At 46.2% G+C, this 72,089-nt stretch overlaps 1 protein-coding gene across 1 annotated transcript; it reads left to right on the top strand.

Annotated features, from left to right (window-relative positions):
- The first annotated feature begins 24,880 nt into the window (after nucleotides 1–24,880).
- On the top strand, nucleotides 24,881–55,039 carry LOC142586865 (cytochrome P450 2C18-like). The gene is made up of 5 exons (XM_075697737.1): nucleotides 24,881–25,002; nucleotides 26,736–26,842; nucleotides 27,777–28,081; nucleotides 33,413–33,528; nucleotides 54,562–55,039. The coding sequence occupies exons 1-5, from the start codon at nucleotides 24,894–24,896 to the stop codon at nucleotides 54,693–54,695; spliced, it is 771 nt and encodes a 256-aa protein (XP_075553852.1). The 5' UTR covers nucleotides 24,881–24,893; the 3' UTR covers nucleotides 54,696–55,039.
- The last annotated feature ends 17,050 nt before the right edge of the window (nucleotides 55,040–72,089 follow it).

Here is a 72,089-nt window from a genome sequence, read left to right as displayed (position 1 = left end):
GTGTTATGGTGGGATTGTAGTTACCTGCACTCCAATACCTGAAAAGAATTACTGGGCATGCTGAAATTTGTTAATATATCAATAAATTCCAAAGGGTAAATTCATCCGGTTAGGGCTCTTTCAATTGTGTTCACTCAGTGTAACGATTGAGAGACCAGTTCACAGAAAGACGAAAAGTTAAAATAACAGCACGATTGCTTGTTCTCGCATTGTTAAAACTAAGAGTAACGGTGCGATAAATTTTGCTACAAAAATAATATTTACCATCTCGAGCACTTAACACAGCTGTACGTTAACGGCAATATTAGGTCGAAGAAAAGACGTTTCCAGTCTGTATATTTATTGATACTGTTTGCACATTGTTTAGGCTGCAGCTTAAGATTACTTAATTCAAACTAGAGCCTTTTACTTGTCAAAACCGCGATTTTCTTGCAAGACACGTTACATTTGGGAACTCCTGATTATTTAGAGCACCTTGGGTTGTTTCACGTGCACGTAATTCCATATAAACGCGCGTTCCTGCATTTCGAACTTGTCGAAAAGTGGCCGCCGAATGCTGAATCAAACCCGGGATTCGGATGTTTTCAGCAGTGCAACGCCATATCCACTAGGCTACCGTGGCATGCGTGCTACAGTTTGTGGCACTACGCGTTTTGAAGGGACATCAGGACTACTTCCATGCTCCGGCACGGTGCAATCATGGAGGTTCTGAAAAGTACCCAGTTTTGTAACGCGGCCTAGTGAGGCGCCGAGGGGTAGTTGCTGCAGTCCCAGGCACTGTCGCTCAGCGGCTACAACGTATTGCTGGTAAGCACGTGGTTGAAGGTGCGATTCCCCAGCGGAATGGCTACATGCGCTGCCTAATGGGACCGTTAAGAGCCCAGAACTTGTCAATGTGATTTTGTGGGAAATATAAACACCATGATTTTTAGCCATGGTACCGAGAGTTATCATAGCTGCATAAATAGGAATTATACAATTTTATATTTGTGCAGAAAGTCACGAAAAAGGGCACGTCACGACGCTTCGCGGTGAAGAATTATTACCACGTGACCGAAGGTTTTTGTATGCGAGCCGGCCGGTAATAAGCGCACCATAAGTATTGTATAAAATTTACATTCTTTACATTTTAAAGGTGTTTTCACTTTATTATATGCCTTATTGGAGTCTAAGCAAAGCTCACGTTCACAATATGGGGTCGTCTACGCTGTAACGAGTGGAACAGCAGAACCGTGGCGTCCCTCAATGCATGGTGATGCCCAATGCGTTTTTATCTATCTAGTTCCTATGGATATAACTTCTGATTGTACATTCGAGCTAAAATTCTTGACTGCAGCTTGATCAGATTTTCAGAAGATGTGATGCCCCAAATGGCTGCATGTTGAACGGCGCATTAACGTATAAAAGAAACGTTCGCTCTAATGAATGTCGCATCGCTTTGGAAAACTTTGCTTTCGCTAGGCTCAAAAGAATTTGGCCATACATGTATTGGACCGACTCAGTTGTACAGAAAACCATTAAAGCACGTAGCTTGTATTGGAGAAATAACTCAACAATTCACGAAGCAGAAACCGCGGGAACATAACCTTAGAAACAGCTTAAAAGATTTTGTCATCGCTATGGTCGCCATGGCTGCCGCTCCCTGCTCCGGCGAAGCGTAGCAGAGGGTGGCAGGAAGTTAGGCGGATGGATGAGATTAACAAGTTCGCAGGGACAACATGGCCACATTTAGCACATGACCAGGGTAGTTAGAGAAGTATGGGAGAAGCCTTTGCCCTGCAGTGGGTGTAGCCAGGCTGACGATGATGTTGATTATTATTATTATTATTATTATTATTATTATTATTATTATTATTATTATTATTATTATTATTATTATTATTATTATGGTCGCACTTCTCTGCTTACCATAACCGGCGTACCACCGATGTCGCGCTCACCTCTCTGTTTACAATTTCATCATCATCATCATCAGCCTAGTTACGCCCACTGCAGGGCAAAGGCCTCTCCCATACTTCTCCAACTACGCCGGTCATGTACTAATTGTGGCCATGTTGTCCCTGCAAACGTCTTAATTTCATCCGCCCACCTAACTTTCTGCCGCCCCCTGCTACGCTTCCCTTCCCTTGGAATCCAGTCCGTAACCCTTAATGACCATCGGTTATCTTCCCTCCTCATTACATGTCCTGCCCATGCCCATTTCTTTTTCTTGATTTCAACTAAGATGTCGTTTACCCGCGTTTGTTGCCTCACCCAATCTGCTCTTTTCTTATCCCTTAACGTTACACCCATCATTCTTCTTTCCATAGCTCGTTGCGTCGTCCTCAATTTCAGCAGAACCCTTTTCGTAAGCCTCCAGGTTTCTGCCCCATATGTGAGTACTGGTAACACACAGCTGTTATACACTTTCCTTTTGAGGGATAGTGGCAACCTGCTGTTCATGATAGCTATTCATAAACGCGACAATGACTTTAGAGAGAAAAAAAGACTTCTTGCTAAAAAAATTGCTGGTACTTCACAAATGCGGCAATTGGTTATAAACGGAGCTTTATTCGCTTGCATCTATATTGATGTGTATTTGAACACTCCCTGCTCAATGCACGCACTGGTCGATTTTTGTGCGCTGGAATTCTCACTCAGCATTTGACTGCTTTTTCTGCCGACTTTGTCACTTCTTCGTAGACGACTTCTACACTCCATGCCTCTTGTTGTGCTTGTATATATAATCACATTGCTTGTGGCTCATACTTTACCGGGTCGCTGGCGAAAACAGCGGCAGAACTCACTGCTCGATGACTGTCGACGCTAACGCGAATAACAATCGAACAATGCAGTGACAGACCATACCTCTGAGATTTCGTTTATTTAACAAGGGTAGTTGGTAATTCTGAGACTCTCCTTGATTCGGCTTTATGTTACATACTGCAAAATCGTCTAACTTTGATGTATAGCAGTCGCTTGCCAAGGTCGCCCGTGAGTGGCCTTAGCAAAGCCGGAGGACGATGGTATGATGGTGACGCACTCGCGATGGAGTGAGAAAGAATGAATGATTTCAATGGATCAACAAAGGGGTATAGCGACGACGGAATGTGGACAAATGGGATGTCGATTCTTAAATTATGACTATGGCATAATGAAGATAACTTGATACTGACGGCATTCGGGCAATTAGATAACAACGATGGTGCGACGACGGATGTATGACGACAATAGGATGAAAGTGAGAGAATGACGACGAATCGCACGACCGCGACGGCATTGAGATGACGGTGTGACAGTGGATGCTTCATATCATCTGGCTGACGACAACGCAGTGACGAAGATGGCATAATAATGACGGCATACTCTTGATTGAATGACTATATGATGAATACGATAGAATGAAAAATAAGCAATGATGTCGATGGATTGACAAAGGTCGTGTGACGAGGACGGCATGACGACGTTGGGTTGACGCTACTGACGTGGTGACGATGGTGAAACGACAGATTGACGAGGATCGCTTGTAGACGAAAGCATGACGGAGTCGGCTCACGTAGCTGAGGGACGATGATTTCACGACCACGACAGCATCACGACGACGGTATGACAATGGAGGCCTGATGCCGAGTGACGATGAGGGCATGACATGGGCGCCACAATTAAAAATTATAGGGTTTTACGTGCCAAAGACACTTTCTGATTAGGAGGCACGCCGTAGTGGAGGATTCCGGAAATTTCGACCACTTGGGATTCCTTAACCTGCAGCTAAATCGAAAAAAAAAAATGATCTGCATGGAACGACGAAGGCGATATGGCGACGATGGAATGACGACGCTGGCGTGATGGCGGCGATATGACGAGATTCAGATGAAAAAGGTTGAATGGTGACACGATACAGTGACCACGACGGCACGATGACCCCGAACACATAACTACTGACCCAAGCTATTTCGGGCTGCAGTAGAAGGCGTAGATGACTGGTTAACTACCCTGCCTTCCTTATATTCCTCTCTCTATCTTTCTCTCTCTTTCTCCGAAGTAGGGGAAGATTGGCATTCGCATTTAAACACTCATATGCCCTGTTTGTACATAGCAATCCAAGTTATATATTCCGGCACATACCCAGTTGACGTGACGAATTAAACATGCACAAATGCCAAAGTTGGCTATTCGATCCCACATACCCAGTAGCTCATGCCTTGCTGGATGTATGCAGTGACCCAAGTGACCTGTATGGGCACATACTCAGTGGCACATCCCCATTGAAGCAAGTTGTTTGTTTACTGGCAATACAGCAGGCAGCAGTTTGAGCAGCAGCAGAGAGAAAGTCGAAGGAGGATGCCAAAAAAAATGTTCCCTCTCGCAGCCCTCGTTTCAAGCACTAGTCCGCGTGTTCTCAAACAATCTTTCAGTGGAAGCTCTCCCTACTTCCACCGAGTTGGGTAGTGTGGCGCTTCGCAATTAAACAAGACGCCACGCTTTTCAATATTTGTTGCGGAGAGACAATGAAGCCGGCAATCACTTTGGTCGAGGGGTGGCGCAGCCGTGAAATTTCTTTTTCTTGATTACAGGTGTTGTGTTGAGTGGACAAACGTTGGGAAATACGAGGGTGATGGTCTATTTTCTTACTCGTGTACTCACTAGCACGCAACGGCACTTTCCGTTGCGCATTCGTGACTTAGTGAAGGCATGGACGGCTCTCACGGAGCCTGCGTGTGAGCGTGGTCGTGGATAACTGCATTTAGGGCCACCGCCCACACAAGCTGCATTGCCTCAACGTGCCGTATGCTTTCACAGTTGCAGCCGTAGAAACCCCCAGCTGACGTCCAAGGTGGAGCAGGCAAAACGCGACCTGAGAAAAAAAGAAGATATAGCTGATTACCGCACATATAAATTCCTTTCTGTTTAGATAAGACATAGGCCAAAAATATTTATTTTATAGACATTGTTAATGACGTTGAGAAGAGAATAATTCCAACGCACGCTGCATTGCTTTAGCATTTATTATCTACCTCGGTCTCGCATGCCACCGCAAGAAAATTATAGTCGAACTCCTCCTAATATCTGTAAAATGCTGTACGAGGTTTTCCTCGTTATCACTGCAGTATTGAACACTCTAACCGGTAAGCTTTACATTGTATAAAAAGTGAGTGCCTCAATATTGGTAGTTGGTACCTTTAAAAAAAAAAAAACAACGGACGGGATAACGACAAGCAAGGAGAGAAGGTGAAGCACGGGTTGTGACTCGCAGAGTTTTAGTTTGTTTCTTTCTTTTCGTGCGGTTCGCTTCGCTTAGATTTCTTATCTTTCGAAATCTGTACATAACCAGGCATATAAATAGCAAATAAAACATTTGTGAGTCACACTTCAGCTCGTCTGCGTAATTGTTAAGGAATCTCCCTCATTACGGAATTAAGCAGCTGGTCTGGTCACACTGTTTCAAAAAGCCACCACAGCAGCCGCGCTATTCACCGCGACTACATATCACTGGAGGCGAAATGAGTGAATCAGTGGACACCTCCTTCAGCTACGGCCCGCACCTTACATGGAAAAGATATTAGTGATGATCATGGTAAAATCACAGCGTGACGACATCGATATGACGATGACTGTGCAACGACAATGGCAAGACGATGGTTGTACGGCGAGAGTCGGATGAGGAAATTAGAATCACAACGATGAAGTGACCACGACGGCATCGCAATAATATGACAACGAATGCCTGTCGATGACTGTATGACGACAGCTGTAGGACGAAGCTGGCATGCCAAGGATGCGGGAACAATGGAATGAACACGAGTGTAATACGACAATGGCATGACACTGATTTATGTGATTTATGTGCTCGAGTGTTCTTTCTGTAAGAAATTATATATCGGTGAAACAGGACAATCAATGAACGTCAGATTAAACGGACATCGCGCGGACACTGCTAAAAAGCTTCCCAAAGCCATCGCCGAGCATCAACCAACCAGGTCATAACTTTGATGAACTTAAACTTTACATCTTACAGACCAATTTCAGTTCTGAACGAGAAAGAAAATACATAGAATCATACCTTATCCGTAAGTTCAAGGCATTGCAACCAATACGCATAAAAATTTCAAAGGGAGCTTTAGAATCTATGCGCTATGCTAAATTTCAAGCTATAGACAACAACACTTAGTTTGGTTTCCTTGATTTTTCTTTCTTTTATTTTCTCTGTTCCTTCCTTTTTTTTTTCTTCCAGCCGGCGTGTCAGACGCCGTTGACGCACAGGCTAACACGCGGGCGTTGACACGTGATTGGCAGACGGCCGGGTCACTGGCCTTGTGCACAGCGCTTCTTTATTCTCAATTCTAAACGCTAACACACCTTCGCTTGTTGCCGCACCCACCCGCCTTACACCCTCTCCACTTTAGAAGAATCCCACCTATATATACCGTGGCGAAGAAAGCATATGTCGCCTTGAAGAAGACAATTCCACCTGTCGAAACATTGGCTCCTGCTTTCACCTTGTTCTCGTTTTGCTCATCAATTTACCACGACGCTTTTACGATGAGGACGACGTGATGACGACAGCACGGCGAAAGTTGGTTGACGAAGCTTTAATGACGACGATGGAACGACCACGAAGACATCACGAACCCTAGCGGGTGTCTCCCGGTCCGAGCTAGTAAAGAGCTTGGGCCGCTGGATCGGTTCAAGAGGCTAGGTATATGGATATATAGATAGACTGATATATAGATAAGTAGATAGATACGCTCAAGTTGCCTAAAGTAGGCAAATAATCTTAATCGCATTAATACACAATATCAACAGACAGACAGACAGACAGACAGACAGACAGACAGACAGACAGACAGACAGACAGACAGACAGACAGACAGACAGACAGACAGACAGACAGACAGACAGACAGACAGACAGACAGACAGACAGACAGACAGACAGATAGATAGATAGATAGATAGATAGATAGATAGATAGGCAGAAAGCGCCTGACATAGGCAAGAATGCTAATTACATTTATACAGAATTCACAGTTATTCACGCATTAGAGAGCTTACATGTTTCAGTTATTTCGCAGCTAACGAAGTTCTAACAGTGTAATTTTGCAAACGTGGTCGCTCCTTATTTGTAGTGGGGACGTTTGCTTCGAAGAGGGCGCTTTGGTACTACGGTAAAGCTAACGCCCCACTTAGTCATCATACTTTGCTGGTGAAGCAGCGCACTGCCACCGACACAGTGAAGGCACACAAGACGACAGTTAATGGTGACCCAGAGCTCCTGGCGCTGCTCAAGCCAGCTCTTGGACGATCTCTTGCGCTTTCTCTTCCTATAGAGACAGGCATGCTTCGCCGTATACACAGGGTCTCCGTAACCATCTGTCTTGCTGTTCGAGTTCTTCACGCCATTTATGGTCCTGTAGCGCACTACTACGTGCCACAATGGTCCGGCCACAACAGACGAAGAGGACACACCCAGCATGCTGACGGTGCGCGAGCAGTGGAATCGGCGGAATCACGCTTCCGCCTGATTGAGCGGGCTCGGCGATTTGTATAGCTTGTGGACACCGGGCACCAGCGCACGTCTAGTTTTCCTTCACCACAGACCCTACGTCTCGAACGCAAGCGTGCCATAGCAGAGGAAGCCTGAAATTTCTGTAAAAAGTTGCACAATGGGAGGCCTTATATCTGCTGATGGGCACTGCTTTGAATTACATGCAGTATGCCTACTATGACCTAGTAAGTGCTCTCAAAACGGGCCACTCCTGCTCGCATTGTCAAACGTACTGCCGAACCACGCCTCTCTCAACGCCATCTGCGTGGCTAGATTTGCCTCCAATAGTGTCATGCGAGGTGCGACAATGTTGCCATCTGCGCACGTGAGACATGCACGAGAAATTAATGGTTCTTTTCCTCTGCACAACACTACCTAAGCAACGTGCGTGGGTAGAACGGTACGAAAGACGTAGGTGATAGTATTGTTAAATGTTAAAAAAAAATATGGGGGTTTTACGTGCCAAAACCACTTTCTCATTATGAGGCACGCCGTAGTGGAGGACTCCGGATATTTCGACCACCTGGGGTTCCTTACCGTGCGCCTAAATCTAAGCACACGGGGGTTTTCGCATTTCGTCCCCCATCGAAATGCGGCCGCCGGGGTCGGGATTCGATCCCGCGACCACGACCTCGGGCTCAGCAGCCCAACACCATAGCCACTGAGCAACCATGGCGGGTATTGTTAAATGTCTTCGTTGCATGCGGGTTTAGCAAGCGGCTCCCTTTGCTGATGAAAATGAAAGACGTTTCATCTGAAAAACATTTAACGTCCATTTGGAAAAATGTTTGTTTTAGGTTAGAAGATTGATAAATATTTTCACACCATTTGTTAACTAAAGGTAAAATTTGTGGTATCGTTATGAAGAAATAACGGCCATCTATAGTACGAACAAATTGCTTTATTTTCACACCTGATTGGACTAAACCAGTAATACAGTCATACTGTAGAAATGAGGAGTGGGCTCACTCACTTTGGAAGCAGCGTGTGCCGAAAGAACCAATTTCCGAGTTAGACACGCCGACACGACGTTGTCGGATACAAAAAAAAAAGAAAAAAAAGCTTGTTGCTGAGCTAGTTGGCCCAGGAGTTAAAACAAAGGTTACGACGTTAAACAAACGAGGACGAAGTGAGGCACAAACGACACATACGAGCTCTGACTTCAAATTCTTTATTCACCAGAACCCACGGAATTTCATGCAAGAAACCTAAGTGAAAAGTAATCACACTAGAGATAAGTAGGGATGATAGGACAAAACGATCTTTCCAAGAGAGAGTAAGAGAGTAAATACTTTCTAAGAGAGAGTAATTTCAATGCCGTTATCTCACTCAACGCCAGGATCTACACCAGGCTCACCGCAAAGAAGAGGGATGGTGATCCTATTGACCTCAATCGTGGCAACTGTTCTCTGGGTCGTTATTACCTTTCTGAGCGAATGGCTTTTGCGATGGCGCTGTCCTCCTGGAACCAGGCTGCCGCCTACTCCTCCCTCGAGCAGCATCCGAGGACACGTCGAAATCCTCCGCCATGACTTCTACCGGAAAAAATCCCTCGAGTGGGCCAAGAAGTACGGACCAGTGATCAGGTACGTAGGCTGATAACTGGTTGGCGTGTTAACTAACGCACGTTTAAAACATAGAGTGAAGCGTTTCTGATATCAGAAGGCAGGACACAATAGTTCATACGTAGACTGAATCTGTTTCTTACGTGTTTAGATGGATATATTTAAAAGCGAAATATGAAAATTGTAGAACCTACAGAGCCGAGAGAGCGTGTAAAATGGTCGTGTCACCTTGTTCAATGAGAATTATTTCTGCGTGTCCGTTTGCTTATCTCAAAATATGGTGGCCCACTATGCTGAAGTGATTGCACGAGTAGAATGTCTGGCTGACCTTCCATAGGATGGTACAATATATTTGTGAGACGTAGGCAAAAATTGTCACGCGCGTGCGCATGAGCTTAAGATAGGATATTGCTCTTTTCAGTGTCGTAGAATTGTGGAGGTCACTGAAACCTTTCTGATACGAATTTTGATACTGAGGTGAGGAAAGCATGTCATACGCATGTAACTTTCAAGCAAATAAGCAGTAAGTATTTACAATAAGGTTTTTGTAAAAATGCATTGGAGTCTTTCTATACTAAGTAAAGAGAGCCCAATAAGGATGCTGTCCGGAAGATTGAAATTTCGAGATACGATTGTGTGACCAATGGTTCAAAGTAATTCTAAGTGTTGTAATTTGACGCTCATTTCACGCTTATTGCGCTCATTTGTGATGTTAATTATGGCCCATGTTTTCTTTTGTGTCCAGCATATGAACATAATTCTTTATCCCTCAGGGAAATGCTTGGTTTAAACAAACACATTTTTCAAGCTTATTGTGTCAATGGAGCCACGTCTAGAATCAAATTTCGATAATATGGCTAAAATACTTGACTTATCACAGTGTCGCATTGTAGTGACGCAGGAAAATGAAACACCGTCAGAACCGTGACTTTGACATCTAACTTTTTATTGGGCCAAATACACCCAGGCCACAAAGATAGCTGCTACGACAGTCGCCACCTGTTGAATCTGCGGGCATTGTTGAAGCCTTTACTGCGTCATTGAACCGAACTAACTGAGCGCGCGAAAGAGCGATTGCCAAGACACGCTGCTGGAAGACGTTATGTCAAGCGAGCAGAACCTTGCAAAGTGCTTATATTCCTGCAATTAACCCATGTCTCATAAGCGCCTGTTGTATCGCAACAATATACTTGGATAATACATGGCAGTTGGAGAGTGTTACCACGCATATTGTGCTTACTGATCCAAAATTTTCAAGTTGTACCTCTGTTTTGTTATCATTTGCACAGATGTGAACTTGCTTTCAGTCTTTCTCCCGGTCTATGTAACATCCTCGCAACCGATACTTTATGGCTGTTGTGTGTTATTATTAATAATGAGAAGAATATTAGTACTAGTTATAATAATATTATAAAATAGGCAACCTATTATTAATTTTAACGTGCGCAGGAGCAGCACTAAGACCTAAAATGTAGAAATGTAAAACAAGTTCAACCAAATGTAATGGGATAAAACAATTTAAAAAAATAAAAAGAAAAAAATAACTGGCAGTACAGCTGCATACTAAGCAACATTACAGCAACACATGGTTGAGAGAGGGTTCATATACATGGAAGGAGAGAGAAACTGAGAAGACTGCAGAGGAGTGCAGCAAGAATGAAGACACATGACAAAATGTGAGGCTCGGAACAGAAGGAAGACCATACGTTTCGAAATATATTATTATGCAGAAAATATCCATTGTATAGACTTAGCAGTCTTTAGGGCGGAACGTGGAAGTGTCTGCATTCCGTGGTAGTTGTCATCGGAAGACGCAATTAGACAAGCCACCACATTGCAACCTGTACAAATTCAAACGAAAAAAAAATGTATGAAAAGAAGACGTTCATGCGATAACGTCTGCACATAAGTAACGAAAATGCAGGGTAATTGTTCGAGCTTGAAAGTTGTCGCTCAAGTTCACAAAACGATGTTGATATATATTATTCCACTATCTTTGTAGGTCCTTAATTAGTATGCGCTTTGAATCGCTTATGTCATTCCACACCACTGAGGCATATTCAAGTAATCGGAGCAATATAGTTAGTGAAAATGAAATTTAAAATAATGATAGTACGAATGGACTTCTGCTGAATGCATGCCAACAAGCCTTCAGGAGGGAAATTGCATTGGCAGAACTTGTAGTGTCGTGTTCCGCTGAAAGTGTACTTGCAGTTTTATGCACTGGACGCGTCAGCGGAATGAGGCACGTCACCCTGAGTATACGCTGTGTGCAGTGACGTATTTCACAGTCGAATTACGCAGTCGTATTGCACAGCCGAATGAGACCCACCTGTACATGATGACGCTTAAGCTGCTTTAGAACGATAAAAGGAGTGATAGTGAGCACACCCACGTTCTGCTTTTTATGCACCTTCTGTCTGTATTACCCGCCGTGGTTGCTCTGTGGCTATGGTGTTGGGCTGCTGAGCACGAGGTCGCGGGATCGAATCCCGGCCATGGCGGCCGCATTTCGATGGGGGCGAAATGCGAAAACACCCGTGTGCTTAGATTTAGGTGCACGTTAAAGAACCCCAGGTGGTCAAAATTTCCGGAGTCCTCCACTACGGCGTGCCTCATAATCAGAAAGTGGTTTTGGCACGTAAAACCCCAAATATTATTATTATTATTCTGTCTGTATTTTGCGAAACATTCGCTAACTTAATATGAAACAATATCAGGACAAGACTTGATTTTATTGTACACTGTAAGTACGCTGGCCACATCAAGCTATATTCAACAATGCATAATATCAATCGATTGTGCTGGAGTCTGGAATATAATCAGCTTCCTTTTATGCAACTCATATAAATATTAGGAAGCACAAAAAGACCGCAATTTTTCAGAAGTAGTAAACTACCTTCGGTTAGGAAACAGACAAAGCAATGCTACACTTTCTCTTGGATAATTGTTATCCTGGTATAATCTTAGCACCTATGGCGCCTAAAGGCAGAGTACGAGGTCGCCGGTATGATTGCCGCACGAGGTGACGTCATTCCGTAGGTCGTGGAGTAGAAAAGTAGACAGGGCAAAGAACCCCACTTGCGGAAACGAGGAGCCGTACAGAACTCTTTTGTTAAAATCAGACAATGAAGTCCAGCATTCAATCGCTGTATTTATGTGCGGTCGATACTTGCAAGAAGCACTGAAGATGCTTGATGAGGAAGGATCATATGTGATTGCTGATAACGACAAATATGGCAAGTAGTCGTTTCCAGGTGCTAGACTTCCTTGTTGCAGTGCTGGTGACGGCCTATAGGAGATACCTAAAGCCATGAGCCAGCAAAATATGCGATTATCTCTAATACATAATACAGATAATCTTTAAGAGATTTTCTGCTGCCGAAAATGGCTAAATAAATACGTCTAGGCTAGCTTGTGATGTTACGTAGTCATCGTTCGCTGAGTTTTTTTCCCCCATAAACAACTTCTCTCTTCGGTAGCCTACTTAGACCGTTTTATGTTGTGTTCCAGCGCTGTTAACAACAAGAGAGAAGCAGTTAGTCGTCGATAGTAAACCACTTCAAGCAGTTACCGACCACTTTCTTCCCGCGAAGTAGTCACAGAGGGTGGGCGTCCTAGAAAAGAATTCTCTAGACAAATAAAATTAGGATCAATGAATTCTAACCGCCACGCTCAACTCAAGAAGAGTCGCATACCGGTATTCATGTAAAAGAAAGTTCCTTATGTATCGGTTTAGAAAACGTGGAGGACCTAAACAACAGATGATGACGCTTATAAAACGTATCACAAAAGAACGCAAGTGTAGCTTGTGGCGGTAGAGGCGTGCCTCGTACAATTAGCATGGACTCTCTCCAGTTCTGCTATCCCTGTGCCTCTCCATTTTTAACCCGGAGGGACGACTTGTCGCTGCATACACAGGAGTATCAATGGACAGTTTTCACGGGCCCATTGATGTCCGCAATTGAGCCCTCAAACTAGGGTGAGCGCGCACCTTGTTTTGCTACTTTTCCAAACGCTAAACCTAGAAGCGGTGCCTGCTGCTTGTGTGTGCTCTTACCATGCCGAGCCGCACTCATCGGATACTCATACCAACCGACATTGCCCTGCACTCTCGCGACTAGGACCATACGTCACCGCGAGAGTATGCAGAATAGCCACAGGGGTACTGTTCCTTTGGCAGCGCTTTGAGGAATGTCATCCTCCCCTAGCAGCGTTCTATCAGCGCCTTTATTTTGTGGTGCGAAATTAGTGCGGGAGCCTTTTTGCTTCACGGCTCACCAGGCACGGGGGTACTTTGGCATTGTTGGTTGCCACAGGAGGCAACTCAACCTGTCTTCGTTAGCTTAGGACAGTAGTGTGTTTTATTGCAGCTCGGTGTGCAGCGCTCTTTAGACTCTAAGTGCATACGCGCAGTGGCACGCTTTAAATTTCGCGAGCCCTGTTTGGCGAAGTTACATGGAAGAACAATCTGGCCTCAAGAGTGAACACCGCGCGGGCGGCATATGAGTGATATATGAAGACAAATTGCGTCGCAAAGAAATCAAGCATCTCATCCGTTTTCGCGCCTAAGAATTTTCACTGACACCGATGCAACCGTTCAACTACGAGCGAGTACTACGTTGCTCGAGCACGTAGGTGCGCTTGTTACGGAAGAAATAGCCGGTGCAATGCGTGTTGCGTTTCACGTGATGAAAAGTTTAGACTAAGGTGGTGCCGGGGAGTACAGTATCAATAAAGAGACAAGAAAGTGGCTCAGTGGCTTTTATCATAGTTGTACCCGCATATGAGTGGGCATGCGAGCAGCCCTCTTTGCACTATGCCTCATGCGCAACTTTTTGTCGCTCCACAGATTTTGCTGATGCTGGCCTTTGTTTCACTTTCTGCGCCCATCCGAATCTGCCCTACAGTGGGCGTATGCGTCGATGCTGTCTAAAATCGTCAAGAGCCCGTCACCCGCACGTCTGGTCTCCATAATCTTCCATCCTTCCTGGATGTACCGCTTGATGGACACCGCATTGTTTCTGGGACGACGTCACCGGCTGATTTACCGCCCTTTGACAGCCCTTTCAAAAGCAGCTTACTGATTAACTATACTCCTTCAGTTGGCATGCGAGCAGCACCTGTTGCACTATGCCTCATGCGGAACTTTTCTTCGCTCCACAGGTGCGTAACAATTTCACCCTCTTTGCTAAACGGAGTGATAATCACTCATTGTTGCTGCTTCCATGCCCATTTGTCTCATATGCTACTATGTGTGATTGCCTCGACCTGGCGCTGTTGTTGCAAAGCTGTGATGTCGAGGAAAACCCGGGACCTCCAAGGGTGCAGCGGTCAGGTCAAGATGAGTCTGCCTCGAGAAGTCTTCCCGAATCCCAGTCTGATCAAATGAGTACCGTCTTATGAATGCTTAAAGACATAAAGAAGACGACAGTCGAGCTTACTAAAGGTCAGTCCGAGTCGAAATCAGATATGGAGGATGTGAAAACCAGCTAAACGCAATTAAAGGCAAGCTAACCAATATTTTCCGCCGTTTTGAATCGCTTGAAAATAAATCTGAAGCACTAGACACATTTTGCAATGATCTCGCCATAATTCAAGAAAGCGCTAAGCGATTGAAAAAGCAGCAGGGAACGATAGTCTCGCGCTTAGACGACTTGGAGGACAGATCAAAGCGGACAGCTTGTTTTTTTACGGGATAACCGATTCCCATGAGTCATGGCTGCAGACTGAACAGAAAGCTCCGGATACCCTATCGTCAGCGATCGGAAATGCCTTGCCACCAAACTCAGTTGAACGGGCGCATCTAATCGGGACTTTATCAAATACGAAGTGTCGTCCGGTTATATTGAAACTATCAAACTTTAAATATAAGGAGAGCATACTTTCGTCGCGTAGCCAGCTTAAAGGTAGTAACAGTTCAGTGTCTGAGGACTTCTCGGCTGCCACAAGGCTCGCTCGAAAAAAGCTTATTCAACTTGGTAGACAGCCTAATTCCGCCTCATTTAAACTACGTTTTACCAAACTTTTCATTGATAAACAGTGTTTCATGTATGATCCAACAAGTGACCGCGTTAAGCGAGTTAAAAGCGGTGTTCCAGATCAGGCAAGCGTACCTGACAATCTGCGTCATCATCCTACTACATAGCAATGCGCGAATGGTAATGGCCTATCTTTAGCACCACAAGCCTCCGTGCTTGTTGCAAACGCTAGAAGGGTGTTTCGCAAAGGCGAGGAACTTGAATCGCTCATCGATAGCTGTAATGCTGGTATTATTGCATTAACGGAAACGTGGCTACAGCCTCATGTGCAAGATTGTGAAATCTTTGACTTGTCTCGATTTCGTATTGTTATGGGAACAAAGATTAAGACTGGAGACTATTTACAAAGTATATTTAAGCCAATTAAGCCAACATCTCGAAAGCCAGCGAGCGTTCGTCGTTTTCATCGGGACACCCACGTGCATCGTCTAAAAGAAACACGCAGTATGCATGTATCATTACCCCCCGCGGCAGAAGCACCGTCCCGGGGCGTCTAAATATTGGTGATAACAGGAGAGAAATAGGGCTTGAGGCGTGCGACATGCACAGCGTCAGTGGAATTTGGGGCAGATGAGGCATCGGTTCTGACTGGGACGATTTCGTTGGTAAGTGTAGTCATGACTCGCAGCACTCGATATGGGCCTGTGTACTGAGACAGGAGTTTTTCCGACAGGCCAACGTGACGAGTCAGCGACCACAGGAGTACCAGAGATTCAGGCGAAAAGTGGACGTCTCTGTGTTGGCGATCGTGCAAGCGCCGTCGCTGGTCTTGAGAGGTCAGGAGGCGAGTGCGGGCAATTTCGCGTACTTGGGCTTTTCTGGTGGTGGCGTGAAGTGCATACTCGCTGGTCGCTGCTGCGGCGGATGGAAGGGATGCGTCTAGTGGCAATGTCGGTTCTCGGCCGAAAAACAGAAAGAACGCGGAATAACCGGAAGTGTCGTGACGCGAAGAATTATGTGCAGAAGTTACATAAGGTAGGGCAAGGTCCCAATCAGTATGGTCGGACAGGACCTGCTTTACAAGCAAGTCTGTTAGGGTGCGATTCAGACGCTCAGTGAGACCATTAGTCTGTGGATGGTAAGACGTAGTCAGTGTGTGCTTGGTGGAGTAAGACTACAGGATGTCGGCGATGACTTGAGAAAGAAATGTCCGACCACGGTCGGTGAGCAGTTGGTGGGGGAGCACCATGCTGCAGAATCATGTCGCGTAAAAGAAAATCGGCGATATCTGTGGCGCAGCTTGTTGGAAGCGCTCTAGTGATGGCGTAGCGCGTGGCGCAACCTGTCGCCACAGCGACCCACTTTTTGCCAGACGTGGATAGCGAGAAAGGACCAAGTAAGTCTAAGCCAAGGCGGGAGAACGGCTCCGAAGGAATGTAGAGCAGATGAAGGTACGCGGCAGGGAGCGTCGATGGTGTTTTTTGGCACTGGCTTGTTTTCGCACGCCGCAACGTATTTCCGGAGGGAGCGGGCAAAGCCTGGTTAAAAGAAGCGTCGGCGGATCGGGTTGTACGTGTGGGAGACGCCAAGTTGACCTGCCGTTGGTAAATTGTGAAGTTCTTGGAGAACAGCTGACCGTGGGTGCTTAGGAATGACCAGGAGTAGGGCAGGAGCGTCGGAGCGTACATTGTGGCGGTGTAATACGCGATCCCAGAGAACAACCAAAAGAAGGGACGAATCAGAATGCGAAGATTCCAAGCCATCTATGATGGCGCGCAAAGTGGCATCACGGCGTTGCTCGTCGGCAACGTGTAGCAGCTGAGAAACGGAGAAAACGCAAGCATCGGTATCGGGGTCAGAGTCGGCGGGTGATTTGTCCACTGGATAGCGTGATAAGCAGCCTGCGTTTTGATGTAATCGGCCCGACTTGTACATTACTGCATAGGAATATTCTTGCAGCCGCAGAGCCCAGTGACCAAGACGGCCGGTAGGATCCTTAAGTGAGGAAAGCCAGCAGAGCGCGCGGTGGTCCGTGATTATGAAGTGTGTGTCATACAAGTACGAGCGGAATTTGGAAACCGCCCAGACGAGAGCCAGGCATTCACGGTCTGTAGTCAAATAGATGCGCTGTGCTGCTGTGAGGTGGCAGCTAGCGTATGCGATAACGCTATCTTGACCCTGTTGGCGCTGGGCTAAAACGGCTCCGATGCCGTGACCACTGGCATCGGTACGCACCTCTGTAGGAGAGGACGGATCAAAGTGGGCCAGTACAGGTGGCGTGGTGAGAATGTTGGTGAGGTTGTTAAACGTGGCAGTTTGAGCGGGGCTCCTTATAAACGGCACGTCCTTCTTCAGGAGATCAGTAAGAGGTCGGGCAATAGCTGCGAAGTCTTTAACGAAGCGTCGGAAGTAGAAGCAGAGTCCTACAAAATATCGGACGTCTTTCACAGACTGAGGTACAGGAGAAGACGTCACAGCACGAATTTTCTCTGGGTCTGGTTGAATACCGGAAGCGTCGACGAGGTGGCCCAGCACTGTAATTTGCTGACGACCGAAGTGACACATCGAGGAATTTAGTTGGAGCCCAGCCTCGCGGAAGACTTTAAGAACAGCTGATAAGCGCTGAAGGTGTGTATCAAATGTAGGCGAAAATACGAGGACGTCGTCTAGGTAGCAGAGGCATGTTGACCATTGGAATCTTTAAAATAGAGTCCATCATACATTCGAACGTTGCTTAGGCGTCGCATAGACCGAATGGCATTACTAGCAATTGATATATACCATCAGGAGGGCGTAACGTGGTCTTCTCTTGATCTTTTTCATCCACAGAAATCTGCCAATAACCAGACCGCAGGTCTATTGATGAAAAGTAGTTGGCACAGTGGAGACAATCGAGGGCGTCGTCAATGCGAGGCAAGGGGTAGACGTCTTTCTTTGTAATGGGGTTTAGATGACGACAATCTACGCACAAACGCCATGTGCCATCTTTCTTTTTAACAAGCACCACGGGCGACGCCCAAGAGTTCGACGAAGGTTCAACAATGCCTTAGCCAAGCATCTTGTTCACTTCATCTTGAATAACCTTACGCTCTGAAGCAGAAACTCTATATGGCCGGCGATGAATAGGACTGCCATCACTAGTATTTATGTGAGACTTAACAATTGAAGTCTGGCCCAATTGGCGATTGCTGAGGTCGAATATGTCGTGGGAGGAAACCAAAAGGCGACACAGAGCTGCTGCTTGTTCAGCTCATAGGTCCGCAGCAATCATGGAATGAAATGTTTCGTCAGGTCAAATAGCATCCTGTGGTCATGGTGAAGAATCTGTGCAGGCGTCCACGGAAAACGTCATGATGTGGTCATCTCCGATAGCACGGAGCAATGCAACCGATATGCCTTTGGGTAGAGCTTCCTTTGTCAGACCACAATTAACGACAGGGAGGCATGTCCGGTTATCGGCGATGGTGATGACGGAGTGGGGCACAGTGATATTGTGCATCAAAAGGACACCAGGAACAGGTTAGGCGACGTAATCACCATAGGGCACAGGAAAGGATTATAACAAATAGACGGTCAAGGCTTTAGGTGGCAGGCAGACGAAGGCGGTTGTACAAAATTTCTTCGGCAGTTCGGCACGAATAAGCGCGAGTAGAGGAAGTGAAGGCACAGGGTAACGGCAGAACAGTCGACCAAAGCTGAATGCGCCGTAAAGAAAGTAGAGTCTGAGGGTTAGGTCATGGGGACAATTGGTCAGCACTGTAAAAAGAATAGGAACGTGGCGGCCGGCGATACTTATACGGGGAGTACACATTTCAGCGACGTCAACAGTGCTGCCATCGGCCACGCGTACAGCTCGAGTAGTAGGAGAGGTGAGAACTTTCCTGAATCGACGACGGAGGTTACAACTCATTATGGATACATGGGGTCCAGTATCTATTAACGCCGTCAAAGGTACACCATCGACGTGAACATCAAGTAGGTTCTGTTTCGTTGGGAGCGCCAGTGGAGTATTTCGACATGACGAAGATGATGCAGCACTACGTCCAGGAGCTGCATGGTCTAGTTTTCCGTCCGGGATGGTCCATAATTGGTAGGCGACGTATAGTGGCGCGGCTGGGGCGACGTGGACCGATGGTGCTGAGGTGACGGCGAGCGAGCAGGAAGACTGACATCGACGTATTTGTCAGAGGTAGGAGGCATGCGGAGAGGCGAGTAACGGCGCTTGTAGGCATATGGGCGAGGAGACAGGGAAAAGGAGCTCGAATACGGTTATGTCCAGGTGGTGCGGCAGTGCCGAGCGACATGGCCAATGCGGAGGCAACGGTAGCAAATGGGCTTGTCGTCCAGAGTTCTCCACTCGGTAGGGTTGCGGTATCTGGGAGGGGAATACAGATCACCGTGAGGCGGAGCAGTTGGCACAGATCGGGCGTCCGCTCAGGAGACGAAGCAGGCAGCAAGAAAACCTAGGTTTGAGAACTCCTGCCGCACGACTGCCTGAATGAGACAGATCGCTGGGGCTGGTTGGTCAATGGTGGGTTCAAGTGGGCGTGAATGGAACGGCGAAGGACTTGTAGCCTCGATTTCGCGGCGAACAATACGTGTGACGTGCTCATTTAAGGGTGATGAAGCGGTAAGGTCAACGCAAGACGACGTCGCAGCCGTGTTAGGGAGCCGGAAGAACTGTGGCATGACGTGGCGGCTTTTGGCGAGCTCAAAGCAGCGGCATTCCTTGACAATTACGTCGATGGTGGACAGATTCTTGAAGACCAACAAGTTGACCGCGTCGTCCGCGATTCCTTTGAGTACTTGGCCGACTTTGTCAACCTCGGCCATTTTCTCGTCGACTTCCCGGCAAAGAGCGAGCACGCCTTGTATGTACGAGACATACGATTCAGTAGAAGACTGAACTCGTGCAGCAAGCTTTCTTCTAGTAGCCAGCTGCCAACCGGTGGGATTTCCAAAGAGGCCGATGAGCTTCTCCTTGAAGGCATCCCAGCTAGAGATCTCGTCCTCGTGCGTCGGGAACCAGACACGAGGAGTTCCACCCGAGTAGAATAGGACATTGGCTAGCATAATGGTAGGGTCCCAGCGGTCATTTTGGCTAACACGATCATACAGGTTGAGCCAGTCCTCAACGTCGACATTATTTTGGCCGGAGATTATGTCAGGATCGCGGGGATTGGTAACCGTAACGTACGTTGTTGTTGCGGTCGCAGGAGTAGGAGACGAGGTCTCGTCACCGGGAGCCATGGCGGAAAGCAGGACGGTGCGGCCGCTGTGGAGCTCCGTGACGAGGACGGGGAACGGCACCCTACACCAAAATGTTACGCGAACAAAGGGTTAAGACTGCCGACTATTTACGAAGTATATTTACAAAAGGTAACTGCAGCGCTGGCCAGTTCTGCCGACAGCTCGGGAGCCAGAGAGCGTTCGTCGTCTTCGTCGAGGCACCCGCTTGCATCGGCCAAAAGAAACACGCAATATGCATGTATCAGTATCTTCCGTTGCGATCGCACTGCTGGCAAAGGCGGAGGGCTACTACTCGCTATTTCAAAGTCCCTGCAATGACATCAAGTCCACAGTCACTGTAACCTAGAAGTTATGTTACATTCGTTACCGTAAAATTACGATCGTTGTTTGCTACCGCGCTCCATCCTACCCATCCACTTTCTCCGCTGAGCTTCACGATGAGCTTAACACCCTTACTTTGCGGCATCCTTTGGACCCCGTTGTATTATTGGGGGATTCCAACTTCCCCAACATATGCTGGACTACTGAAACGCCGCACTGTTGTCCATTTTCTTCACAAAGTAACGATTTTCTTGATCTTTGCTCTGTGTTTTCCCTAACACAATTAGTATTAGAGCCAACTAGGATCTCAGAAAGCGCTGCTAACCTCCTCGACGTAATCTTATGCTCTCATCCTGAGATAGTTACCAATGTTTCATGCCTACCGGGCTTAAGCGATCACCTGGGTCTTTCTTTCAACATATCTGCTGTGGTAAAACCAATTGTTGAAAAACACAAAAAACATGCTTTTCTTAATATATATTAATGACATCGCGTCGAACATAACATCAACAATACGGCTATTTGAAGACGACTGCGCAATTTAACGAGCAATACCGATCCCTTGTGACATCATTGCTCTCCAGACTGATCTTGATGAGTGCGGCAGGTGGCATTGGTGCGGCAGGTGGCAAATGGTAATTAACGCAAACAAAACTAAACATCTCAAGTTTACCTCCGCTGCTAACACGTCTTAATGCCTACACAGTTAATAATACTATCACTGAAACTGCAGCGTCGGTAAAATACCTCGGTGTAAATTTTAGCTCTAATTTATCCTAGAGCGCTCATATTGAACTGGTTACTACCAAAGCCTTAAAAAAACTTGGTCTTCTTAAACACCGACTACACCAAGCCAACCAGGATACAAAACTTCACGCATTCAACATGCTAATCAGACCTGTGATAGAATACGCGTCAGTGATCTGGAACCCTCATTATACCTATCTTATTAACATGTTGGAATCTATACAAAATAAGGCTGCTTGATTCATCCTTTCGCGTTACTCTCTGTATCAAAGTGTAACAGCACTGAAAATATCGCTCCATCTCCCGCCTCTGTTCATGCACAGAAAATTCAGCCGTTTATCTTTTTTCCATACTCTCTACCACAGTAACACACCATTTGCAAGTTCACATCTTCTCCCGGCGCCGCACACATCGGCTGGTGTAGATCATATGAAGAAGACTAAACCGATTTTCACTCGGACAGAACGATTCACTCGCCTTTGGCCCTGGCTATCGAAGAGTGGAATTCGCTTCCTGCTAGCATTGCTGATATCGCTGAAACATCATCATTTCAAACAGCTCTTAGGTCATACTTAGAAAATTCCAATGTAAATTGATGTGCGTCGTTTTTCTTTAGTGTGTGCGTGTCGGCCGTATCGTTCCGTGAAATGTTAGACGCCATGTTTTGCAACTTCTCAAGGTGCGATATTTTTTTTTCTGGTGACTTGCTACATGTGCAATTTTCCAGTTCCTGTTCCTAGCCACTTTTTTTCTTAACTTGTACCTGGCTTCCTAACTTGTTTATTTCTGCCTTCAACCGTTTCTAACCTGCGTTGTATATTTATAAGTTTTCTTTGATGAATCCCCCATATGTAATGCCCGCATTGGGCTTTTAGGGTATTAAAATAAATAAATAAAAATAAATAAGTAATTTACCACCATGATAGGGAAAACTTTGACGCTAATAATATTAAAGTAGTTAACTTTCTTGATCCTTTCCTAAGCCAATTTGATCATGGCACGGTTGATGAGAACTGGACCGCTTTCAAAAATAACATACATGAGCTCACCGACAAGTTTATTTCGTAAAGCGCAATATCCTGCAAAGTTAAGAAACCCTGGTTAAACTCCAAGTTAAAAAGGCTTTCCAACTGAAAAAAACGACTGTATGGAAGATCGAATAGAAGTTCACTGGCATCGAATTGGGACGCTTATAAGGAGGCGAACAGTACTTACACAGAAGCTATAAAACTTGCCAGAAAGGCATTCCAAGTACACACTTTGCCCGTAATGCTTGCGAATGACCCTAAAAATTATTGGCTTGTTATTAACCCTTCCAAAGATAATTCGGTCACGTTGATTGATTCCAGTGGTTCACCGGTACCCGAAGATGTATGTCCCCATATCCTTAATTCTGTGTTCTATAACAACTTAGTCGTATGTAATGAGCCTGTGCTTTCAACTCTTGAGTGTTGCAATTGCCCGCCTATGGACTTTATTATCGTTGAACCTCTTGGGCTCGAAAATGTAATTAAAGATAAGTCCTGGTGCTGATTTAGTTAACGCGAAGTTTCTGAAAAAGACTGTTGTTTATTCATCTGTCCTGCTTTCAAAAATTTTTCAGCAATCCTTAAATACCCATCAGCTACCTGCACATTGGAAGGTCGGGAACGTGCTGCCAGTTCACAAGTCCGGTAGCAAACATTAGCCCCTCAACTACAGCCCCATTTCCCTCCCCAGCATTCCTTGCAAGGCTCTTGAACATGTCTTGTACTCTCATTTAGCAAAGCACTTAGAAAATAATTTATTTTTTACAAAAGCACAACATGGTTTCCAAAAAAACGTCTCTTGTAAAACTCAACTTCTTTCTTTTACTGACAGCCTTCATCTTACCCTCGACAAAGGTTCATTCGCAGACTGCGTTTTCTTTGATTTCGCCAAGGCCTTCGACAAAGTGTGTCATAAATCGCTTCTATTTAAAATGAGAAAACTTAATCTTGATCCCAACCTGTTTGCATGGCTTGAACATTATCTGCTCAATCGGTCACAGTAGGTTTTGTCAAACAATCATATGTTCCCATTTAATCACTAGACTCTGGTGTGCCCCAAGGATCAGTTATAGGCCCTCTTGTTTCCTTAATTTACATTAACAATTTACCCAAGGACGTTTTTTGTAATATTTACCTTTTCGCAGATGACTGTGTTATCCTCCGTAAAATCTCGGACAAGTCTGATAACAAATTCTTACAAGACGATATAAATGCTATATTTAACTGGTGTGACGTATGGTCAATGCAACTTAACGTAACTAAATGTAAATGTATGCGTGTGAGCAATATTTCCCCGCCGAACAATTACCTTAATGCTAGAAGGTTACGACCTAGAGGTCGTAACCTTCTATAAATTCCTAGGCGTCCACATAGCCTCGTCACTTTTCTGGTCGTTGCACATTGATAAGGTAATTAACAATACTAACTGCATACTGAGTTATCTTTGCCAAAATTTCTCTCCTGCTCGTAGATCATTAAAATTATCCCTATACAAAACGCTACTTAGGAGTAAAATGGAGTACGCCTGATCCATCTGGGACCCGCACCTCGAAACCCTTATTCAATAACTTGAACTAATCCAAACAATGCCGCGCGTTTCATTCATAGCAATTACAACCACACATCAAGCGTAACTGCCATAAAAAACTCTTTGCTACTTGCTCCTCTCTCAGCCCGGCGTAAGTGCTTTCGCCTTGCTTTATTTCATAAACTGTATTTCCACAATTCCTGCCTGCGCGATAACCTTGTACCATCTCCTACCTACATTTCCTCTCGCATTGGTCATAACCATAACGCTGGAATCATTCGATGCCGCACTAGAACCTGTAACGAATTATTTATTCTTAGGACCTCTCAGGAACGGAACCCCCTTCCCGGAGCAGTTGTCACAATGAAGGACAACTCAAAGTTTCGTTCTGCCATGTCAGACATGATCACTCCCAGATACAATTAAGTAATCAATTTTGCTTTAATACTAACAATTTTTTGCTGCTTTGTTATTTACTTGTGTATGTTCTACCCACTCCCCTCTGTAATACTTCGGTCTTGAAGGTACAATAAAATAAATAAGAATAAATAAATATCACTGCAAAGCTTTGTCCCAACTCGCAGGGTAAGATCACAAATAATATTCTGTTGACTACCATGTGCACAGCCACCGTTTTACAGTTCGTGCGCATCTACAACTTCTTCCGTGTGATAAACACTGTTCACATTTGAGTTTTTGGGATGTTCACTTGTAGAGAGCCGTGGCAGCTAACCTATGCGAGCGTAAATGTTTCTAACTTCATATATCCAGTCTTGTTAAAAAAATCGTCTTGAAATGCATATACTGAGGTCCGAGAAATTAGCATGAAGAATTTCTCGGGTTTTTCCTCACGCCTTAGGAGAAATATTATATTTGTTGATATTCTTCGGCCGCAGTGTTAAGTTCAGTAACATGTGCTGCATTTTGTTCCAGGCTCAAGGTAAATTTTATGAACGTTGTGATCCTCAACAACTTCGACAGCATCAAGAAATTCTGCAACACAAAGGAACTGCTATGGCGTTCATCCACTTTAGTTGGTTATGAAGACCGCCATAAAGGTAATGTTATCTATCCTGCAGCGAAATGACGTGTTTGAAGAAGTATATTGTTAGGTGAGCCAACCGCACTAAGGCAACCTTTCTTTCAAGCACACGAGTATCTACTGTTGGTATTAGGCGGATGAAGGGGTGCTTGTGTAAGAGCGTGTTTAATAGATGATCTCTAGCTATAATTCGCCTTGCCAACATGAAGTAAGATATAGACACTTTGGCAATAAAGGGAATCTGCTGCTCTTCAATAAGCCAACTTTACAGCGGAAAAAGAAAAACTCGCGCTGGCACAGGCATCAGACTTGGGGCCAGTGTATTACCAAAGGTGATTATTATGTGATTACAATGACACTTGACAATAAATGGGCTGTCATTGGCTTTTCGAGAAGTTGTGTCCCCCCATGGCAGCGTTCTTTGCTTCGTTTTACCGGGACATATGTCAGAGAATGTATTCAGCTTCAATAGCATCTAGTTATTTGCTAATTCTGCCTCACACGTAATTTTGCGAGCCTCGTGGTTATCCATAGTAGTACGGCGACTTCTCCGGAATCAGAGCAATCGTTGGTTCGATCTCAACAGGGCTGTAAAGCTTTTTCATGACTTGCAAGCTATTCTTTAGAGTTCTGCGGCCTTTCTGTAAATTCAGATGCGTATATTGCCTGTTAGTATAACGTACTTTAATATTACTCGTCCCATGTCTTTCCAGCTCCGAGGAACGCGAGGCTTGTCCCCTTTCATTGAAGAGTGTTGCATGCAAGCAACACACCACAAAAGAATGTTTTTATCGCTTATTTTCGCTATTTAAGCACGACGTTTCTGGCTGTCTTCGGCCAACACTGAATGCCTGGTAGCTTGTATTGATTGTATTAAACTGAATGCTTGGTAACAGAAACACATCACGAGGGAAAAGAAGTTTGGCACGTCGCTCGCATTCTTTTGGAACCATTGTCAGAGGAGACAAATTTAAAATTAAATTATAGGGCTTTATGTGCCAAAACCACTTTCTGATTATGAGGCACGCCGTAGTGGAGGACTCCGGAAATTTCAACCACCTGGGCTTCTTTAACGTGCACCTAAATCTAAGCGCATGGGTGTTTTCGCATTTTGCCCCATCGAAATGCGGCCGCCGTGGCTGGGATTCGATCCCGGGACCTCGTGCTCAGCAGCCGAACACCATAGCCACTGAGCAGGTCAGAGGAGACAGACAAATGCAAGACCACCGGCTGCAGTGGGGTTACAAACGTGATGCAAATAAAATGCGCGCCAATGAGTCACGTATCATGAGAGCAATGTGTAGAAACTTCAAATTGTCATAGGTGCCTTGCAGTGAAGCACAGGTCCAGTTCCCTGCCTGGTGGTCCGCTCTATTACAGAAAAAGATTACGCAGGCATATTGTTCCTTTACGTCGATTACGCGTATTTGTTATGAGTTTTGCACATTTAAGTAGCAAATTAACATATTTTTGACACGGCGTGGCTGCTTAGTGGCTAAGGCGTTGGGTTGCTAAGCACGAGTTCGTGGGATCGAACCCTGGCCACGGCGGCCGCGTTTTGACAGGGACGAAATACGAAAACACGCGTTTACTTCTAAGACATCTGTGAAGGAAGGTTTGGTTTGCGGTACATCCGTGACACGTGTAAAATCGAATCTTCTATGTATGAAATAAGCTGCAGTCTGGCGCTGTCAGAGCAGCCGTCACTTAATGTGTGCGGCATATAGTTCACTGAAGTTACTTTTTCAGGATTGGGTTCCCTCAATGGGGAAGCTTGGTCAGCAAACAGGAAATTCTGTTTGAGTACGTTGCGGGACGTGGGTTTTGCAAAGACTGCTATGGAGGACCGCATGATGGTAAGCTACGTGTTCTCTTAAATTAAGTTCACATGGGAGCATATGCCATTAGGGTTCCTTCTTTGGCTGGATGCTTTAGCCACTAACTGTAGCCAATCAGTCTGGCTTCGAAGTTGGCAGTCGTCTAACCACAGCGGTATTAACCATTGTCTTTTATCTGTCTAAAATGCGCCTCTTTAGCCCGCGAAATTAGATTTGAATTGGAATTTATTTTTTAGAAATAATATATGCAAGAAATTAGTTGTCATAAAACGCTACTGAGATTAAAATCTATAAGTTACCTCGAAACGAAGAAGCACCCATTAAATCCGATGAGGTCATTGACTGGCAATACACGTCCGGTTTGCAGACGTTATGAATGAACATCAGACAAAATTTTTTGAGCAGTGATGATGAACTACCGTTCCCCAATACCACACCGACACTCTTGCTTTGTGAAAATTCTTAGTCAGCTGGAAATGAAGCAATAGTAAAAGACGGGCTGGTGACGCCGAAGTGATGTTCCCGCACATACTCACCTAGTTAATTTCCTGTTAATAAAGGTCGACTACATAACGTTATAAAGTGCGGAAGGCTGCGCTTATAAGTTTCAAAAGCTACGACGGCCTCAAAACGGCCTGCATATGAAAAAAATAATTTTACAATGCCCCTCCAGCCTTGAGGTGGCTGCGCAAAAATTTTAAATGGAAACTTTTAAGCGTGAACCTTTATTTTTAGTGATCAATGTACAAAACTAACGAAAATCGAGTTTGAAAGAATAGAATTTTTGTTGAAAGTAATTTGATGGTTTCCTTTACTGGTCATTTCGGATATGGCGTACGAGTAGCTCAGTCGTTCGGCCTTTTGCAGTTCAGCGTTCTCTTGCCCTTTTTGTTTTGCTTTGTTCCGCATGGCTACACCTCCACTTACGTTCTCGACGCTCCGCGGATGACAGGAAGAGTTCGGCCGCGTAGCTGACAGCATTGGCGAGACTGGTGGAAGGCCGCTTAACGTGAGCGACTACGTCATGCCGTGCGCCTTCAACAACATCGTGTCGTTCTTCTACGGCCGCCAGTTGACGCACGACCACCCCACTCGCCGCGAGCTCTACCGTGTGATGAAGCGAGCGAGCCTCGCGATCCACTCGGGGCCCGCTCATCAATTCCTGCCATGGAAGCTGCGCAAGCTGCTCTTGCACCTTCCTTTCACCAGAAACCATCGCGTCGCTGAATCCATGGCGCAGCTACGGGCCATTTCAAAGTAGGTGCACTTTACGTTTCCTATAACCCTGTGTCGCGTACAAATGAACTCCACCAGTGCTATCGATTCGTACTGGCCTGGTAAGAAAGAACCGTTTTAGATTCCTTGGATTGTCTAATAAGAGGGTTGTATTTCAGGTACACCAATGTTTATTGGAAGTGTGATTCACAGGTGCGCTAGTTCCATGATGACATTCGCGCACAACAGGAAACGTCATTTCGTTTCCAGTAGTTTTGGTGTTGTCTTAAAAATCTTGGTTGAATCAGATGGGAGGTGTGCGTTGGTACCGGATGTTGGGTGCAAACTAACAGGCTTAGTTTGGTGCCGTTTCCTCTAGTTCAGATTTTACTGTTTGCTCGTGTTGTCCGTACAAGGTAAATTTGGAAGAAGCAAGAAAATGAGGGTTAGGTCTATAACAGGAATAAGGTAATGCACGCGTTTCTTTTGCCTTGCCATTTTAGGTTTCCGTAACGCGTTTCGCATACAACTCTTCAGTGCACGCACACACCTATCTGACGCTTAATGACCCGTAGAAGCTGGATTTATTAAGAAAGCCGGAGGTATACCAGTATATTTCATTCACCGGACATTCCAGCAGTGCTTACCAGAAAAAATAACATCAGCTTGGAGCTTGGCGTGCTTTGTGCTAGCGATGAAGAAATGGGTGGTGGCGACGTTATGGGACGCACGAAATGGCCACTCGGAGTGAAACCCATTGCGACAAGTCCAGAGAAGGCACGTAAAAAGACCCTGGTGACAGGGCAGCTATTTGTCCCGTCGCAATGCGAGTTCGGATTGAGGCTCCCCACTGGCAGATCGGTTAACATAGTCTGAAGTGAACAAACGATAAAACTGTCGGCTTGCATTCTTGCAGCCTTCTCTTATAGCTAACAGGAATGCTAGGAAGGATCTAATAGCAACTTAAGAAGCTTCGTGGATTGCCATCTGGTCCGTATAAGTGGTTGAAGATATTTACAATGTGTCATAGCAGGATATATATGAATGAGTATCAGTTTAATCACTGTTATGCCTAAGTATATCGCCAGTATTATTTATTTTGTCAGTTCGGATATGGCATTTTCTTGAACGAGGGAGCGACACGACACAGTAACAAGGTTCTGTTAAAGGGTCTTTTGCCTTTCATAGATTAACCCCCCAGGCCTCTTAATGGTTGCTTGACAAGTCTCGAAGCGCGAAGTGTTCTCTTTTTTACATTTTGGCGCAAAAAGGTACGCTTGAAGGTAACAGTAATGCTCTCAAATTCTCGAATGTAGCATGAATACCCTGATATTTATGGTAATGATATAAATTCAACATAAATATTGAACAATGTGGTACGGTAATGCTTCAATGCTTGTGTTTTAGGGTATGTGGTAAAAAAAGAGCATGCGAAGTGTTTAGTTTTCCAGTAGAACGGTGTTTTGGAAGTAATGACGCCATTAGGGCTATCGAAAGCTTTAAAATTCTTCATTTCCAATCTAGAAGAGGTTTATTATACGAATTTAATAATAGTTTTAATGTGTAATCAGTTACTTGATGTGGAACAATTCCAATTTGTCTAGTGATGGCCATTTGGATAGTAGAAATTTTCTGAAACATTTAGCTTACTTGTATCCGAAATTAGGCAGAAAAGAATTCCCCAAGTAGTAGAACAAAAGAAAGCATATGTTGAATTTCGCTTTGAACAGAAGCATCCAATCGCAGCGGCAAATTGCCCAAGTAGTCTCGCGCAGCTTTGTGCATAATTGATTAACGTGGCTGTCCTAGTTCGAACGAGTAAAACAACGTCATGCTAGAAATCGTGTGCTAATATATAATCTAAATTTCCTTACGGTACGGTAAATCATCATCATCATCATCAGCCTAGTTACGCCCACTGCAGGGCAAAGGCCTCTCCCATACTTCTCCAACTACCCCGGTCATGTACTAATTGTGGCCATGTTGTCCCTGCAAACGTCTTAATCTCATCCGCCCACCTAACTTTCTGCCGCCCCCTGCTACGCATCCCTTCCCTTGGAATCCAGTCCGTAACCCTTAGTGACCATCGGTTATCTTCCCTCCTCATTACATGTCCGGCCCATGCCCATTTCTTTTTCTTGATTTCAACTAAGATGTCGTTTACCCGCGTTTGTTGCCTCACCCAATCTGCTCTTTTCTTATCCCTTAATGTCACACCCATCATTCTTCTTTCCATAGCTCGTTGCGTCGTCCTCAATTTCAGCAGAACCCTTTTCGTAAGTCTCCAGGTTTCTGCCCCATATGTGAGTACTGGTAACACACAGCTGTTATAGACTTTCCTTTTGAGGGATAGTGGCATCCTGCTGTTCATGATTTGAGAATGCCTGCCAAACGCACCCCAGCCCATTCTTATTCTTCTGCTTATTTCAGTCTCATGATCCGGATCCGTGGTCACTACCTGCCCTAAGTAGATGTAGTCCCTTACCCCTTCCAGTGCTTCGCTACCTATCGTAAACTGCTGTTCTATTCCGAGCCTGTTAAACATTACTTCAGTTTTCTGCAGATTAATTTTCAGACCCACCCTTCTGCTTTGCCTCTCCAGGTCAGTGAGCATGCATTGCAATTGGTCTCCTGAGTTACTAAGCAAGGCAATATCATCAGCGAATCGCAAGTTGCTAAGGTATTCTCCATCAACTTTTATCCCCAATTCTTCCCACTCCAGGCCTCTGAATACCTCCTGTAAACATGCTGTGAATAGCATTGGAGATATCGTATCTCCCTGTCTGACGCCTTTCTTTATAGGGATTTTGTTGCTTTCTTTGTGGAGGACTACGGTGGCTGTGGAGCCGCTATAGATATCTTCCAGTATCTTTACATATGGCTCATCTACACCCTGATTCCGTAATGCCTCCATGACTGCTGAGGTTTCGACTGAATCAAACGCTTTCTCGTAATCAATGAAAGCTATATATAACGGTTGGTTATATTCTGCACATTTCTCTATCACTTGATTGATAGTGTGAATATGGTCTATTGTTGAGTAGCCTTTACGGAATCCTGCCTGGTCCTTTGGTTGACAGAAGTCTAAGGTGTTCCTGATTCTATTTGCGATTACCTTAGTAAATACTTTGTAGGCAACGGACAGTCAGCTGATCGGTATATAATTTTTCAAGTCTTTGGCGTCCCCTTTCTTATGGATTAGGATTATGTTAGCGTTCTTCCAAGATTCCGGTACGCTCGAGGTTATGAGGCATTGCGTATACAGGGTGGCCAGTTTCTCTAGAACAATCTGACCACCATCCTTCAACAAATCTGCTGTTACCTGATCCTCCCCAGCTGCCTTCCCCCTTTGCATAGCTCCTAAGGCTTTCTTTACTTCTTCTGGCGTTACCTGTGGGATTTCGAATTCCTCTAGGCTATTCTCTCTTCCACTGTCGTCGTGGGTGCCACTGGTACTGTATAAATCTCTATAGAACTCCTCAGCCACTTGAACTATCTCATCCATATTAGTAACGATATTGCCGGCTTTGTCTCTTGACGCACACATCTGATTCTTGCCTATTCCTAGTTTCTTCTTCACTGTTTTTAGGCTTCCTCCGTTCCTGAGAGCCTGTTCAATTCTATCCATATTATAGTTCCTGATGTCCGCTGTCTTACGCTTGTTGATTAACTTAGAAAGTTCTGCCAGTTCTATTCTAGCTGCAGGGTTAGAGGCTTTCATACATTGGCGTTTCTTGATCAGATCTTTCGTCTCCTGCGATAGCTTACTGGTTTCCTGTCTAACGGAGTTACCACCGACTTCTATTGCGCACTCCTTAATGGTTCCCATGAGATAGTCGTTCATTGCTTCAACACTAAGGTCCTCTTCCTGAGCTAAAGCCGAATACCTGTTCTGTAGCTTGATCCGGAATTCCTCTAGTTTCCCTCTTACCGCTAACTCATTGATTGGCTTCTTGTGTACTAGTTTCTTCCGTTCCCTCCTCAAGTCTAGGCTAATTGAGGAGGGAACGGAAGAAACTAGTACACAAGAATACGGTAGAATACGGTAAATACGGTACCGTAAATACGGTATAATACCGTATTTACATGGTTCATCCGCACCAGCGATTGTAACGCGCAGTTATATTACCGCTCAAATATAAAAAAGAAAATACTTAGTTGCGATTCTACCGCGCACATCAAATAACGTAACCTGAGTCGACGCGTACCGTGTTGAAACGATTTTATGGACCAGACAAAGACACACATACGCACGCACAGCTGAAGCTTAGCGGCTACTCACTATCGGAGCCAGACGACAGCTCCTTTTTGCTGTATATGGACCACAAGAAGTCTTCTTTAGTTCCATTTATTGCATTAGAAATGCCACACTTCTTGAAGACTCGCACAACCACCGTCTGCGGGGGGTTAGGTGGGAGGGAGGGGGACATTCCACGCACTACGGGCCCAACTTGCGGTGTCTCCGAGCATCGCTTTCTTCAGACGACCCTATCGCGGTGCAGTGTCGGTAGCAAACTTTCATTGAGCTTTCTTTTTTTTGCAGCAAGGATCGGTGTCGTTTTTGATTTTGAGTAGATTTAGTTAACATCGTAACGTGCGTGCAAATTCGAACGCACCTTTTATTCAAAATAGGTGTGCGTTATAATCGTGCAAATACAGTAATAATATTGAAAGCATAGATAGTGTGTGTTGCCGCACAGATAAGTACAGGTTATGTTTTTGATGCAACATTATTAAAATTAATTCCTGCAATCATCTTGCAATGTAGGCAGTAGTTCAATGGAATGTAATAATAAGAAATGAAGCTTAAAAAGCGCACGGCACTGTCGACCGCATAAGCGATGAATGTTCTTTTCAGGCCCAAATTTATTATTGTTACCATACATATTAAAAAAAATGATGTCCTAACAAGCTCATCTGCGCCCTTCTCGCCCCCAGAAAAAAGAGCAGCAGCAGCAACAACACTAAAAATCTTAATAAATAGCATCAGTCATCCCCTAAACAAACACGCTTTTTTCCAGGTAAAGACTAACTAAACCCAAAGGTTTACTGCGAATATTATAGAATCCGACTTTTTGAGAGAGTGTACATTGATCGACTGAATCGGAAGCGATTACAAAATATGAGCAGTGCCCTAATGTAAGCATGTTTTATCAATATTATGTAATAGGTTGTATTTTAAACGTAGTGATACTGTTTTAGTGCGGTACTGGGGAGAAATTTTTTTTAATAAAGTAACGTTCTCACGAATGCGCAGGTTGTTCTCTTACGAGAGGGTTAGTATTCGATATTCAAATAGCAGACACCTGTTATAGAAGTAGTGATAAATTTGAGCCTGGCTAAACAGTTCTCTTTACCTGGTCCTCTGTTCAGGATGCAAGTCGAAAAATTCCAGGCGGTGAAGGTTGGAGACGAATGCAAGGACTTCATTCACAGATATATCAAGAAGATCGGAGAAGGCGCAGGGGAAGCAAATCCCTTATTTACTGGTAAATGATACAATTCAATGATGATATTGCCTTGCTTAGTAACTCAGGGGACCAATTGTAATGCATGCTCACTGACCTGGAGAGGCAAAGCAGAAGGGTGGGTCTAAAAATTAATCTGCAGAAAACTAATGTAATGTTTAACAGTCTCGGAAGAGAACAGCAGTTTACGATAGGTAGCGAGGCACTGGAAGTGGTGAGGGAATACATTTACTTAGGGCAGGTAGTGACTACGGATCCGGATCATGAGACTTAAATAATCAGAAGAATAAGAATGGCCAGGAGTGCGTTTGGCAAGCATTCTGAGATCATGAACAGCAGATTGACAGTATCCCTCAAGAGAAAAGTGTATAACAGCTGTGTCTTACCAGTACTCACGTATGGGGCAGAAACCTGGAGGTTTACGAAAAGAGTTCTACTTAAATAGAGGACGACGCAACGAGCTATGGAAAGAAGAATGAAGGTTGTAACGTTAAGAGATAAGAAAAGAGCAGATTGGGTGAGGGAACAAACGCGAGTTAATGACACCTTAGTTGAAATCAAGAAAAATAAATGGGGCATGGGCAGGGCATGTAATGAGGAGGGAAGATAACCGATGGTCATTAAGGGTTAAGGACTGGATTCGAAGGGAAGGGAAGCGTAGCAGGGGGCGGCCGTAAGTTAGGGTGGGCGGATGAGATTAAGAAGTTTGCAGGGACGACATGGCCACACTTTGTACGTGACCGGAGTAGTTGAAGTATGGTAGGGGCCTTTGCACTGCATTGGGCGTAACCAGGCTGATGATGATAATAATGATGATACAATTCATACAGGATGCATTCACATCGTTAAAGTCTAACCCCTAAAGAATCGGCTCCACTCGGCAGCAGAGCTGCAGATTAAGATGGATGGGTACAAGCTGCTTTAGCAGCGGGTGGTTGTCACCGACAAATTATTTTCTGCGCGTGAAATGTCGACTAGCCTCACACTTAATTTCTGCTTTGGCAAGCATGAAGGGCCGGATAGAAAACCCCTAATTGCTAATGTGGAAAGAGCAGGGCACCGCAACGACTAACGTACTGATGAATAAGCACAGCGGCGCACTATTACGCCTAAATGCTTTGATGTCGCTTGATTGATGTACACTCAAAACATGATGCAAAGATAAGATCAGCAAGCCAACATACAAGTGATTGCTGCATAAAACTACCCCTTTTGCAAGCCAGAATTTGGTTCTATGAGGGCATATCATATAAAGCAGGCTTCAGGGCGGCATAACGATGTTGTAATGGGGCTATCAACGCTCTCACGTAATGATTAGTCTGCAAGTCAACAATTTATGTACAATTTACGGAGCGTGAAAGGGTAAGTTTGAAGGCGCCTGAACTAGATGACGCCACCATATTGGGGATGCTTTGGATCATGCTGATTGCGAATCTCGTCTGAACCGTAATTCATCTTCAGTGCATGCGTGCCCGTTCAGTATTGCAACATTGCAGCGGCCTTGCGGATACCGATTTCAACGCATAAGTGCTATGAGTACTCATGGCTATAGACGTCAGACTCTGGAGTATTGCAAGACGCGTAGCGCCACCTGCAGGTGCGAAGATACATTAATTGAGTTGTGCGAAGCCCGACTACTTTGCTAATGGCGTTTTTCACTGGTCGATCTGGAGCGACTGCCGAAATCCCCGAGCGAGCGCTCGGGTTGCACAAATCGGAATCGGCCAGCGGAGCGCAAAAACGCTCCGCGGGGGATCACACAGGAAGTCTGCGTACGCGTGACACAAACCGGTTCCGGAAACCATGCCCCACTTCCGCTCTGTACGTTTCCACGGCAACCAAACTCGCCGTCCTCCGTGCGTAGTTTGACCGCGGCAGTCGCAGAGTCCGCCATTTCCATGTCGCACCCGCAAGCAGTGTGCATGGACAACGTGCATAGAAGGCTTCGTACAGCACCTGCTGTCGTCCGAGCCCTCATCGCTAAACGCGAGCTCTGCAGTAGCACCGAACGCAGCCATTTTGCGAAGCAGCACAATGTTGTGCGTACCAACCGGGTACCAATTTCGCTTGAAGACGGAAGTGACGCGAACTATTTCCGCCCGAATCCGCGCCTGCCTTGGCGGCGGAGCAAGTGAGAGTGATCCGGCGCGGAGCGAATCGATCCGAAGCGAACAGTGGAACGCGCGAACCCGCTTCAGATCGACCAGTGAAATTCGGATTCGTTGTCGCGGAGCAACAAATCCTGCTCAGAATGAACCAGTGAAAAGCGCCATAAGTTGCCTATGCAGCTTGTGACTGCGAACAATGATTTAACTAGATTGGAGCAACAAATCCTGCTCAGAATGAACCAGTGAAAAGCGCCATAGGTTGCCTATGCAGCTTGTGACTGCGAACAATGATTTAACTAGATTTTGGTCCATATTGCGAGTTTTTTGCGCATTTAACGCCCAGACAGAGAGCTATGAATTTCTCCGCTAGTCGGACGCGCCGCCGAACTGCCATAAAGCGCTGGCTGGCTCACTCGTCAGACTGATCGAGGAAACGACGGCAACCCTGATAGCTCCGCGCGCTACGAAGAAATGCTGCAATCGATGCTACTGGTGCCTTGTAAATTTGCCATGAACGGGAAGAACTGAATAAAAACGTTCAGTTTTACCGATTTCCATCGCGATCGTATGAAGGGGAAAGGCGAGAGCGCTGGATACTGGCCGTTCAACGTGTTGGGTAATCGAATTACTTGCATTCCCCACAAATCAGCGGCTCACATGAGAAAGTGCGACGATGTTGTTCTGCTGTAATTGTGCTGCGTAGCCGTGACGGAGGACCGTGGAAACCGGTCGAAAACTCAAGAATCTGCAGCCGCCCCTTCGTTGGCAACAGAAAAAAAAACAATGTTGCGAACCATCCTGCGTATGTGCCATCGATATTTCCACCTGTTAAGAGACGTCCGCCTCCGCTTGACTCAACAAGTGGAACGGAGAGATTTGGCTGGTCAGTTTAAGCAAACATTTTGGTTCGTTTATGAATTCAAAATCCTGTTCTAGAGCATCGTTGTATCGCGAGCTCATTTCTAGTTTCAGTATTTTGTATGTCCTGCGCCGACACAACAAGTAAGTTTCGCAATGTGCTGAGCCTGGTCGACTGCGTCTGTCAAATGTGAGCAATAAAGTTGTGTAGGAGCCCTGGATGAGTAATTGCGAAGTAACGCACGTGTGTAAAAAAGAAATGTGTTTATTTGCATTTCTTTGTGCGCATGTGTTGCTTGAAGCGTCTGCGAGAAGTTCAAAGGTACTGAGCGATGCTGTAGCTCCTGCGAGACAGAAAGACGCGGCGCGCAGGCACTGTATGAAGCTTAATTTCGTTATGTTCGCGCGCTGTTTGCTGCCTTGGAAAACGCTTTCTGTTGGCTGCCCTCAAAAGGCTATGGAAGGATTTACTGTCTGTAAATAACTGCGAGAAAAAAAGACATTACGATAAAATGCATAAAAATATAGCAGATACTTAAGTATTCTGCTGAGGAGATTTTCAATATGAGCCAAGTTGAAAAATCTCAGTGGCTATGTGTTCGGCTGCTGAGCACGAGGGCGCGGGATCGAATCCTGACCACGGCGGTCGTATTTCGAAGGAGGCGAAATGCGAAAACACCCGTGTACTTAGATTTAGGTGCACGTTAAAGAACCCAGGTGGTCAACATTTCCGGAGTCCTCCACTACGGCGTGCCTCATAATCAGAAAGTCGTTTTGGCACGTAAAACCCCATAATTAAAATTTTTAATTGGAAATGCTTGGATTTTTATGCTGATATGCGTATAAACAAACCTGGTGCTCTCTGTACTTGCGAGTTGCAGCACGCCGAAATAACACCTAAGCTTCCTCCCTTTCCGAAGCGTGGATGGGCGGAAGAAGCTTTCCAGGTCTTGATTTTTAGGAAACCGTGCCTCAACACAATCGAAAGAGGAGGGTCCATTGTGGCGTATGCACCTTCGCTTGCGGACAACTCTTTTTGCACTACTCAGTTCGTGCCAAGGCTGGGATGGGGGCGCTGATGACGGGGTTTTCCGCAGCGCCACCTGGGCAGAGTCTGAGGTCTATGAGTACTATGAGTGGTTTGTTTATATTAACTCTACGTCGATGGCACTGAGCTACCGGCCATGGTCCTATTAGCGTTACGCTGCCGTGACTTTTCGATGCACGTAGTGGCACCTTCTCAGAAAGCGGACTGCTGCTGAGTTAGGGGAGCGTAGAGCTTCTCGTACGGCTGCAGCCAGGAAACGTCGGGGCTGAACAGACCGCCGTGCAGAGCGCAGCTGCACCTCGCCGTGCACGTCGGATGGACAATGCGGTTCGTTCTTGGGAAAATGACCCCCAAAAGACTTCACTGCAAACAATCTCACCCACGTGCTCCCGAAAATGAGGCCCCACAGCTTCGCCGCCAAGAACCAGCACTACGCGAACCTGTGTCCGATATGGTGTGTGCGCATTAAACCACTTAAGTCTATGATCACTAATCGCAGTAGGCATCCTCAAACAGCTTAAGACGAGCTACGAGGAGGCAGATCCTTCAGTTCACGCTGTGACTGGACCACGTCTTTCGCGCAGGTCTGGCATTTTTGTTTGTTCGCACGTCTGATGTACGCTGTGCGCCTCATCGCGTCACCGCCGTCGCCGCCACTTTATCTATGATCACAAGTTTAGTTTGGCCAAGAAGAAAAACAAAGAAAGAAAAAGCGGACTCCACTGAGACTCAGGGTCAAAAAGTTCTAGTCGCCCGCGCTCACTCGGACTCAGACCCGCCCGAATCCTGCGCATACGGGAAAATCCAGATTCACGGGTGCCATGGATCTTAGTCTGAATGAGTCGACTCATGAGTTGGACAACCTATGATAGCACGTAAGAATAACAGCTTCTTTGGAAAATAGCAGTCTTGAACCCTGGTGTGTCTAAAGCGGCATTTAAAGCCCTCTTCGACTAAAAACTGACGTATTCGTCAGGATGCTGAGTACGTTTGACATTATAGCACGAACGAGGTTCTGAAGCGCAAGCTAAAATGACTATACTCTACTGCTGGCGCAGCAGTATTCTTTTTAGAGCGCAGCTCTTTGGCGTCCGTTCCTGGGTTTCGCGTCGTCGTCGGCGTTGTCGTCGGCCTCGTAACCAGCTCCGCCCCCCTTTCATCCCCCCAGCGCTAGCAGCGACCGACTGATACCGCTGGATGCCGCTGTCGCCGCTAGAGAGTCAAGATAACGTGACTGCATAGAACACCGTCGCCGCCATGCAGAAAGAGGAGGAAAGGGTCCCCCCCCCCCCTGTTCTTGTGTGGCGGATAGGGTGCTCTTCAGTTGCATCAGTCAGTCGCTGCTATCTCTTCCCTCCTCCCTTTATCGTGTTGTCCGCTTGCTGCGCGCGCTTCTGCCCCCATCGTTTGCCGCTGGGTGTACACGCCGCCCCCCTCCCCCCTCTTCCTGCGAGTCTCCGGTTGTCAAAGCGCCGGCTCGAACTTAATTCCTTTCTTCGCTCCTCCTCCAATGCAACCCCTGTGCGGTGGCAATCAGAGAGCCAGATCGGTGGCGGCGGATCTGTATATGTGCACCGCCCGAGCCGAAATTGCCGCTGCCGTTCGCCCTGTGCGGTGGCAATCAGAGAGCCAGATCGGTGGCGGCTTGACATAAAGACAAACAGCAATTTCCTAACACTTATGCGGGAGAACATCCCGTTCCTCTCGCTCGTAACGCGTCCCACGGCTGTGACAACCTCGCGAGGCACTTGTATAGATCTCGTCTTTGAGAATCAAGCATTGGTGTACCAAGTCGAACATATATCAGTCTATTTCTCCGACCACAAAGCTTCCTTCATGACTGTCAAGAACTGTTAGTGGAGTCTTTGTTAAAGGAATACGTGTGAAAAATTAAAAAAAAATTCTGTGATAGCGCATACATGTGTTGCTCGATTTCTTTGCCTCAATCTATCGAAAAGGTGAAACAGCTTATTTGCTGCGCTCAAATTTCGCATTAGGAAGTAACGTAATCGTCGGTAATTTTTTTTTATTTCACATTTATAGTGGAGGTTTAGAGCAAAGACACAATTCCTGTCGAAGAACGTGGATTGCTCTCGTTCTATTGCTCCACATTGAATCGGTATTTTTTAAAGAACATGAATAGCCATTCGCCTGAATTTTGTGCAGACTGCTACCTGGTTGGCAACGTAAACTCGTTCCTCATGGCTGGTACCTTCAGCACAACCAATACAATGACGTGGCAGATGCTGAATTTTGCGAGAAATGCCGACACGGTCCAAGCGCGGGTGCAGCGTGAAATTGATCACGTGGTCGGCCACGATCGGCAGCCAACGTGGGAGGACCGGAAGCAGATGCCGTACACGTTGGCCTGCGTCTGGGAAGCGGGCCGATGGAAGACCGCTAGCCCTCTTGGCCTTCCGAGAGAGTAAGCACGTGCAGTTCACCAGTACGTCTCAATGAGACTTTCTTTTGGCATGAAGCAGCATCAGTAAACAAAATTGTAAAGCGCAACATACAGAGTCTGCAGAAGGCTCTGCGACCGTTTTACGCTGTGCTTCGGCCCTGGGAAGAAAGTTTTAAATAATCTCTACGAAGTATAAAAATACAACATTGTTTCGCGAGCATTGTGGAAGTTAAAAAGAAGCAAATACTAGAAAATAAAATAAATATTAATGCTAGTCTTTAGCCTACCCCACGAGAAAATTTTGTGTCATAACCATATATTATGTACTTGCGCGGTAGACAGATTTTCCGACGTTGTGAAAAGCTGACCATGTCGTTAAAGAATCAAGGCTTAGTATCGGTGTATTCCTGTAATATCACTGTACCTTGTAGTATTAGGACGACTCCTAACATCATCATTGCTAAAGATACCCAGAAAAGGCTCATGAGAGGAGGTTGGTTTGAAATAAGCACTCCACCACTCCGAATTGGATGTTATATCACGACTACACTACCGCATGGCATTTGTGGGGGACAGAATTTTATCGGCTTAGTCTTATATAGAGTTCTCAATATACTTTCAGCGAGTTACATTTGAAGAACGTTTGCTGCAATACACGCAGCGAACGTAGCTGGTCAGCGAAGCTGTGTTATCATTTCACCCGGCAGACCAATGTAACGTAGCCTTGAACTGGGCCCTGCCGAGTCTGAGCACGATGTCGTTGTGCATAGTCATATTGTTCATTTTGTCGCTCATCGTATCGGGGCTGCAGCATGCTAATCAGTCGCTTGCTTGCTTCGGGCAACTTATCTTGCTTCGGGCAGGAACCACCGAGTCCGGCCTGACCTGAGCACGGCGCCTTTGTGCACATCGACATCGGTTCCAGTCGGCGGCCATCGTGTACACCGGAGTATAACTATGGGAGTCCTAACTATGCGTGGCCTTTATATAGCGCTATCGCAACACAAATCAAATCGGTTGCTCGGCGTATTTTTCTTTTACATATGAAAGTGTAGTGACGTCACTTCCTGCTTCGTACTCTACATTTGCTGCTTCCCGGCAACTGCGGCTTTTGCAACCGTAGTTTTTACTCAGATACGCTTGCGGCGAACCCTATGTGCGCATAAACGGCACTGCCGCTCCCTGCAAGCGTGGAGGCGAGCGCCATATGGTGTTCCTGGAAGAAATCTAGCGACTCACTCGCAGCGCGCGTTCTGCTGTGATAGGCTGAGTTTTGGCTACGGAGACGAAAAAATGCCGGGTTGCTAGTAATATGCAGTTTTGCTGTAAAGCACCTGCAAATGGGAAATTGTTTATATCCTGGCGGAACGCAACTCCTAAATATACAAAAGGGCCAATCGAGTAAACAACACTTCTCGTCATTATTTTCTCCCATGTCGCAAAAGTTATTGGTAACCTTAAAGGGCTCAACAAAAGCATTTTGCTGAATTATATTACAGGCAGAATCAACAAATCTGATACCAATTTCTGATGGCGAAGGAATCCTAGAAAGTATGGTGAATCGAAAAGTCGTACTACGCCATGAAGCGGAAACTGGAGAGAGTACTAGCCTATTCCACAGCTTCTAGGATTTAGGACGCCGAGGTATAGCTCGCTTGAATGCGAGTTCTTCCATACCTGAGGTACGCACGCCATCTGCCACAGCTTAAGCAGAAGTTCTCGCACAGAAATCCGTGGCTGTCAGGATCCAACCGGTATGTTTCGCCGTTTAAGTGCACATCCACGGGGGGAGTTTCAGCCTCATGCAACCGACGGACTGGTGCGATACAAATTCCAACATGTCAAGATTCAATTCGCTCCCTTGCAGAATGAAAAAAGACAAGTCTGTGAGCTGCGTACAGTGGAGTTTAGATGAAGACCAATGTTGAGCACCGCTCATGCAAATATTCTTTCCGTGGTACGACTAGGGTTCCTACACCGTACATTTTCTTATCGCGATATCAACATGGGCAATCCTGTAGGAGAATTCCAGCCGTTGCCGCCGGTGTCGCCGTGAGGTTCGATATGAACTCGCTGTGGGATGTGATCATATCGAGCCGCGCACGACGTGCGAGGTATACCGTGCGTGGAGGAGCCTCGAAAGACGGTGGTTTGATGGGCGCCGTCTCCCACTCACCCTGTTGCGGGTGCAAGGGCAGGCGGCTCCTCAATTGAGGCCTGAATGCGCATGGCGCGACTGAAGGCATGCGCTACTCCGTCCATTAGCTTAGAACTAATCTTCGGCGGGTGCAAAAGCTGGCAGAGCCGATAGGTCACGTAATCGCAAGTTTCAGGGACGCATTGGAGCTAGAGATAGCACGAAGAGTTCGCTCCCTTCTTCCTTTGTTTAAAACATCACCTACAGCGTGTACATCTACAGGGTCCAAAAGAACGACGAAGACAAGCGCTGACTTCCAAATGTTTTTTATTTTGAGTAACACGCATATTTACTGAGACACAAAGACAAAAGCTCCCCCCACGAAGCATACAACCGACATGACTATGCATTCAAAATTCAAAGAAACCATGACTGCCACCTTAGGGTGAGTGAGAGCGTATGTGCGACTTCAAAAAAAAAGTTCTTTGTCTGTTAATGCAATTGACGGCCTACTAACCGAGTCACCTTCAGCAATCGCTGCTGATTCAATGATAAGTCCAGTGCATTTTTTAGGATACCTAGCTAAGATAGTGGTTTCTTCAGAAAGCGGGATACAGCCGCATTGTGCGCAATGGACACCTAGAAACCCTTCCCGCCCTTTGCGCAATTTATTACTATGCTCTTGCAACCTAACCTTGAGACATCTACCTGTCTACCCTATACAAGACCGACCGCATTTCAGGGGTATCTTGTACACAACACTTTTCGAACAAACACTATACTTTTTCTATGATGAATCCTGTCAGAACTAATCCTGTTGCTAAGGTACCTAGGACTTGCCGTCCTACGTTCGATCCATTCTACTTGCCACAGCTTGCAGAACGCGTGCTGTCGCTTGCGTTTGATTACCGAGGCAAGGACAGAGCGCAATCTGTCGCTTGCGTTCTTCCTTTGCCTAGGTAATCGCTATGAAGAAAGTAATGCATACAAAACGGAGTAAATTCAGCAGAAAAAAATGATAGCCAATCCAATCTTGTGAAGGTGGTTGGTCAGCGAAGCTGTTGATATGTTGCGCCTAGTGTAGGGCATTTTTTCAACCACCAATCCCATGAAGTGTGCCCATCACGCACATGGCTCTTCAAAATGATATATGACAAAAACCGAAGTTTCAATGTACTTTAAAAACTTTGTTTTACTTATTCCTTTGAAATGACTGCTGGAACTTCATTGCGGTCGCTATGATACACATTGATGCTTTCAATTTTTGTTTGGGAAATTGTTTTTGGCAAACGTTAAATTGATTCATGACCTGCGTACGGTAGATGGCTGACTGGGATCGTTGATGTAACCGAGGCCAACCTCTTCCACGAAGTGGGAACCACTGATTTCTTTCCGGTTTTGAGATGTCTACGTGATCGACTCCGTCAACGACCACCGGCGAAGGATTGGCGGCAACGTACGTTGTGCAACGCAGAAGTGCGAGCGACTCGTTATTAATCATGTGGTTTGATGGTTTTTTATTTGTGCGTTTCATATTCCTACAAGCCATTCATGTACAGTGGAGAAGGCGCAAGCAAGGAGATGAAGACGAGGATCGAGGAAGCGCTCTTGTGGTTCTTCCGCCATCTCAGCATCTCTGCGTATATATTACATACATTCTGCCCTTTTTTCATAGTCTTTTTTCTGTCATACTTTTGGTATTGGTGCAAGGCACCAACTCCATACAACAAAGCTTCGCAGCGGCCGACATCTCGCTCTTTCCACAATGACACAAGAGGCGGTTCCCGCGGCAACAGTGACAACGTCAACGGTTCTCGTTACCCAGCAAAGAGACAAAGGCACGTTTTGTGGGACTGATGATGTCGACATTGAAGAGTCGTTGGCCATCTACAAGCGCGCAAGTAAGAACAACCGATGGGATGATACAGTCACGTTGGCCAACATCCTATTTTATCTTCAAGGGAAAGCGAGGGTGTGGTTCCAAAATCACGAAGAGGAAATCAGAAAGCGGGATACCTGCAAAGAAAAAGGTTCGTGCTCTGTTGGGCAAGTCTCTTGGTCGAAAGACCGGGGCGAAGAAGGAGCTAGCATCATGTGCCCAAACACCGACGGAATCCTACCTGTATCACATGCAGGATGTGATGGCCATTTCCCGAAAAGCGGATGATGGCATGGCTAAGTCTGAGAAAGTGGGACACGCCCTAAAATAGATAGCAGATGAAGTGTTCAATCTGATAATCTGCAAGAACTGTAACATGGTAGATGCTATCATTGATGAGTGCAAGCGTGTTAAAAATGCCAAAAGGGGACGTATCACCCACCAGTTCACTCGACTTCCTCACACGGCAACAACATCATCGTGCGATGACGCACCTGCGTCATAGGTGCCGCTAACCGTGGAACGCGTGTCGATCACACCGCGTGAACTTGATGCTATGTCTCCTGGTTCCCCATGCCCCCGTGCCTGTGAGTCCAGCTGTACCATGATACCACTTGTCCAAGCCATTGTTCGTCAGGAGCTACCTAATGCTGGCCTGGACTTTGTAGGCGCCGTCGCTCTGTCCCTCCAACTGACAGTTTTCTAGGTTCCTAGCCCAAGGCAAGAGGCTACGTCGCCGTCATCAGGCCGGGTAGAGTACTCCTAACGACCAGGCCATTTGATTTAATTGCCGCTGGATTGGTCACATCGCCCGCTATTGCGATAACCGGTGGTCTTGGCCCCATGAGCTTTATGCTCCTAGCCGTCATCCTGAGACCAATCCTGGCCGCTTCGAGCCTCACTGCGAGTCCGCTCACGCCAAGCGGTGATGACGCTCCGACCATGTCGTACCGTCGTTGACCATCTCCGCGTGGTAACCAGTCCCATTCGCGTTGTCTTGTCGCTCATCATCTCGCTCCCAACAATTCCGCCGCCCTCCATCTCCAGTTGGGCACCTACATCCGGAAAACTAGACGTTGCAGCTCCCTGAGGTGAAGTTACATTGACTACTCACCTGCAATATCCTCCGACCACATTGCCGACTAGACGTAACTTAATTGACATTAAGGTAGACGGTACACTGTCGTTGAAACTGGGGCAGACATACCAATGATGCATTCGGAGCTTCGCTGTCGACTTAAGAAGGTCATCATGGCACCCACGTTACGGCTCATCAGAGTCGCCGACGGGGAAACACTGCTCGGCCTTGGTGTGCACTCCACGCAAATAAGTATTGCCAGCTGCTGTACGACTGCATTATTAGCTGTGCTCGCTCCCATCAGTTCATCCTAGGCACGAACATTCTATCTGCCTGCTCCGCCCTTATTGATCGTGGAACTGAATTGGTTCATCTTGACCTACCTCGCTACTATGACGCTCCGACAACCAGTCAACCTCGTTTTCGTTCCGTGGATTACATCCGTCTGGCACCTCAATCCATCAAGTATGTGGACCTAAGTCTCTTCCTTCAATTCCTGATGGGGATTACGTCTTGACTCCAATTGCTGACGTTCCATTAGCCAGAGTTGTCGCCGTTCCCTCATACCATACTCAACGTTTCTAATAACCACGCGTCCCTTCCTATCTTGAACTCCAGCTGGTGCACGCAACTTATACCAAATGGCACGACTCTGGCTAACGTCTCTTCTAGCGATGAGTACGCCGTTTCTGCACCTCGCGCCGCGAAACCGATTATGATATTACCACGATGATCGCGCCCGACATCCTTCCAGCACAGGCTGCCGATATCCGGCACATGTTGATGTCTTACTGAGACATCTTTGACTGTAGTGGCCGCCCTTTGGGCCAAACACCTGTCGTCAATCACCGCATCCATACTAGAGACGCCAGCCCCATCAAACGACATCCTTATTGTGTGTCCCATGCGGAAATGCAAGTAATTAAGCTCGAGGTCAAAACAATGCTCGCGAAAGACAGCTTTGAACCTCCCTGCAGACCCTGGCCGTCACCGGTCGCGCTAGTGAAGAAGAAAGACGGTAGTTTCCATAAAAAAGCGCTAAAGACAAAGACGAAGTCAAAAGGCTTCGACTTCGTCTTCGTCTTTAACGTTTTTTCTTGAACACTGTCAAGATGAACCAAGTCGCCCAAATCAAGGTAAAGAGGGTCGCTGGCGCTTATGCGTAAACTACCGTCACTCAACCAAAGTCACGTGAAAGGACGTCCACCCTTTGCCGAGAATCGATGACCCTCTTGACTGTCTGCTTCGGTCTACCTACTTCGATCTCCTCCCATCGACCTACGGCCAGGATACTGGCAGATTTCTGTAGATGACCAGGATAATGAAAAGGCCGCAGTCGTTATACCGGGTGGACGTTTTCAATTTACGGTTATGCCATTTGGCTTACGTAATGCCTGAGTAACATTTGAAAGAATGATGGACTCTCTCCTTCGCGGCTGCAAATGATCCACATGCCGTTGTTACCTAGATGGCGTCGTAGTTCTTTATGCGACATTTTAGAGGCACCGTTCACGCCTATGAGCAGATCTTGATGTTTTCCGGCGAGCAGGCCTACTCCTAAACTCATGGAAATGCAGTTTTGGCCGTCGTGAAATCACTGTGCCAGGCCACCTTGACAGTGCTCGTGGAGTACAGACTGATCCCGACAAAATGCGTGTCGTCAAAAATCTTCCAGTACCACGTTCCGCCAAAGACGACCGGTGCTTCGGCAGCCTGTATTCTTATTTTCGACGCTTCGTGAAGAATGTTGCCCACATTGCCCGCCCTTTCACGCAACTCCTGAAGAAGGACGTATAAGTTTTGTGGGGTCCTCAATAAGCTGGTTCCTTTCGCACACTCACTAGATTACTTTTTACCTCACCCATCTTGGCCCATTTTTATCCGTTTATGGCCACTGAAGTACGCACCGACGCCAGCGGACAAGGCATCGGTGCAGTCCTTGTCCAGAGGCAACACGGACAAGACCAGGTTTTCGCCTATGCCAGTCGACTCCTCCCCCCTTCAGAGCGCAAGTTTTCGATTACTGAACGGGAATGCCTCGCCTTAATTTGGGCGGTCGCTAAATTTCGACCGTACTTGTTTGGCCGCGGGTTTTTGGTCATCACAGATCGCCATGCACTATGCTGGTTGTGCTCCCTTAAAGACCGCACTGGACGACATGGTAGCTGGGCATTAGTGCTTCAGGAGTATACCTTTGATGCTCATTACAACTCCGGCCGCATTTATGAGGACGCCGACTGCCTCTCCCGTCACCCCGTGGATCCTGCCAACTCCGCTGCCCATGATGCCGAAGCATGCGTACTCGCCACTCTTACTTTAGCAAAATGCAGAAGACACAGTTGAATGATGCAGACTTGCGCTCCATAAACCACGGGCCACGCTCTCATGACTCCGACCTTCTCTCCACTTGTTTGTCCACCGTGATGGCATAATACCGACGCAATTGCTAACTCTCATGGCTCAGATTTTCTGCTTGTACTTGCTACATCTGTCCGTTCCACTGTGCTGGTCCAACAGCTACACAATGCCCCAACTGCTGGACACTTCAGAGTGTCCCGTAGAACGATGTGCGGCGTCGGCTTTTCGGGCCAGGCCTTTACCACTCTGTACTTCGGTATGTTGCCACTTGTGAGTCCTGCCAGTGCCGCACGAAAGCTGTGCTGTATGTGCGCTTCACGCCTCTGCCTTCGGGGGGTATGAGCCATTGTTCCACGCCCTGCACTGCCGCCGGGATCCGCCCACCTGGTTTTCTGTCAACATGGTGGACGCGAGAAAATCGCAGGATCCTAGCCATGGGCAGCTTCGCTGCGAAAGATTGACTGTACTGAGTTTCGAAAGTGCGACCCCACGCTCAGAAGCCGAGTGTGTTAACCGTTGGGATAAACAGGTGCCTTCTAGGTAGCAAGCCTGTGCACTCTGCTTCATGAAATCATGCTACTTAGATCGAAATGCCCCAAAGTCGCCAAGCCCGGCTTTAAGAAAACTGTGACGCCGAAATCACCGCGGCTTACTCCGTAGTCTCCCCATTAAATTCTATGATAGTCGGACAAGGTAGCACGATGTCGTGGATAGAAGTACACCGACATTGTGCTAATCTAGGAGGCGATGACCAAGCTTCTGAACGCACCCACTTGCCCGCGAGCAGTTCATAACTCAAAGGGCCACACCGCGGCATTCAATTGGACATTATGAGTTTCGAATTTAGAAGTCATAAGAAATGCTTACGTGGCCGCGCGTCTTTCTTGTACCAATAAGCGAATGAGTGCGGGAAAGAAAGTGGAGCTTTTAATGCTCGCCTGAAAGGTTGGAAGAATGCAATGAGGTTGTTTGAAAACAAACCAAATGTTGAACAAGGAGTTGTGGAGGAGAAAGGAGATGCGCAGTGCGTTCATAAGCAGTAACTACGAAGCCAAGTGAATTCAGCGTCCCACTGTACTCATTTGGCTTTGCAGTGTAGTCACGTGACAGGTCCATTTTGTGTCACTGTCTTTACCACTGCGCCAACAAGCTCAAGCGTTTTTGCTGGACAAATGTATTTATGCAGTGGTCGGAGTGTTACGGAAAGTAGACTTTCAGCAACACACGCCTGGAATTTGGCTTAGGTCTGAACTTGTGCACCATCCAAGAGCGACGCATGGAATCCCGCTTTCTATGCTCGTCATCACCCGATCATTCTGAGACCTCTGAACGAGCTGGTTTCTTTCGCACATTCACTAGATCTAGATTACTTATTACCTCACCCATCTTGGCCCAGCTACTAGACGTACCAGAATCATCACCCGATCATTCTGAGACGTCTGGTAGCTGCCAGGGCGCTGCTTCTGTTGCGCGACAGTAGTGGCCTGGCGTGCTGCGCCGGGCCAAGATGTTGACCAGGGTATGATTAGAACAACGGTCGAGAATCTTCAGAGAAAAATAGGAATATTTGCTTAATGAACTATAGAGAACTCTGGTAGTGTATAGGTAATCACACAGGTGTTACTATGTATAGAGAGAGGGAATGGGGATAAAGATGGCCTAAAGAGAGCAGGGTGGGATAAGGAAAAGCAAGAGAAGACGTATCATGTACAGTTGAGATAAAGGCGATGGTATTGTTGTCAATAGGTTAAAGCTTGCTAATTACGCCGACATGCCGAAGCAATAAAAATATCAAGATTCACGTTGCGTTGAGTGAGAAGGCACGGGACCGGTATTCTTCCCACATCTAGCAAATTTTAGAAAGCAGACGCCTTTCTACAAAAGCAACGTTTTGCTTCGTCTGTAGAACCTGGACATCTTGCGAATGGCGTTCCAATGTTTCTAAGGATCCATAGTTATCACAATAATGGTTGTTAGTAGGCGTTAAGCAGCCCCCATACCGGGGTCGATCCCGAACATAGTGCATTGCACGGTCGACCGGCGGAGGTGGTGAAGCAGGCGCTAAGCCCTCCTCATACGTGGGCCGATCCCGAAGATAGCGCAATGCCGGATCGACCCGTGGTGGAGCTGAAGCAGGCGCTAAGCCCTCCTCATACGTGGGCCGACAGCGAAGATAGCGCAATACCGTCCCGACCCGCGGCGGAGGTGAAACAGGCGTTAAGCACTCCCCATACGTAGGCGGATACCGAAGATAGTGCAATGCCATGACGACCCGCGGCGGAGGTGCAATCCCAAGCGATCAAGGCAGAAAGCTGGGCTAGTTGGTGTGTCATCGTTATTCAAAAGACTAGCGCAAATAACATGGACACAGATAGAGAAGACGACAGGACGAACGCTAAATTTAACGCTCGTCCTGTCGTCTTCTCTGTCTGTGCCCCTGGTATTTGCGCTAGTCTTTTGAATAAAGGTGGAATTCGCCATTAGGGCCCACATACACAGCTTCGCTGGTCATTCTTCTTTGTGGATTGGAAGGGCACTGACTTTCTTTACTAAGCTATTCACAGCAAATATATTCGAAGCGCAGCTCTGTATGTATTCTTCCGAGTGCCATTTTAACCAAACCATACTCATATTGTTACTATTATTATTATCATTACAGTTAGAACGTAATGTAACGAAACCAGATTTTACGAAGTTCTCGACCTAAAGACGCATTTTCCATTTCCCGATAGGTACCCGTAGGGTTTAATGCTGTCGTCAACCCAAAACAGCGAAACTAACTTGGTCGCACTCGATTTAACGAAATTTTCCGAAATAAATGAGTAATAACTGTTATTTCTTTTAATTTTGCCATAGCCGGGTTTTCGTGGAGCGTGCGCTCTAAATCTATCGCGTTAAAAGAACTAGGTGCCCTACTGACTGCCCTTGCTTTATTTTGAGGAAGCTGCAACCCATGCGCGGAACAGTGGACTCACCACGTTATAGTTGTTTTCGTTATGGTTTACGCGATAGATGGCTTGACTAGCGGCAAATACATAAAACCCCTGAATAAAATAGTAACGACTTCCTCTGGACTTTGCCGCTTTCCCTCTCGCCCGCCACGCCCCCGGAGAGCCAGCCCTCCTATTGGTCGCAGCGCCGTGGTTACGTGCTAGCGCGCGCTTTTTTCGGTCCGTAGCAGACCACAGCGCCATTCGCGGGTATCGAAATCGTGCTTCGGTTGGTTTCTGGCGCCGGAGTTTTGGCGGGAGGCGTTACGTTAGCACTGGCGCCGTATACGTATTGCGGCGTTGCGTAGCCTGTGTTGTGCCTACGGGTGTAACAAACGAGGAGGCTGGGGGAAAATAATTTTCGTTATTCCACCCGGAAGAAGCAACGCGGCTCGCCGAAAGATTTGGCTGCACAGGATGGGCCGGGCAAACTTTGAAAATTTGCGGCACCCGCGCCTTTGTGAGGAAAGTGGCCGTTCATCAGAAGTCACTCGTATTTTTAAACTACGCAAACCCCTTTACGGTATCTTCGGCAGCCTCGAACTCCTCACTTGTGTCATTTTTCGTGTGCCATGCAAGATAAGCAGTGTACATAGACTTTCCCATGTTCCTGGCAGTGATCACCAGCCCTAAACCGTTGACAGGACAGTCTTTATAACACATATTTTCATGACGTGAATAGTTTTCATAACTCGCTGTCATTGTTCTTTTTTTGAGATTTGAGTTGTGTCGTATCAGTGTAGATGTTTGTGCTTGTTGGTGTAACACTTAACAGTTTTTTCCGCGCAAATAGCCCAAGGACTTAGAAGAAAAAATAGACACACACGGGTGCTATGTGTGTCGGTTTTCTCTTCTACGTCCTTCAGCAATTTGCGCTACAGGAAAGAAGCTGCAAAAGGTTGTGTTCTATTTTTTTATTGAAATGAAAATAAAAGAAAGAGACGTAGTCACCTTATAATGGTGACGGCTACTCCTTTTCTCATAGCGGAAACACCAATATAAAGATATGTACGAAAATGAAAAGAAATCATTTCATACGGTCAGAAATGCACAGCACATTCCTATACGCCCATGAACATAACAGTATAAAAGTCAAATGCAAGTTGCACCACAATGAGTTCGTAAACAAAGTCACAAGCACACACAAACGGCCGTGATATAGACTTCGATGAGCATATAAACAGATGAGCAACTACACAGTGTTAAATAATTCACGCACAAAAAAAAAATGTGTAACACGTAATATACAAGCTCTAATATTTACAAATAATAGAAGAACGTTATAGTAACATGGTGGGATTATTCAGTGTAATGCCTAGTTTTGTTGTGAATGGCATTTTCTTCGTAAAGCATTCAAGGGCGTTCAATTCTTTTCGCCGTGCTATTTTCGATGGCCATGGGCCCAGCAATTTTCCGAGTGTGAAAGGCCGGTGAGCATCAACGGAGCGTAGCTTTTGTTCTAGCTGCCGTCTTTGCATCTCGTATATGTCGTGTCCTAGTTTTGCTCATTTTCCAACTGCTTTTCTCCTCATTTTTATTTCACACGGATCCTGCGCTTTGCTGTATCTGTGGTCTGCTTCTCAAGCTGGTTCTTTTTAATGCGAGCGCCCTGAGAACCGTTTGTCGGAGATTCAGCGTCGATGTTGGTGCCAGCGCAGGCGGCAGCGAGGTTGTCCGTGTGGAAAAAAAATATATATATATACGTATTCCCGAACTACGCATCCCGATCCACGCAGGCCCCCCGCGCGGCGCACAGGTATTACTAAAATAATCGAATTTCTGGAAATAAAACGAATCAGAAAATTGGTAAAGTACAACTTGCAGACATCCTCCAGACATGATTGCGTCGGAACGTAATTTGAATGTACGAGAAAGCATAAGTATGTTATGCTGAAGCTCAAATACAAAACCCCTTTTCCAGCTGCCGTTTGAGGTCTGTCTTAGCAGAAGAGGCGCGCACAAGAGAGCTCGGCTGCTTGCATAGTGTTCGGCTCCAGCACTTCCAAGAATACATTACGGTTACATAAGCTGGAGCCGCCGTGGTTGCTCAGCGGCTATGGTGTTGGGCTGCTGAGCACGAGGTCGCGGGATCGAATACCGGCCACGGCGGCCGCATTTGGATGGGGGCGAAATGCAAAAACACCCGTGTACTTAGATTTAGGTGCAGGTTAAAGAACAGCAGGTGGTCGAAATTTCCGGAGTCCCCACTGCGGCATGCCTCATAATCGGAAAGTGGTCTTGGCACGTAAAACCCCATAATTTAATTTTTTTTTACATAAGCTGCGTTTGCCGGGAAACGTGAGTAGCAGTGAGGCACCTTTGAATTCTGTCGCGTTGCAATCTTAAAGGCGAAACTTAAACGTCCTCTACATTTTAATCAATGTCTTTTTACTTATATTTGCCTGCACTTTTTTTCTGTTTTTTAATGCACCCGTGCGCCTTTGATCAGACCTTAGGGTTGATCCAGGGCACGATAAATAAATTCATTATTGATTTATTCGTTTCTGCAAGTATTTTGCGGGCTTGTGGAATCAGATAACGCTCAAATTAACGGCGGTCAATAAAAATTTGTGCATTGGAACGCTACGCCGGACATCTCGCGATTGCAACTGAAAAAATAATGTTTCGTGAACGTGAATCGGATATTCAATAGTAAATGCATGTTAATGTATGCTCACCACCACTGTGCAATCATCTCGCTTATTTGCAGAAAATTTGTGGTCGTGAGCATATAGCCTGACATCACGCCTCTAGTGCGGCTATAAGATGGATATGAGCTGGGATTCATAGGCATTAGCTGAAATTGAAGTAACTACTAGCCCGTGAATAAAAACTGATCATTGTGATCTCCGTACATTGTAAATAAAAAGGCCATTGAACAGTGCGCTACACCGAGCCATAGTTTTCTTCGTTTTGACTGTGCGTCTTTAGAAGCACGGCCTCAGTATCATAGACAGTTGTCGAACAAGCAGTACTTGAACGACAAATAATATAATAGACTTCTTAAACTTTGACGATACAAAGAGTGAGTGCTGAGGGACCAGGCACCTGGAGCAGAAATAGGGCAGCAGCGGTTTGTTTTATTTGTCGCTTTTTGTTTCTGTAATTCTTTTTGCCGGGGTCTTAAAATAGAGAAAGAAATATATTTCACATACTGGACTTTATTGAGTGTGTTCGTGATAACGTAAGAGATCATTCTCACAATAAATCATGAAATACGCTGCCGTAAAGTATGGAAGCAGGCTTTGTGAGGCTGATTATAGCGATTATTTACTGAATATTACTTTTTATTAGCACATCACAGTACGTGAAACGTGAGGACAATTAAAGCCAAATAAAAGCAAATGAGCAGGACCTAAATGTATAGAGCATGCTAGCCTCGATACCTTAAACCTTTATATAGACGACCTCGGCGCCTTAAATAGGGCACTGGCCCTGTTTCAATATGAACACGGAAATGTGCTAAATGTTTACATCACAGAAAACAACAAAGATTACGTAAGCTCTAGGACAACCATAAACACGACTGTTGCATGGTTACAGGAAATTTGAGTCTTTGTGGTTTCGCAGTAAGCTAAATTTACATGGTGTAGAATGCCACACGAATGAAGCATATTTAGACAGACAAGGGTGTGGAATACATACCCTCGCACCTCGGCACGTACACGCCACTGCAAAGGGAATGCGTAAGTAATGAACACTGTGCATTAGGTTCTTTGAAAAACTACTCCCGATGCTTCACTTGATGGCGAGTCAGCGAACAAGTTATTTGTCTTCAACTGACCAGCACCCGCCGTGGTTGCTCAGTGGCTATGGTGTTGGGCTGCTGAGCACGAGGTCGCGGGATCGAATCCCGGCCACGGCGGCCGCATTTCGATGGGGGCGAAATGCGAAAACACCCGTGTGCTTAGATTTAGGTGCACGTTAAAGAACCCCAGGTGGTCAAAATTTCCGGAGTCCTCCACTACGGCGTGCCTCATAATCAGAAAGTGGTTTTGGCACGTAAAACCCCAAATATTATTATTATTATTAACTGACCAGCATACAGTGATGTATAAATGAAGGAAAAAAATATTGAAATGTTTTTGAAACAGGGCATCGCATATGTGCGCGTAACTTCAACCGGGATGAGCTATGTGGCTAATAATAATAAAAAAAATTCAATGTGAAAATTCTTGTTGCCCCTTCTTTCAGGTGCGCAGAGGATGTCGTGGTTGGTGATTTCTTCCTACCGAAGGGCACTGTTGTTCTTCCGAATATATGGGCGGTCCACAACGACCCTACTCTTTGGAAAGAACCTACAAAATTTGACCCGGGACGCTACCTGAACGAAGATGGGACATTGCTTTCGCATAAGCCCGAACATTTGATACCATTTTCCATCGGTAGGTGATGTTCTATCACAAAACATGCAAAAGCAGGAACGCTAAATGAGAGCGTGATGAGGACAAGAGAGATTGTAAGGACCGGGCGTTGCTAAATGTCACATGTAAGGTAAATTTTTCATTGCACAGTGACTGCGAAAACGCCCAAACAAAGTGCTTTTGGCTTTGACCTCCATGCTAAGCACAAAAATAACTAAGAACACACTGAGGCACTAAACATACTGTCCAACTAGGCTCAATCGGTAAAATAGAATTGAACCATACAGGAAACGTTTCTCTTTCTGTGATCGGTGTCTCATAAGGGAATAAAGTGAGTTGGATAAAATTGCAGAGTTGAATTTTCTAATTTAACCGTTTGAACGTCAGGAGATATTAAAAACGTACGCTCGCAGTTACCGCAATTGTTCATTTATAAACGAAGAGCCAATTCCTCCCCATACGAACAAACAATCACACCTAACTTGATGTCGAAAACGCTCAGCGTGGCATAATGCACACGTGAAGATATACACAGATAACAACTATTTCTGCATTTGGCAGACATGGTAAAGCTTTGCAGCGTAGCTCATGACTACAAGTAAGGGATTTACTGGCGACACCCAAAGCTGTTTCTCAGGCTTGAAAGTTTAGTTCGGGAAAGCAAAGAAACCGATGCATATGTTGTAACTTCGGAAGAAAGACCTGTAGTAAGATTCCATAAGTACAACATGGTTAAATTTTAGACAAAAAATTACAAAAATATGCGCATGCAACACGCTCAATAGTAGTGCACAATAAAGAAAAGAAATAAAGCAATGCGCGTCAGAAACAATACTAAAAAAGATGCCTTTTGGTCATCGTTATGCAAGAAGTCATGAACTGTGGCAGCTTCTAAGCTGCCGCAGCCTATGACCTCTTTTTCAACACGAACGTATGTGACTGGTGGTCGTGCGACCTCACTCCATCATAGATATCGCCGACAGTTCAGTGCAGCCACACACAAACCGGGATCGATGAGGGTGTGTATACGTAATGGATGTTTCCTGGAGTGCGGAAGAAATTTGCACGTCGAAAGTTGAACCTGAAACTATGCTAAACCAACCGGGATAAAGAAAGATACAAAATCACGAGCGCATTCTTTGTCCCCGTTTGTTTAGCGCAAACTTTCACAATGAATCAATTCAAACTAGGCTGGCTTAGAGTGATAAGTAGAACGTGTGATTACAAGCCGTTTTAACTATGAAAGACGAAAGTTCCAGTATGCAGGCACATCGTTTCGTTGTTGCTGCGGCCCAAGTATGAGGACAAACTATATAGGACCTTATATCTTGCTATGGTATTTTTTTCAGCAGTCCAGGTGTAATGAAGACGCTCCAGAAAAAGAAAAACACCCGGCGCATTATCGTGGTTGAAATTATGCGGCGCTAGTTTGAGTTAGCGATGTAGCACCAGGAGCGTTTGACAGGAGGACAGGTTCGTTGCCTGTAGCTCATAGATAATAGCTCGATAAGAACAAAAGTGACAATGTTGAGTAAAGCACTGAACGGGGCTAGTTGGTGGACATTCGTGATTGTATTGAGCTTACTATTGTAGTGACGGAACAACTTGAAGAATGCACATGAAATAACAAGAAATGGACGTGCGTACCGCAATATGTTCACTTAGCTGCGCACGCCCATTTCTTGTTCTTTCGTATTCGTTCAAGTTCGGCCGTCAGCATAGTGCTAAGCGCAATACAATGATGAAACAGCGATGATGCTTGTGGGTAGAAGAATGTTCATGAAAAGTGTATGCACAGTTAAGTAGGAAACGCATCTGAGCATACTTAGGGCTCCTGTAATGCTTGTGTCACCGTACTGTACAGCTATATGGCGAGATTGGAAATAAAAATACAAATACAATCAGTGGCACGCAGCCAGTGACCTAAGCTGTTGACTCCGCAATGCAGCAGCCAGTAGCAAGTAGTCTATATGAGTTCGTGCTCTATGGCGCACATCCAGTGTCACATGACCAGTGGCCCAAGTAGTGTTCACAGCCAGCCCTACAGTACCCAGAAAGGCAAGAGGTAAAGAAAGCTTCACTTGGACAACAACAACAACAAACAAAAGCGTGCAGATACAACGCACTATTGCAATCTAAATGATGCGAAGTTTGTTATTGTTATTGGGTTAGACGCATCACCGGGTCACACGAGCACCGCCTCCTCGTCAGTAGTTGTCAGCTGCATGTGTTACGAGAACGATGGAAATGTAATGCGCCAGTAGAGGAAAGAATCTGTTGAGAATCGTATGCACAGATGAATACGGTAGGTATATAGACATATTCAGGGCTTCAGTGCCGCATTTGTGACAGTGACACGTGCCCCATTTGAGGCCCTTTCACTCTTCACGCAGGGAGCGTACAACTCCGCCCTTTCTATGAATAAACCCTATACTACAACTTATTCTATTAATTAGTACGGCCAATAATAAACCAGTTTTCGCTGACTCATACCAAGTTTCACATGAGTAGCGAGCCATGCTGTCTATTCATTCGGGCGCACAGCAGAAACCCAAAATTTGGCAAGTCGAGACAGCAGCCAGCCAGCACGCAGCACATGAACGACAGAAGCTGTGAAGTGGAGCAAAAAGGCAAATAAATGGCTACTTCCGAATACTTATTTCAACACAGCTTTCGCAAAATCTATGTTAGAACAAGATATAGACAATTGTGTGCCCTCGGCGAAAGAGTAGCGTCACTTGAGAACTGATTGCCGCCTCTCCTGTTCATCCCCAGCTAAGTGTTCCCATCACTGTCAATAAATGTATTTTCTATAAATGGCTGCTATTTCTGCACCTCCGGCAGCTGCCTCGCGCGACCTGATTTCCAAGCCCCATCGTGCAAACCTGTTCTGTCTAGTTTTCTAAGGTCATTTACATAAATCTATATGGGCCTTGTATTTGGTGAGTTGTCTGCGTTGCTTACCATCGATCATATACTTTTAACGCTCTCTATGAGACAACCCTCATAAACTCGTTAGAAGTAGCGTATAAATGTTTCTTCGTTTTACAGGCCCCCGAGCTTGCCCAGGAGGCACCTTCGCCACGATGGAGATATTCCTCCTGGTCACGTTCCTGCTACAGAAGTATCGCGTCGTTCCTGAGAAGCCAATTGACTTTGACTTGGACTCCCATGAGATCGACCTCTCGCACGTCAGTCACATCAAACTGCGCTTTTTACCAAGACACACGTCGAATTCCTAAATAAGTGGTGCCATGCATATACACATTTTTGCCATAGTCGCTAAGTGCACATTTCGGAAAGTAGACAATTAATTTCGACATATCTCAGAAGTATCTTCCTGCCTGGGCTCATAGTAAAAGGGTTGCGCTTCCTGGTAGTCGTTTGTTTGCTGGTTCAATTTCAAGCGAATCCCGCTGCCCACAGCTCAAGGTCCCTAACCAAGGGTGCTATAGCGTAAAGCTATTCCAAACTATTATATTCAATTTCTGCAATCATTCCTCCATGATTCGTCAAAAAATTTCCCGGCCGCCCCTATTTCACCTGTCTCTCGCGCATCGTCACGAAAATTGTGAAAATGTTACATCTGATATGATGGGTGCATGATTTCTGTACTTTGTACTTATTATGCATAATGAGGCCGAACGAAAGAAAAATTATTTCTGATTCGACGCCTTTTTCGCCATTGTATTCTGTCATTGATGAAACGTTCTTGAGCTGCACCCACTTCGACAGTCTGTCACGCGACGTCCGAAAACCGCGAAAGCTCACCGCGTCAAAGAGACCTGTAAACGTTAAGGACGCATTTATATCCCGAACAAAACTTATTTTTTTTACTGAATAGCTGGAGACTGCCCCCTTTCTGAAAGAAATAGAAGATGGCTGCCCGGAGATTGCTTTGGCACAAGCTACTCCCAGCGGCCAGGGAGCATAGATTTTCTTGCATGTAATTAACACTTTCCCGTGGCAGTATAACGTTATAGAGACCTGTAGACACGTATACGACATCACTTTGCGAACTCTTCTTTTTTTTGCCATCCGTTCTGGCAGCATTTTTACTTTCCATTTCACGCCACCACGATTTTTTATCAGGCACCCTAAGCTAAGTAAAGAATAAGCGGGCAAATCGCAGAGGCCGGCACCACCCTACTTATCCGGTTGTCTACTTTCACTGTGCTGGCTCAGCCCTATCGAGCCCCTCTCCACTTGAGCGGTATCCTCGCCTCCTTTAAGCCAATTCTATAAGAAAATCTGCTCAATGTAGGCAATGCCATTCGCTTCGAAAAAAAAAAACTCAGTGCCCTTCCACTCTGTGAAGAAGGATCACCAGCGAAGCAGTGTATGTGGGCCCCTGAATGGCGAACTGCACTTCCGCCGTGGATCAGCCCAGCATTGCACTACCTTCGGGATCGGGCCACGTATGGCGAATGCTTAACGCCTGCTTCACCTCCGCCGCGGGTCGGCCCGGCATTGCTCTACCTTCGGGATCGGCCCAAGTAATGGGAGTGCTTAACGCCTGCTTCACCTCCGCCGCGGGTCGGGACGGTATTCCACTATCTTCGGGATCAGCCTACGTATGGCGAGTGCTTAACGGCTGCGTCAGCTCCGCCACGGGGACATTGCACTATCTTCGGGATCGGCCCACGTATGGCGAATGCTTAACGCCTGCTTCACCTCCGCCGCGGGTCGACCCGGCATTGCACTACCTTCGGGATCGGCCCAAGTATTGGGAGTGCTTAACGCCTGCTTCACCTCGGCCGCGTGTCGGGATGTTATTCCACTATCTTCGGGATCAGCCTACGTATGGCGAGCGCTTAACGGCTGCGTCAGCTCCGCCACGGGGGCGTTGCACTATCTTCGGGATCGGCCTACGTATGGCGAGTGCTTAACGCCTGCTTCAGCTCCACCGCGGGTGGGCCCGGCATTGCACTATCTTCGGTATCGGCCCACGTATGGGGAGTGCCTAACGCCGCTTCCCCTCTGCCGTGGGTCGGGACGGTATTGCACCATCTCCAGGATCGGCCCGACCCGCGGCAGAGGGTATCGGCAGTTTTTTTTGCTTGCCACGCCAACAACGGCACGAAAATTTCCTTGGACGGTTAAGGTACACAGCTTCCCTCTAAAAAGTGACCTGCTCTAAATGAGAAGCGCGTTTGATTGGGTTTTTCAAACAACGCTGCGAGTTACCGCCCGGTGCTTGTGTCGGTGGTTACGTAAGTTTGGCGTCAGGAGATTGGAATAAAAACAGTTTGGAATAGCTTTACGTTTTACAGCCCCAAAACACGAAGCATAAAGCACATCTGGAGGGCTATGAATTACGTTGACCCTCGAGCGTGCCACATTTGGCGTTGCAGTGGTCTACATACTACTATACTGGCCCCGTTGCCACACTGGCACTGCCACAACGGGGCCACACTGGCCCCGTTGATATAGTAGCCACCGCGGCCGTCAGTCGTAACCGCGGCGTGTGCTCAGTTTCCGAACGCGGCGACCCATAGTGCCCTAGCACTCTGGACATAATTATGAAATAACTAAATGGACTGATAAGTAGTAGCTTCTAATAGCCACCTGCAATCTTCTGTCTGCGCGTTCACTTAATTTTGTCCAGAAAGTTTGGAGGTTGCAGGAAAAAGAAAAGAACACAGATGGGACATACCTGGTTCGATATTTAAATTTGAAACAAAATTTATAAATTGCAGGGAAGTTATAATGTCGCGCTTTGCTCAGTGCCTCACAGCTTCTGAATCTTTTGGGATACCAAAACAGTGTACACAAATTCAATACTTAAATAATTGCATGTGCCGTAAGCAACGGAAATATGCATTCATGAATCGCACTTATTCACAATTGAAGAGCAACGGGGACATTTTGGTTTAATGGCTTAATGTATAATTTATCAACAATGGATAAACAGTAGAAATAAACAGCAGCCTGGAGCGGGCATTGCGACATGTTCCTTTTGCAATATTTCGGTTGTTTGGCTAACGCATCGGTTTTTGACCATTTATGGTGTCCTTACTGTGGTCTCGTCGCCGCCAAAAGCTTGTCCGGTGGCAGATCTTTTTGTCACACTACTTTTCAGAATTGAATAAACACTTTCCACAAAACATACTTGGACTGTACCAATTCTGAGCGTCACTGAAATTCTGCATGAGAATTCCAGAGAACGCGTAGGTAATTTCCAACAGACTACACATATGAAATCTACAAAAGACCTACAAAAGCAGCTGGCAAATCTACATATAATATTGCACTTAGACGTCGACAGAGCTAAAGTTGACCTGTATATCTGCTGTGAAATAGGAGCTAAGCTGCCTCAGGTAGAAAGAGGACTATGCTAAATAACTGCCAGAAATGTGAAGCATGCTGAAAGTGCACTCACAAAAAATAGGGCCATAGTAATTTAATTGTTGTTACATCCTTAACCGATAAAGCTACGTTCATGTGTCAACAGGTGTGAAGACACGTGGAATTGCCTTTATTTTGGGCTGTATATGCAGGGCTCAGATTGCAGATTTGAATATACTATACTTTATAACCGAAAGGCGACACTTGTTTAGTAAATTCTCAAACACGGAACTTTTCTGGGTGCATTCTTGGTGTATATAACCAAGTGTACGCCAGTGTGAAAAAAAAATGGCTACGGGTTTCAGCGACCTTGTCGTAATTTGTGGTTTCCTGTGCCCACATTTGAGCTAATATTTCAAGCACACATTTCGGAGGTCCTCGACCAGCACTTTCAGGAAATAGCAAAAGCACCCATGGAGGGGTGGGGGGTACACTGCATGAGTTGCCCGTTAAGGACTCCCAGGGGGTCGAAATTGTCTATCTCTGGTTTGTATGCATGAAAGCAATTACAGAGAACAAGAAGAGGGCTAGCCGCAACTGCCACCTGGAGGTACACAACGCCGGGAGACTGAAGAAGAGAAAAGGTAAAAAAAAGGAAGAGTGAATGACCAGCAGGAGATATATTAAAAAGGAGCGAAACTAAAAAAAAATGGAGGAGAATGAGAGTGAACAACAACACCTAAATAAAACATGCGTTTGCATAACAGAGCTATGCGACGGCATTCAATATTCACCAAATGCTGCACAAATTACTACGAAATTGGGGCAAAATAGTAGGCTTTGTCAGGAGACTAGATTGCTGGCCTTGAAATTCTCAGAAGGCTTCCGTGTGCTGGATCACGTTTTGATGCACGAGCAGTGGAAAATATGTCGTTCATTGTAGCACACGATAAACAAAGTGACCGGAAGTTTCCGTAAAGGGCACACCGTTGCTTACTGTATGAAGGGCCGCCAAGAAACTTCGGCAGGTGCTGCACTCTCGTAACGCAAGAAGGCGAACACGTGCTTCGCATATGGCAATACGCGAAGTTATCCAATCAGGGTTAGACTTCTCTGTACTGGTAATGCATTTAGTCATACAATCGTGGCTAGACGTCTTGCAGCACAAAACGAGCCGCATTGGGAAGCACGCGTGGGGCACCAAGGCGCAGCGGTGCGCGCTTCATCCGCAGTGACGTACTTGCGTGGCCGTGAGATCTTGCGGGATCACCGCCGCCGCCGCCACCGCTCCGACTGTGACATCAATGCGCAGAGTGCAAGCGCGCGGCTCTTCTGCGCAACGACTCCTGTCGAGAAAACAATGACTCAACTTTAAATTCGGCACTCAAGACTGCTTGCCTGCGATAATGCGAAAGCGTTACACGGTTTGTAGGTCTCGGAAAGTCACCAACGCGCTAATTTTATTCACTAGTGACGTGGCGCCACCTCCTCCGCACCGTCACGTGCACCGTCCGATGACGCACGAACTAGTCAGTGAGATGGCTGCGAAGTCCCGTGCGGAAACAGGCACGTGCTTAGCATGCTTTTTGTAAGCCAGAACCATGCAGCAGCTGTGGCTTCAGGGTGAGCGGGCACGTCTCGCTCCCTGCGGGTCCAGGTTCGATTCCCCACCTACACCAAAAGGCAAAATGTTTTATTTTCAGTGCCACTGACTTACTTTGTTTACAGGAACCTCCCGTAGAAATGCGACGTCAATACGAGTGTTTCTTTGACGTGTTTTCACTCTTTGCGGCACCGGCCATTTTTTCCTCGCGGCACAGTTTCACCAAGGGCTCCGAAACATAGACACCCAAGTATTTCGCCTTAGTATAAACGGCTCAGTGTTTATGTTGCCCCTCAGGAACACCAAGATGCACTTACAGCCTGCCCCTGTCAGTGAATCCCTTCAGCCACCATGATACACCCGACAAGAAGCTTCAGTAACAAAGCTCTAAGGCAGGGATGTAAACCACGCCGAAGACCATGTGGAGGAAATGGCCTTGCAACTGAAACTTCTATATCTGGATGCTGTCTGCTGTGCCCTTTTACTTTGTGGCTTTATAATCGCCTGGTTTCGGCACATAAATTGCGAGAATTTTTATGTTCACTCTTTTACCGGCAACAAATTATCACCTTGGGCCATTGCATGATGCCTTTGCAAGCTCCAAGGGCTTCTTAAATTTCCAAAATAAGTTAATTGCACTTTTCAACATTATTTCACCCCAGGAAACTGTAATTAGCTATAAGAGTATTTAACAGTCAAACAGCAGCGGACAACCCCTGCTCCTAAGCAAGAGGATAAGCCATAGAGTAACCAAAACCATCAATTTATACTTCACTTTCGCAGAGCAGGAAAAAAAAACGCAGTATTGGCGGACGGCTTCACAAATATTTGGAGCTGAAGTTGTTCTGAAATAAATGACATGACCACGGTGATTAAGCTAACCAGTTATTATGACTCTTAATATAGCATAGTAAAAGATGACAATAGAATGGGCGAGCTGTCGGTGCAAAGTACCAATCGACAACAGCATATTTTATTGTTTTTCATGGTTCTTGTTTGATATCACAGGCAAATGCATACGTCACGTTCCCATCATTTCAGCTTACAAATATGAGTTCCTATCTGTCGAAGCTTTCTAAGAAAACAAATCCGGTGAAATGTAACATACCCAAAAATTATCTAGAAGTCAGAGACAGAATTTTGGGACACCATAAGTGTAAAGAACGACATCTTGCTGCTATGCCTTCTTAGATGGCTAAGACACTGCGCCTAGCTTGTCTCCTAGGTTATGCTGTAGATCAATGGGAACTCGCTGCAGCTGGTGCTGAATGTTGGGATACCTAGGACAAAACACATTTTAAGCTCACCTAAACAGCTAATACAGCCGCAGGGTGCGAGATCAGTATTTCGGCAGTGTTTTGCACAAGAAAATCAACTGAACTCGCATGATGGTCATAATGCGTAATGAGAAATCAAACACCAGGGGTGAAATATCCGGTGTAGTGCCGTCAAAGTTACCAGGTACAGTTACCGGCCGACGGGGCGGGGTCTAAGGCTTTGTAAAGAAGTGCATTTTTTCGAAATAGTTACTTAGCACATCGTACAGTAAGTGACGAAGCCATAGCAGTATTTTACCGATTTCGTCGAAGTTAAATACAATAGTACTAAAAAATGGACGACGCGAAAGCGGCTGCGGGCTGAGGAGGGCTGGCGATGCAATCCAACTTTACATGTCACACAGATGACCCCATGGCGGCGCCATGGTATGTCCTCCCCCAAAACAGCTTATGGCAAGAAGTAGCTCTGTAGCTCATAAATGTTCCGTTCACAATGGATCAATTTGAAGCGGCTCTTGCTCTATACAGGCGTTCTTCCTCACCGGGACCAGATAGAATATCCTACCGCGCCTTGAACAGCCTGTGTGAAGGCGCACGGAGAGAACTGTTAGATCTCTACAAGGTATCCTGGCAAGATGGCATGGTTCTCGAAGAATCGAAGACAAGCCGCTTGGTCCCGCTCCTGAAGCAAGGCAAGTCGCCACCTGAACTCACCTCATACCGCCCAATAGCGCTGGCCAGCTGTGTGCGAAAGGTAATGGAAAAAATGACCCTTGCCCGCTTGGAGTGGTACCTGGAACACTATACAACATGTTCCCGAATTGCATGGCTGGTTTTAGTCCAGATTGCTCATCATTAGACAGTGTGGTTGATCTCACTACGTATGTCCAGCATAAAAAGTCATGCAAAATATTATCTGCAGCTTTGTTCTTGGATGTCAATGGGGCATACGATAACGTATCTCACGAGGCTATCCTCGATGCTTTTGAGATGGTTGGCCTAAGTGTCCGAGTTCTTCGATGGAGTTCACATTACATTTTTATGAGACCGTTCTTTGTGTGTACCGGTGACGGTCAAACCGCACGACACTATACCTACTGAGGTGTACCTCTTGGTGGTGTACTAAGCCTAACCACATTCAACCTCACACTTATTAGTCTCATTGAACATCTGCAAGCAGCGATCAGGATATCAATGTACGCAGACGACATATGTATATGGACTTCAGGTGTGACACGTCCTCAGATACGTGCAAGACTTCAAAAAGCTGCGACTCTGACAGCTATATACCTCCTCAACCAAGGTCTCCAAATCTCGTCAGACAAATGTGCACTGATGGTATTCACTCGCAAACCAATGACACCCTACGTCATCTCAATAACTGGCCAGATAATTTCTTATGAGAATACTCACAGATTTCCTGACATAATTATTGATAGACATCTCTCATGGAACTCGCACGTGACCTATTTGAAACAGCGTCTGACAGTAATCTCCCTGCTTTTCAGGTTTCTGGGCGGAAAGACTTGGGGCAACAGAAGTGGACAAGCGGCTGTAGCCTTAAGAGATGTTTATAGTGCTGTGTGGTGATGGTATACAGTGACAGTATTTGACTGTGATTGTATGTCTATGCTCCTTTCTTTTTTATCTCTTGTTTGCTATCACTTTACCTCCCCTCGCCTCTCTCCCCAGCGTAGGGTAGCAAACCGGATCTACCCATCTGGTGAACCTCCTTGCCTTTCCTCTTTATTTTGTTTCTTTCTCTGTCGGTGTCATTTGAATGTAATTAGCTGCTTCGCTGACTGTAGCATTTGGAAGTCTAAAAACACATGCGGGCCAACTTTAGTGCAACTACAGCAATTGTGAGTGGCACTAACGTTGTTGGTATAACGGCATGTACGGACATATTTAATTGCTGTCGCGGTGTTTATCGCTTCCCGTGGATTTGCAGATGTCACACAAAACCAAAGGCAAGCGATGTTCTCACTCCATCAGGCTCGACTTCTCTTACATGACGTACACTATATGCCATGACTGCGTATACTCATATTAGCCGTCATCACATACGTCAAGTTATTACCACATTATACTGCAGAGGCAGAAGCCAGTGGCAAATCCGATTGAGTCGGTAGGCTGGTTGTGTTTGATGTTGTAGGCCAACTGAAAATTCCCAAGAAGCGAAAGTTGCAGTGACTACAACTACATGTCTCTAAATGCAGCACGTGGCAACACGTGTGCACTGGTGACAATGGCTGTAGTTGAACAAAATTGCGTAGACACTGGCATTTCACAATAGTGTCCTGCACAGCAAAGAGGCATACATCCAAAAACATGCTTCACATAAGGTATTTTTCTTTGTAAACCTATATTTTATAACGCAGTAAAATGTGTACAGCAACATGTTGAGAAAACACATGCTTTCGACGCTATTTCATTCAGCAGAAAACTTAAAACAATGACTAAAATTTCATGAAAGCAACACATTCTCTTGTTTGGCCTCAAAATTTTCGAGCAAGAAATGCACAGCATTTGCTGCAAGACGATACTTTGGCTCTGGAGCTTATATTTAAATACACTGGAAAGAAGAGATAGATTTCGGCACGCATTTCAAGTCACAAGTATTGTCAAATTGAGAATCGCCCGCTCAGCAGCAACACTCTAGTCCTTATTTATGTTGATATGATGATAGTCGAATGGGAGGCACTGTTGGGTACTGCAGCACATCCTTCCTATGAGAAGGACAGCGGCGGAACTATTTGAGAGGTGCAGGGTGGCGTGGTGGTGACGAGGGGCAAGGGAGATTTAGGTCCTCATCCCACATTACATGTTTTAGGTGTTTCCCACTTGCCCCTCCTCTCCAGACAGCACTGGGCAAACGGACTGACAGGAAACCACAAAAACTCTCCCAAGCAAACGAACCTCGCTTCGTAAGAAAGAGGGCCCCGCCGGATTGCCGGGCGATTCCTGTTTTTGCAGCTCGACAAGCTCTCCCCAAATGATCAGGCTAAACGCATGCTGTTACATTAGGCGGGGGGCCCAGTCTGCTCGTTCTGGTTTTCTCGCTTCATACATGTCGCTCGAAGTTCCGTTGCCCATGGTTCCATATACTAAGCAGGTCAGAATGAATGGGCCCCCTTCTCCTACAGCCCGCGGTGAGGCCCTGGGATGCAGCCCCCTTAGCCCCCCTCCCCTTAATCCAGCGCTGTAGCCAGTGGCCTTGACAAATGTATTATTGTCTCTTCTTGCCTTTTCAGAATGTACTTGTTTTTGCTGTGACTGCGAAAAAAAACAGAGGCATGCATGAACTCTCAACAAAGCTCAATCGGCAACGTTAGCTCTTAGCTACGATCAAGTGTTTGGTTTGTTAAAGTGTACGCAAAGTGCGATTTTTTTTCTGTTGTGTAATATTTTATATGTTTTGATGCTGGCATACGAACCCGCCACATTTGAGGGCACATGGTATCCGGGGTTGACTTTGTTGCTTCGTTAGCTGCGGTTCGAGTGCTTTAGTGCGTTACCGTCGGGAAATGATTTTACCTGGCCACTGACTAAGTTACTTCATTTTGAAAATAGTTAGTAGGAACGCTAGACTGCGTGGCTATGTGTACGCTCTGCGCATTTTAGAATCACAGTGCGGAAGGTGCTAGTACTCGTGCCGCGAAGGTATGCTGTCATCACGTTCGTGGCCAGGAAGAATTACTCGCATGTTGACTGCTAGCCTCACTTCCTGACCCTGACAACGAATGAATAACTGTATGAATGGCAGACTGCAAAAATGAGAAAGAAATGGTTCAGAATTTGCATAAGTCGAACTGCAGCAACACCATTTAGTAAAAGAAGCAATAAAATAACATCTGTAATTGTTTGACGTAACTAATACTATACAGTTAACGTAATGTGTCCACCGCTTTAAATTACCAGGACCGTTTTTACCTTGTGCCATTCTGCTAAACATTGTTACGAAAATCGCTGACGTGTGATGTGTTCGCGACCAGGCGCAAGGGGGACTGACGGAGGCAACGCGGCCGGGACCAAGTGCGTACTTTGCACTCGAGACCGCGCCGTATATTGAAATTGATCTACAGGCGGCCCATGCCTTGGTGCTCACTGCATTCTCGCTCTTACGTTGAACCGATAGATCGCACGAAGATCGCTGAGCTCGCTGCTGCTGCGGCGCTTGCTCACACCAGTGTTTTGACAACGAGTGTCCGCGCACATGTAGTGTGATGTGTTCGTGTTTGCCTGTGCGTGCTGACACCATGCTTGTTAATTCAGTTAGTAAGTGAATGTGTCGAACTTTATACTGCTGATAACACTAGTATCCTTAACTTCATATAGCTGTATACTAATTCGCTATTGCAATCGATGTTTCGCCTTTCCGGCGAAAGTGCCACTTCTGTTGGAAAGAGAAAGCGCATGGAGCATATAGCCCAATCCGGCCTATCGTTATGGACTACATGAAGAAGAGGACTTCACTTGAGCGACAGATTGCAATGTACAGGTTGCTGGTTAAAATGACTAATTGAATAACTTCATAAGTATTCTACTTGAAGCACGTGTACAGATTCTGAAATTGAGGCCAAGAAGGGATGAAGTCGTCGCATCACTTCTCCACTGATTCGCTTCAATTCCGCAATTTCAACATGTGCCCTCAAGATTAGTTTGGAAGAGTTATAAAAGAGGAAGTCATGAGAGAATGTGCACATTTGTTTTGGATCTCGAGTTCTGACTGCATAGTTAAAAAAATGTTTGAACCATAGTTGCACACACGGTATGTTAATATTGTCATGAATAGGACACACGCACAAAAACAACCATCAAAACGACTGTTAGGCCGCTCATCTCTCGAACAGGCAGAATGAACGGTGTAGGGCTGCATGATTGTTTTGTATATACTTTTGCAGTGCCGTGAGTTGCCCATGCGTTTTGTGAATGGGAAGGCGTCCACCCCCCAGCGCGTCGGGCAGCAACCGTTTCTGTTTTTGAGGGGTCGGACGGCCCGCGTGGTGTCGGTTGACGAGCCGAGGCGCGCGCTGGGGGGGCGCGGTGCAGAGGCGGAAAACGGATTCGGAGAACTTGCTCTTACGCGCGCTATGTTGACATTCCGCCGATGGTCATAATAGGGCCACGCGGACAAACCTCGAGTGGGACGGTGGTATACGCGACGTTGTGGCGCCGGCTCATGAGTCCCCTGCTGGTTAGAGACGCAGCTGCTAGCAATGTTGACCACGTGTTGCGCGTACGGAGCGGGGGGTTCGCGCCCCTACGCATTCTGGCGGCAGCCACGTGCATCTTGTTTTGAGCGCTGAGGAGAGCCCGCTTGGTGTCGTGTTATAACTTGCAGTGCGCGCCGTAGAGAGGGGCGCGGTGCGCATGCGGAGGCTGCGTTCGGAGAACGTCGTTTTAAGAGCACCCGAGTACGGATGCCGCCAGCGGTCATTATTTTTCTACCAGAAAAAACCTTGAGGGGGACTGCGGTACGCGGTGTTGGGACACCAGCGCCCGAGCCCCCTGCTGGCTGGAAACGCCGCTGAGGTGCGAGATGGCCTTAATAAATCGTGCATGCCTGGCGTGTTTGCCGAGGCCGTCACTGACCACGTGGAAATAGGAGGGGGAGACGAAGATGTGGGAAGAGGGAAAACAGGGTGGTTTTCTAATAGATTCACTTTTGAGAGTAAGCCCATCCCTTTGGGTTGTGGCTTAAGAAATTGTCAACAGTCATTGGCAATTGCTTCCGTGGGATGTGCTGACGACCCTACCGCCCTTTTTCTTTGTCTCTTTCCCCTATAACAATCGAGACGAGGTGCTTGTTCCTCAGTCTAGGCTGTAATCACTAAACGTGACAGAACAGTAAGACTCCGTACGATGCAACGCTAGTCTGGGCCGTAACCACTTAGTGGTAGAACAGTGAGACTCGGTTGGTCGTATGTAGTGACAGTTGTCCTAGGCTCTAACTTAAAGAAAAGTAGAAGAGTAAGGCGCTGTTTACTTGTGTGTTTTGTATCAGTGTTCTTTTGCTAACTCTGTATTTGACTGTGTAAATATTTCCGTTGCAATATATCTTCAAGTTTTGTTACCTCCAACCTGCCCCCTGCTTCATCAACGCCGATAATCACCTTGAAGAGACTTTGGTCGACTTCAAGGAGAAAAGAACAACAAAAACTTAACTACGACCAAGCTAGTAGTTGGGTGGTAGTTACTCTTGTAGCCTAACCGGTGGAGACCAACCTGAGACCTGTTTTTTTCCGTCTTCATTGAGGGTTGTTCCTTTAAAATGAAGCAATAGTCTCTGAATCGGTCGCATTTTCTATGCTTAACTGTACTTAAAAAGAAAACCACAGACACCTTCATTAACCTGAGGTTCACACATCCGCTAGCACAGTGCATATTGACAATATTAAAATGAAGCTTGCCAGTGCAATGTTCTGTATAGGCTTCTACATTTTTGAAACTAACAGCCACCACAAACACGGAGTTGTGTGTTCGTAGTTTGTAGGTGCGTTGTGAGCGTGTCCAGCTGCATGTGTGTGTTGCGTACGTGTGTGTGCGTGTGTGCTGTGTGCGGGGAGGGGGGCGTGTACAATATGTCCCATGGTGAGTGCTGTTTGTTTCAAAGTGTATACGGTGCCACTGACTGGCCGCGAAGTAATATTCTGCAGTTACCTGAAACGAAATAGTTGGTTGTCTGTAATAGACATATTTGGGAAGTGGCCTCCCACACGGTACTCACATACGCACACACCGCAAGGCTTTGTTGACCCCTCTTAAAAAGTGTTGTGCTTCACTGAGTTCTGTACAATCATGCTACTGCTTATGTATATTAAAGCATCACGGTTGTTTTAAGGTCAGTCACGTCATGACACCCTGAGAGAGGAACGAAGGTCCAGCACCCAAGCAAGCAGCACGGCCTTGCAACATTTTTCTCCGCAATCAACTGTCTTCATGATTAAGTTTTAAAGCAAAAGCCTTCATAAACGTAATGCCGAGACCCGTTTGGTTTTTTTTTTCAGCACCAATATGGTTTGATATACAAGCTGGTTCTCTTGCACTGTAGTAAGAAGTTCGCTGTTCCTGTTCAGTTTCCATGTGGCTTATTTAGCTGTCAGTTTTTCTTGCTTGAAAATAAAACACTTACTTTTTGTACGACATGAATAGTAGCCAGGTTCTTCTTTGTAGGATCATTTACCAGACTGTTAGTGCTGCCACGTGCTCTTTGTCACGCATGACTCCAGGAAATATATGGTTCCTTCCTTTATCGAGAAAAAAAAAACACCCGTCTCGGTGGCTAAGCGGCTATAGTGTTGAGCTGCTAAGCACGAAGTCGCGGGATCGAATCCCGGCCGTGGTGGCCGCATTTTGATGGGGGCTGTAGCATGGCAGCCTAGCTGCCGTGAATCAAGAAGGAAGACGTTGAAGACCTAGTGGTTAGCCGAGAACAACGCACAAGTGTTTATTGCACGCATACATAAAGTAAAGTGGAAAGGGTGGAATCAGGACACTGAACGTAGAAAATAAACTTGGCCCATGCGCATTTACGGCGCGGACATGACGCGGTGGTTTGATACCGCATTATGCAACATTTCTTCCCTCGAGAAGGCTGCACTGGCTTGCGTGATCTTGTGGAGCGTCGAAAAGGTTGCCTGGTTACTTTGTCTGCCCCGGATGCCACGAGCGTTGGAACAAAAGGTGCCGGGTGGTCCACGTCCGGAAACGCTTCTTCGGGTGAAGATTCACCCGCATCGTCGGTGCTCGCGGATGGCTGTTGGCAGAATGACGGTGCGCTCGGTGTAATGTCTCTGCTGATCGTGCCTGGGTCGATGCCCGGTTGTTAATCTTGAGAAGATCCAGTACGGGCGCACACTTGGTCGATGTGATGTCGTACGATTGCTTGAGGAGTCTCCACCATGACCATCCGTCCTCCCGATGTCGCTGTTACCCTTCCTGGTATCCATTTACCATTTGACCCGTAGTTGCGGACATGTACACTGCAGTCCATTGGAGGCAACCACTCGTCGTTTTCTTTATTAGAATTAGACACAGTCGCCGCAGGGAAGCAAGTGTCCAGGCGCTATCGTATCTGGTACCCCAGCAGCATTTCCATTGGCGACTTTACGGTTTTCTAGGGAGTCCTCCTGTAATTGAGCAGCAAACGCACAAGGTTATGCTCCAGCTTTCCGCCTCTCATCTTCC

Source organism: Dermacentor variabilis, chromosome 7 (assembly GCF_050947875.1).
Source record: "Dermacentor variabilis isolate Ectoservices chromosome 7, ASM5094787v1, whole genome shotgun sequence".
NCBI lineage: Eukaryota > Metazoa > Arthropoda > Arachnida > Ixodida > Ixodidae > Dermacentor > Dermacentor variabilis.
The sequence above is the reverse complement of the archived record's forward strand: the minus strand, read 5'-3'. Positions and strand labels throughout refer to the sequence as shown.

What these genes read in the sequence shown, in the direction of transcription:
- LOC142586865 (XM_075697737.1), top strand. Translation starts at nt 24,894, where the DNA reads ATGAACGTTGTGATCCTCAACAACTTCGACAGCATCAAGAAATTCTGC. An exon ending in TTATGAAGACCGCCATAAAG is followed by an intron (nt 25,003 to 26,735) that starts GTAATGTTATCT and finishes TTACTTTTTCAG; the next exon opens with GATTGGGTTCCCTCAATGGG. An exon ending in AGCAAATCCCTTATTTACTG is followed by an intron (nt 33,529 to 54,561) that starts GTAAATGATACA and finishes CCCTTCTTTCAG; the next exon opens with GTGCGCAGAGGATGTCGTGG.